Source organism: Pinus tabuliformis, chromosome 9 (assembly GCF_031772625.1).
Source record: "Pinus tabuliformis cultivar Carrire ecotype Pingquan chromosome 9, CPIR1, whole genome shotgun sequence".
NCBI classification, from domain to species: domain Eukaryota; kingdom Viridiplantae; phylum Streptophyta; class Pinopsida; order Pinales; family Pinaceae; genus Pinus; species Pinus tabuliformis.
In genome coordinates this window covers 1788115182-1788187270 of record NC_142307.1, presented here as the reverse complement: position 1 = coordinate 1788187270, position 72089 = coordinate 1788115182, and the positions used below count along the sequence as shown (strand labels likewise).

General features: G+C 37.3%; 1 protein-coding gene across 1 annotated transcript; it reads left to right on the top strand.

Annotated features, from left to right (window-relative positions):
- Positions 1–36638: 36638 nt before the first annotated feature.
- Positions 36639–39269, top strand: LOC149155914 (uncharacterized). Its single transcript, XM_089444567.1, has 2 exons — positions 36639–38507; positions 38964–39269. The coding sequence occupies exons 1-2, from the start codon at positions 36639–36641 to the stop codon at positions 39267–39269; spliced, it is 2175 nt and encodes a 724-aa protein (XP_089300693.1).
- Positions 39270–72089: the final 32820 nt, after the last annotated feature.

The window sequence follows — 72089 nt, the reverse complement described above, 5'->3', positions numbered from 1 at the left end:
AAATTACCGCACCCATGGAAAAAATACTAAAAAAGGATGCAACATTCAGTTGGGATGAGGAATTTCAGCGCATCTTGGATGTGTTAAAGGAAAAGATGGTGACTGCTTCCATCCTGGTATTCCTCGATTGGAAAAAGGATTTTCATGTACATGTGGATGCTTCTTGCATTGCATTTGGTGTAGTACTAACACAGGAAGGCGAAGGAGAATTGGACCATCCTATAGCCTTCATAAGTAGGAAATTATCAAAGGCCGATAAAAATTATTCAACAACAGAGCCTGAGGGGTTGGCCATGGTTTACGTGCTGCAAAAATTCAAGCATTATCTGTTAGGGGGACATTTCAAGATGTATACAGATCATTTTGCCTTAAAGTACCTGGTCAACAAGGCTGTGTTGGGGGTAAATATTTAAGGTGGTTGTTATTATTTTAGGAGTATGATTTTGAAGTGATTGTGAACCCAGAGAGGTTGAATGTTGGACCTGACCATTGGTCAAGGATTGAAACAGGCGAAGAACCCTATAATTTGGAGGAAGGGTTTCCAGATGCGCAAATATTTGTGGTACGTGTAGCCGATGACCATTTTGATGAAATTATTCACTTATTAACTACAGAGATGGCACCTGAAGGAGGCACAAATCAACAGAAGAAAGAATTAATAGTTCTTGCAGTCGGTTTTTCGGCCGTTGCAGGACATTTGTACAAAATGGAGGCAGATGAAATATTACGGAGATATATGCCAGATTTTGAGCGTGATAGTATTCTCGCTGAAGCTCATGGGGGCGTTGTGGGAGGCCATTATGTGGGGAAGCAACCGCACAAAATATTTTGCACGCAAGATTATGGTGGCCAACATTGCACAAGGATTCCAAAGCCTACTATAAGGCGTGCAATGCATGTCAACAAACTGGTAGACTGTCATGAAGGGATGAACTAACACTACATCCTCAAGTACCTTTATAGGCGTTTGAGAAGTGGGTGAACGATTTTATTGGACCAATTCAACCACCTGGAAAGAAAACGAGTGCATGCTACATTATCACTGCGACAGAGTGTTTAACCAAATGGATGGAAGCACAACTAGTAAGGGGTTGTACAGTGGCTATGGAGGCAAGATTCTTGTTTGAGCATGCCTTAACAGGGTTTGGATGCCCAAAAGTGTTGATGAGTGATAGGTGTACACACTTTTTGAATGAACAATTAGCGCCTTGACAGATGAATTCTAGGTCTCTCATCAGAAGAGTACACCATATCACCCACAGGAAAATGGGACAGTCGAAGATTTTAACAAAATCTTAGAGAATGCGTTGACAAAGGTATGTAATGTGCAACAGAATAATTGGGATGTTCATGTACCTGCAGTGTTATGGGCCTAGGACAACTTGTAAGAAGTTGACAGGACAAATGTCGTTCAGATTGGTCTATGGGGTCGAAGCGGTGATGCCTATGGAGTACATTGTGCCTAGACTGTGCATAGCAGCTTTGATGAATATGGTGGATTACGAAGTTTTGGAGGAACGAATTGCATAGCTAATGGAGCTACAAGAAGATCAATTTTTGGCAGGATTTCACCAACAAGTACAGAAGGTACACTCAAAATCATCGCATGATCAGCATATCAAGCTTCGCACATTCAAGGTAAATGATCTTGTGCTTTTATATGATAGTAAGTTCACTAAATTTCCAGGTAAATTCCAGATGCATTGGTTAGGACCATATATTGTCAAGGAAATTACATACGGTGGCACAGTTTAGCTCGCAAAGTTGAATGGGGAACCTTTCCCTAGAAAAGTAAACGGAAGTAGGTTGAAGCTATACATAGGGGATCCTGCCCCTGCATGATGACTATATGGGAGAAGGATATTCTTAGTGCTCCACGTGGTTGCAAGGGAGTGCAAGACTATAAAATATACTGGCTGATTTGAAGGACAAGGCAATGACCAGGCTACGTGAAAATTGATGAGGGTGCACAAGTTGAAGTCGTGCTCAAGACATTGCGCCATGGAGGAGGGTGCCGCATAGCCCAGTAAGGAAATGAACATTGGAGTTACTATTCATGATTTGATGGCTAAAGAGCGGTTACGAGGAGTGTTGAGGTGGAAATTAAAGCAAAAATCTATGAAGATCTGCCGCCAAAGCATAATTTATGATCAGAATTTGGGGAGACGGTTGGATTTGAATTCAAATCCCCCTATAAATTACGAATGTTGGTCAAAGAGAGAACACTTTGAATTCTAAGAGTTGCTTGTGCATTTTGTTGTCTGATGCATATGAATCGAGCGTTCTGGGAGTAATTTGTGACACGCCCCTCATTTGTGAACTATTGTGCAGCAACTCGAGAGAGATTCATTGAGAAGATGATTGCTTCCAACCTCGCCGAAGCTAATAGTTCCAAAGCAGCTTTGTCTAACACACAAGGTCCTGAAGTGACTGTTTCCCAAATTTGCGCAAATCCTAGGCTGAACAATGTGCTGCTGGGAAAATTTACACAAATCCTTCTGGGAGGATTGGCTGGCAGGATTGCGCAATCCTAGAGCCTAGCAAGCTATCAAAGAGGATTTCTCAATTCCTGGAGGGAAGGCTCATTGCCCTCCAAAAATGCGCAATTTTCAAGGGGAATCTTCTCAGCCTGCATCTGGACCAAGTCCGAGTGACAAGCCTATGAGGAGAATGGATTAGCTGTGATCGACGGGCTGCCTTTGTGCGAGGAAAACACTGAAGCTTGAATAAGGTTGTGTAAGGTTGGTAGGGAGGCTCCAATTCCCTATCCAAGGTTATCTCTAAGACTCGTTAAGACTCAATTACTTATATCTTTCCTAATACAATAACATGGCCCCCAGCACATGGGTGAGTCTTCAAAAATGACCAAAAACAAGTGGCTTAGGCCCCTTTGACTCTATCTCTCTGCCACTCTGCATCCATATTTTGTGGAGACTTCACATATTTTACAAAATGCTTTACAAAAAATGACTAGTTTATTCAATTCTACCCCTGGGGACCCCATCCCAACACATCTCCATATCAACCATAGGCAAATGGTCAAGTTGAGAGCACAAATAAGGTATTGGAGAATATCCTCACAAAGACTATAGTGAACCATCACCAAAACATGGTTGAAAAACTTCTTGAAGCACCTCAGGCATATAGAATGACATGGTAGAATACAATAGCATTTTCACCATATGATCTTTTCTATGGGAAATATCTTTTGTTTCAAGTGGGATTCGAAATTGAGATGCTGAGGACAACTCTTGAAGTAGGTTTGGATCTTTCACCAACCCAAAAACACCAACTGGAATAGCTATATGAGTTAGATGAAATTTATTTGATAGTTGTACATAATACTACTACAATTGAACAACATGGAACCAAAGAGCATGACAAATTCCTCAAGAAAAAGGTGTTTCAAAGAGGAAATTGGTCGTTACTCTATGATTCTTGGTTCAAGGATTTTAAGGGGAAACTCTGCTCTAGATGGATGGGACCGTATGAATCTGACAAAGTGTTTGATAATGGGACTATTAAAATTGCAACAGTCGATGAGTCAAACACTCCTTTGCTTGTAAATGGACATTGCCTTAGACTGTATCACGTCCAACCTCTAGGGAATCCTTTATGAAGAATTTCTCTGATAAATCTAGTTTTGGTATTGTTTATGCAATGAACTCTTCCTCTACACCCCTCATTCAATATCTATATATATAATAAAATGTTGTTACTACTCTATCAATACTTATTTTCTTGTAGGTGTTGTTACTCCACCCATGGTGATACTCCATAAAGGTAAGTCGCCAGGTATGTCCCGGACCAACTTTGTGGATTTGATTGGTATTTCACTTATGACATGACTAAACACGACAAAGGAAGGTCATCTCTTAGTTGGGAGGAGTTATCACATTTAATGTTAAAGATATATGTATTTAATAGAAATAATGTCATACAATCGTTGATATTAAACCTCGCACCAACTTGTATATTCCACGATCACTACCACCATGATCTGAATAAATCTATGATCCCCACCATACACTGCACACTCATCCACACACATCAAAACTTGAATCGTGTACAACAACATTAATTTTCGGTCTTTTCCAATGTGGTAGATTAATTACTATAATCATCATGGATTTATCATGGGTTTTTCCATAACCTTTGTCCAGATTTCCCTGTCACCACTTTCCTTGTTACCGCTATCCCTGTCACCACAACTTTACTAGCTAACACCCCCTCAACGGTTTTTTTGCTACTCCGAGTGCTACTAGAAATCAATTAGCAGAATGCATGGTCAAGATGTTAGGAATGAGACAGAAGATACAATGTACGTCTAATGTCAACCAGATGTATGGAAGGGTTTTCAAGATGTCAGATGCCACACCTACTTGCAGGTTTCGATGATGGTGTTACAGTCAAGTTTCAATTGAATTTGGAAGTGAATTATTCCAGAGTCTGTGGGTTAGACATTCGAGTAGCAAAAGAGATTATCTCAACTATTAGCGGATTGCCACAAGAAGGGTAGAAATCATTTTCCTGGAGAATGCCCTTGCTAGAATTTCAAGAATTATTTTTGCAAGCACAAGAAACCGTGGTTCATAGAGGGAGAGGATATGATGAAAAATATTTTCCGCACTTAGGGGCCGATTTTCATACTTTGTCATGTGATATATCACTTGCGAATGTCGCTTTCAACTTTTTTTAAATATCATTTTAAGCTTCTTGCATGTCTTCGGTTCTGTCAAGTGCATTCTCTAGATATTTCATTTTCCCTTTGGAACAATCTTTAGTTAATGACAAGGTTTGCATGCCAGTCACGCCAACAATTGGAATTCCTCAAAAACCATGGTCTTGTTAGGCTCCTGGTGGTGCATGCCCTGTCACATACCCCGGTGACTTGGCCACAATTCATTGAATTAGCAGAAGAAGATCTTGTGGCTATGATGCCAGCAAGGGTTGAGGAATAATTGTTGGTAGAGGAAAAAGCCACAATCGACATTGTCACAAAAGAACCCGGAAGAATTGTTGGTAGAGGAAGAAGTCACAGTCGATTTTGTTACATAAAAACCAACGTTAACTATCGAAAAAGTGGGGGAATTGGGGGAACAAGTGACGAAAGAAGCAAAGGAATAATTGTCAACAAATGAAGGATTCGCAGTTGAAATTGTTACACAAGAACCAATGTCAATTGCCGAACAATTAGGCGAGTTAGGGGAACAAGAGATGGAATAACTAGAGGAAGGAAGGAATTGGCACAAGAAATGCTTCCACATCCTCATCCTTTCTTGAGAGTGCATCTGAAACAATACCTTTCTTCCCTTTTTTCTAGATGATTTCAAAGTCATAACGCAACATCTTTGTGACCCATTTTTGTTGGTTTTTAGAAGATAATCTTTGTTCTAAAAAGTATTTAAGACTATCATGATTTTTTTTACCTTGAAGTGTCTTCCTATTAGGTAAGTTCGCCATTTCTTAAGTGCATGTAGTATTGCCAACATTTCTTTCTCATAAATATCTTTGTGTAAATACATTCCTTTAATTGGAGGAATTTAAAAATCAATGGGTCTTCCCTCTTGCATTAAGACAACACCAATTCCATTTCCCGAGGCATCACACTCCATAATAAATGTTTTTGTGAAGTCTAGCATAGCTAAGACTGGTGCTTGGCACATTTCCTCTTTAAGATGTTCAAAGTCCTTAGTTTCTTCTCGAGTCCAAGAAAATGCATCTTTCTTAAATAATGTTGTTAGAGGTGCAACTATTCTCCCATAATTCTTAACAAACTTGCGATACCCGAGAAATCCACGTAGATACTTTATGGATGTGGGGATTTTCCATTCCTTAATGGCTTTAATTTTGTTAGGTTCTACCTGAACACCCTCATGGGATACAATATGACCCAAATATTCCACCTCCTGTACTCCAAAGAAACATTTGTATGTTTTTGCATATAATATTTCTCGTCCAATAGTCTGAGCACCCTATCAACATGTTGAACATGATCCTTCAAAGACTTTTTGTAGATTACTATATCATGAAAAAATACTAACACAAACTTTGTAAGGAATGGTTTGAAAATGGAATTCATCAAACCTTGAAATGTAGAAGGTGCATTGGTAGGGCCAAAAGGCACGACCAGAAATTCATAATGATCTTCATGAGTTCTAAATGTTGTTTTCAGAATTTCTTCAGTCTTCATTCTTATTTGATGATATCCTAAATGAAGATCCAACTTGGTGAAGTAAATTGCTCCATGTAATTCATCCAATAATTCATTAATGAAACAATTGGGAAATTTATCTTTAATAGTGAGATTATTGAGCTCCCTATAATCCAGATATATGCACCATGATCCATCCTTCTTGTGCACCAATACTACTGGAGTAGAGAAAGAACTTTGACAAGGTTGAATTATACCACCCTCTAACATTTTTGCAACCATATGTTCAATTTCACTATTTTGGGCATAAGGATATCTATAAAGCTTGATGTTTGGAGGAATAATTCATGGAATAAAATGAATAGCATGATCATGATCACGAATGGGTGGGAGGCCTTTGGGGGTCTCAAATACCCTGGAATGATTTTCGAAGACTTTTTGGAGATCTGGAAAAAGAGATTATTTCGTTGTTTGAACCTCTAGTGAACATAATTATGAAATTATAGCCCCTTTTTTTTATTGAGAAGCTTGGTCATGCTATTAGAGATGATTATCTTTCCTGGTTTCCTTATGATACCTCTTAATTCAACATCCTTTCCTTCCCAAAAAAAATTCAAGAAAAGTTCTTGAAAAATAAAAGTTATTGTACCTAAAGATTGTAACCATTGGACTCCTAGTACAACATCAACACCCCCAATTGGAATGGAAAGAATTAAACTATTCATTACGTATTCTCCCATGGATAGCTTGATATTATGGCACTTTCTAGAGCAATTTATGGATCCTCCATTTGCAATCATCACTTCACACTCTGGTGTTAGATATAGGAAGAAATTCAATTCCTTGGCTATCTTACATTGAATAAAATTATCGGTACTACCTGAATCAATCAAAATTGTGACCTTTTTCTTCTTGATATGCCCTTCTATATTGAGAGTTTGAGGAGTCGTAATTCCCACTAATGCATTACAAGATATGTCAGATTCATTTCTTCTTTCTGAGGTTGGTTCCTGTCCTATATCCTACTCCTTTGATGTTTCTTGTTCCTTTTCTTCCTCCTCTTCACAATCTATGTAGAATAATTTCTTCTCAACACACTTACGACCTTCAGTGTATTTTCTATCACAATTGTAACAAATCCCTTTTTCTCTTTTTACCTCCAATTTTTGTGGTGTCAACCTTGTGTGTTGTGGAGGACTAGGACCAACAACACTTCCATATTTATAGTTGTGAGTGGTAGACTTCATTGTTGCCATAGTTTTGCTTTCAACTTTTCTTGCCATCGTGAATGCCTTCTCTAATGAATCAGGTTCCCAAAGACGAACCTCAAGTTGGATGTTCTCTTTTAAAGTCCCTATGAATAAATCAATGTTATGCTCCTCTGGAATATCAGCTACCCTAATATTCAATTTTTGGAAGTCTTCAATGTGCTCTACCATTGAGCCCTTTTTTTTGAGATTTATCAATTGGGTAAAGAAGGTGTTGCTCTTTGTATATTCATGATGTGCTATCATTTCATCCGTAAACATTGAGCAAGTGACAGGTGGTTTACAAGAACAAAGTAATCTATACCGTACAAACTGATTGAATTATAAATATAAATATGCAATGCCTACCTTTTGTGAGGGTTTCACTTCATGTAGATCAAAATATTGTTTCATATGTACTATCCAAGTTACCGAATCCTTTCCACCAAACTTCCTCATATCTATTTTTCGAATGTGGTGAATCGTAAACCCAAAATGGGAGTATCTAAAATTGTGATTGATATTTCTTTTGTCTTCATCATGATTTTCATGGATTTCCTGGTCACCAATGGGACGTATTTATTCTAGCAAATTTTCCAATCCTTCTTTCAATCCTTCTATATTGACATTTGTCATTGCTTCCATGTCTAATTTTAAACCATCATTCAAAACTAGCATGTCCCTTCTTATACCATCTATCTTAACATTCATCATGGTTTCCAATTCATTTTTTTTTACTTTTTGTGAGAGTGAAATTTGTTGCATTTGGTCTTGCAATTTTGATATATCACGTCGAATTTCTTCCTCTTCTTTACGTGTCATAGTGAAGATTGCGGGTTTCTTACTAGGTGTTTCCATTCTCTTTATTTCGGGAATCAATTAATGATAATTATTCTTCACTATGCCCTTTGAATCACTTCAAACTAATTTTTCAAACCAAACTTATGAAAATTTTTAAAAAGACTACACATATTTTCTTGTTTCATATGATCTCGATATTGAATCTGTTGTATCTCTATTTTTTCTGATCTCCAAGGTCTGGCATTTTGTCCCATGGTATCCCTATGAGTCTTCTTTCCAACTCCACAGGTCTGATCAATATTGGAGTCTTAAATAAATAGTTAGGCCAAGTCTCCCACGATGACTTGATTATAGACTGGTTCAGTAGATTGAACTTGTATGAAGTGACACGTGTCAATGTTTCCACCTTCGGACCTGAAAAAATACAAATAAAACTAGAGTCTGTAGTATTTTTTTACCTTCTTATGAAATTTAAATATGATACTCAGAGAGAAAGTTATGATGATTTTCCTAAGGTCACCTATTTGGGATGTAATTCAGGATCTTGCAAAATCCCTAACTTGCTTGGATCATATCTCCGAAAATATAGTGAGACAAGATCTTAAATTCAGACCTGAGGTTCAGCAAGATTTAAGCTCAAATGGGTTTTTTTTAAGCTTCTGAAATTTCGTAGAAAACAGATTATAGGGAATGTTCCACGATGACCTATTTGGAGTAGAAAAAACCTAAAATCCAAAGCTCTAATCCAAATGTTATACAACCAGCTCACAAAATAGAAGAAAATATAGAGCGACGACTCCAAAATTAGCCTCTTCGAGGGGGAAACCTCCTTTTCATTACATAAATGAACAATTATTGGATGATTCAAATGAGAAGACCTCCTTTTTATATATAGGGGTCTAAGAGGTCACAAAATAATCAGAGCTAACATAAAAATAATAATGTAAGGGCACAACAATAACAATATGGGGCACAATAATAACAATATGGGGACTACATGGGGCACAACAATACAATAAAGGGGTACACTGACAATAACAATGAGGGAATACACTAGTATTATAGGGACCTAACAGATTCTCTTCTCTTCCACAAGACTGAGGCTAAGTGCTTTCCAAGCAGAGCTCCTCATAAACCTTACTACCCAAATGGAAAAACAACCCCTCAAAATCCTTCACATTATACTAGCATATATCTTTTGCTAATGAATAATCGACCACTTACTCCTTAGGTATCACATTCTTAGGAACACATAAAGCAATGTTAATGTGAGTAATGACCATCTTGAACTATCTTGGGAGTACACACCCTCACACACCTTGCCCATCTGCCATGATGATGCCCATTAAATGTCAATCTAGATTGTGGAGTGGAAAATCCCAACCCCAATCCCCAAATATCTTTCATGTGGCACCTGCATCGGGGAATTTTTAAAATTATTTCAATTTAAACCTTAAATAAATTATTTGAATATCCATATTAATTAATATATTTCAATATCTATATGTTATATAGATGGATGGGGGAAAAGTAAAAGAGTATATATATGTGTGTGGGTGAGAGAGATGATGAATAAAATATGATTCCCACCTAGAATGCAATAATTTTATAAAAAATTAATATATATAAAAATAAAAAAGTAATTGAAAGTAAAAAAATTCAATTAGTTCCTAATAAGGAGAGATAGAGTTCGTTTAATTCTTAATATGAAGGTGATATGTTGTATTCCAATCCCCAAATGGAGTGTTAGAATTGTGAAAGGCTGGGGATGGGGTGCCACAAACCCAATCAACCATGTGGTCATGGGAAATGGAAGCATGGCCCCATAATGGCTTCATTTATGGCATCTATGAACAATGTTGGGAAAATCCCTACTCCACTGTCTAGTTCCTAGTACATGGCTCAATTCACCTATGATTGCAAACTATTGTCGGTCTCTGTAACCCATCATCGAATCCTTGCACCTAAAGTATAGAGCCAACCACCCTATGTGACAGGTCTATTGACATAAATACTTATGGAATTCTTAATTCATAGTCCGATAATAGTCACTCACATCAAATCATAGTGTAAATCTCTGGATGTTTACTCCTAGTCAAGTGGCATGTAACTTAGGGTGATATCATATAATTTAGGAATGAGGCAACATTTCTAGTCCTTTATCTAGAGCAATCGAAGAATATTTGTTTACTGTCAGAGCAGTCTATTATTTTGACATGCGAAAATGAAATTCATTCTATTCTTGGGATAGTCTTACCCAATCCCTCAAGTTAGAAAACCTCACTAGGCAATCCAACATGCAACAATGTTCTTCTATGTCATATAACCATATTCGTTCTGAAAATTTAAAAATAAGTCTTCTTACACATTTGGGGTATGTCTTAGGGAAGTGAAACATAATGGGTTCTCCTATCAGCTGCCTACCTCAAGCAAAGTTGGCTCTTTTCCTCTTCAATGTTTTTCCTCCCTTCTTTTAAGGTCTACCATATTTCTCTCCTCTTTAGCTTTTCAAGTCATCGATATCCTTTGTTTCATTTCTGTTGGGTTCTTTGGTGTTGATTCTACTTTCAAGGGTTCCCATTCTTATTATTTTATGGAATTTTGGGTTTGAAACTTCTCTAGGCATTCTTTTGAGTCTCTGTTAATAGGCTTGGTCACTAACAAGGCCATTCTTGCTCAACTTCCTTTTTTAGTTTCACTCATACATTCCACCCCTCAAGGAACTTATATCCTTCATTAGAATGGTTCCCCTCTGCATGTTGTAGTCATGCCTTGTCAGCAAGTTTGTGTTCTCCACTGGATTTCCTATTATCAAAATCATGGGGAACAGGGTGTACAAGATCCCATATTTGAGCCCAAGATTTGGTAGTATGGTTTCTCTAACTTACTCCACAAATAATCTAAGAAGAGATTTCCTAAGCTAAACAAAATATTTGTAGTTAGAGATATATTCTCTCATACGTGGAAGTTCTAATAGATGTAGGAATTTCTAGGGTAAGTTCCTTAGATTGAACACCAAAGGACACCGCCCAGAAATAGATAACAGATCAATACACTAATATTCTTAACATGGTTAAAACCCTCAAAGTGGGAAACAATCCATGGCTTGAGCAAAGTTGACCACTTCAGGCAATATTATTAATAAAAAGAAAGAAAATGTACATAAGCTTCTCTGATAAATGGTCACTGAACAAATGACCCTCCATGCTCTTTAAATAAAGATCATGGAAAAGTCAGTTTTTAATCCACAAATCAAGTATTGGTAATACCCAAGAGAGAATGAACTATTAGATCACTTCATGTCTAAAACATATCGTGACTGTCAGATTGTAAGTCAAAAAAGGTACATACTAAAGAAACACCCTTTACCTAACTATACACTAGACCAAGCTAAAGAAACACCCTTTACCTAACTATACACTAGACCAAGTTATACTTAATTATTTCCTATGTGTCAGAATATCCTAACATCTCCCCTTAAGAACTACTTGGGATAGGATTGGAGGATGTACAAATACGATAGAATGGGAGAAGGAAGGAGGCATTAAAGCTTATCCTCCCTTAGTGACAACTTCCTAAACTCCAACCATAAATCAAAGTTTAGTAAGCTTAACCTCTGTCAGAGCCTTTGTAAATATGTCTCCAACTTTATCATCAATTGAACAATATTTCCCTTCAATAACATCGTCATGAATGAGCTCTTTGGTGAAGTGCATGTGTAGTTCAATGTGTTTGTTGCACTGATGTTAGACTGGATCTTTGCATAGTTGAATGACACTTTGATTATCACACCAAAGTGTAGTCTGATGCTACTGCTGAAAACCAAACTCTGATAGGATCTAACAAAGTCACAGGGCTTCATCACTAGTTCAATGGCGCCACGATACTCTACTTCTGCTAAAGAAAGAGAAATGGAACTTTGTTTCTTGCAAACCCATGTAATAGGTCCAGAACCAAGAGTGAATACATAACTTGCAGTAGACGTCCAATCATCGGGGTCACCAACCCAATCAAAAACCAACCAATAAATGAGATTCTTCTACAATGTAATGTATCCCAAACTGAACTGTACGTCGAACATAACAAAGTATTCTTTTAGCTACTTTCAAATGACTTTCATGTGGTTTGTGCATAAACCGAGAAACAAGGCCAACAGCAAAGGAAAGGTCAGGATGGGTATGGGTCAGATACAAACGTTTTATAGCCAGCCAAAGAGGGAGTACAAGTGACTGAAACTTTGACTCTAGAATGAAAGTGAGAAGGGGCTGGCTTACAATCTTCCATCTAAAAGTATCGAAGAATATTAATAACATACTGGGACTGGGAAAGGGAAATACTTTCTTTGGATTGAAAGACTTGAAGACCAAGATAATAATGCAAGTGTCCTAAGTCTGTCATTTCAAACTACATTTTAAGTCAAGACTTCACATGGTTTATAAGGTTATGATCACTACCAGCAAGGATAATATCATCAACATAAAGAGCAACAATGATAAGGGACTTACCCACTTTCTTGATGTAGACAATATTATTAGAATGACACCTAGAAAAGCTAGTATCTAATAGAAAGCTATCCATTTTGGCATACCAAGCCCGAGGTGGTTACCTGAAACCATAAAGGGATTTCTTAGGCCGACGTATAAGGATAGAGTCTTTTTTCATAAATCCAGGAGGTTTTTCCATATATATTTCTGCATGCAAGTCCCCACACAAGAAGGCAGATTTAACATCCATCTCAAGGACTTCCCATTTGAAAGCATACCAAGCCCAAGGGGCTTACTTGTGTCCATAAAGGGATTTCTTAAGCTAGCATATAAGGCTAGAGTCTTTTTTCATAAAACCAAGAGGTTTTTCCACATAAGTTTCTTCATGCAAGTCCCCATGCAAGAAGGCGGATTTAAAATCCATCTCATGGACTTCCCATTTGAATGATGCAGCAATGGAAAGAACAAGGTGGATATAGTTCATTTTGAAAACAAGGGAGAAGGTTTCACTATAGTCAATGCCTTCAACTTGTCAAAAACCCTTAGAAATAAGATGAGCTTTATGTTTATAAGCTTTTCCACCTGGTCCAAATTTGGTTCTGTAAACCCATTTGCATCTAACAATTTTTCATCCCTTTGGAAGAGGAACAAGGTCCCATGTATCATTTGCCAATAATGAAAGATATTGTTCATTCATAACTACGTCTTAATCTTGATGGCTTGAAGCTTCTGCAAAGGTGTCAAGATCATAATTCACTGATATCAAATGGAGAATGTGTACGACATTGATCTGTAGGACCACCTACAAGAGCACCTGCTAGATTGTGAGCAGCATGGACCCATTTTGGAAGCTCAGGAGCTAAAGGAAGCTCCCAAGAAGGTGGGGGATGATTTTCATGCTCGTTTTCATCATATGAAGAAGGAATGTTTTCAGAAGTAGTAGAGATAGAGAGAGGTGGCACATCCACCGAACTAGGCTCGTAGGCCGATATATTTTCATCAAACTTTACATCTCTTCTAATGATTATATTTTTGGATTTAGGTTGAAGAAGTCTATATCCTTTGACATCTTCAGAATATACAACAAAGATTCATTTGTCACTCTTAGGTTCTAAGGCTTTATGTTTCTCATATGGAATATGGGCCCATGCTTCACTTCCAAAAACACAAAATTGACTTACATATGGTTTAATTGACCTCCATGCTTCTTATTGAGTGATATTTTTTAAAACCTTAGTAGGAGTGATTTACTATGTAATTTTCATAATTAATTGCTTCTTCCCAAAAATTAAGACCAAGTCCTTTAGATTGAAGCCTATAATTAGCCATTTCCTTTAAGGTGCGATTTTTCCTTTCAGCTACACTATTTTTCTGTGGAGTATATGTAACAATATGTTGCAATTGAATTCCATACTTAGTGCAAAAGTTGATGAATTTGTTGTTAACATATTCTCCGCCATTATCAATTCTTAGCTTAAGAATTTGATGTCAAGATTGTTTCTCAACAAAGGCCTTAAAGGCCAAGAACATGTTAAATACTTGACTCTTGAGTTTTAAGAAGTATACCCAAGTGCATCTAGAGAAATAATTAATGAAAGCTAAGAAACACTTGTAACCAGAGAATGAAACAACTGGAAGTGGACCACATAAATCACTATGCACAAGCTTTAAGGGGGATGAGGTGTGCCAGAGGCACATTTTTCAAAACTATCCCAATGATTTTTTTTTAGTACACGTCTGGAACAAACATCATCTCTACAAGATACCATGGGAAGACCGGTCAACATATTTTATTAAATATATTTTGAGGCGAGCGATAGCTTAAGTGACCAAATCACTCATGCTAAATTTTTCTCACTTCACATTATGAGAAACAAATACCAAGGGAATAGTTGATGACCCAAATTTGTTAAACTTATACAACCTTGTAGAATCATCAGCAATTCTAGTAGCTAAAATCTATCTATGATCTCCTAGGTCCTTGATTACAACATCATGAGTTGAAAATTCAATGGTTTTACCTTCACTTGAATGAGTTATCTTATATACAGATAGAAGTTTGCAGGATAAGGTATGAAAAAAATAATACATCATTAAATTGACCATTGTCTAGATGAATAACTGCAGTCCCTACAACACTAAGAGATCTATCATCACCAACATATATATTTTTGGTGTTACAATAATTTAAAGAAGAAAACATGGCTTTGTTTTTGGCCATGTGATAAGAAGCTCTAGAATCAATGAGCCACTCATGAGAATGAGTAGAAGAAGATACATGTAATGCATTTCCAGAACGAGATGCTTTACAACCACATGTAGAAATTTTCATTCCTGAAGATGAAGTTGAAGTTGAAGAGTGCTCCAAATGGATGTTATCGTTCTTCATTGTTGTTTCCAAGGCTTCCATCTTCTTCAAGAATTTGGATTCTAACTGGCCATCATGATTACAAAAGTTGCAATGTCTATCAGTCTTATTCCCTTTGCTTTTATTTTCCTGATCATTTTTTTGAGTTGATTTTTCATTTTGAGATTGAAATTGTTTAAGACCCTAGTTTGGTTTAGGACCATTCTTTTTAGGGTGTTGATTCTTAGGATTCTTTGAACTTGGTTGCTACTAGGCTGCTAAGGCTTTCTCAGAAAAGTTTCTAGTATTAATAATAGAAAGATGTAAGAGTTTTTCTTGTTCTCTTATTAAAGAATCACAAAAGACATCAAAAGAGGGGGACTTGTAGTCTTTTCCTTGAGAAATAAAGGCTTCTCTAGTAGAATGGAAGGTGGAAACCAACACAGAGTTGGATGGTCCTAACATAGTAAGAATTGAATAGATAAGGATACCATCTTCCTTCTTAACCTTAATGCCTTCCAACAGAAGTTGAAGGGTCTTGAACTTAGACAAAAAGTCTTCAATGGAAGAAAAATTATTTGGGCGCAAAGTAAGCAAGTCATTTCTGAATTGATGGGCTCTAATTTCATTTTTCATTCCAAAAACTGTACTAAGCTTTTTCATTGCTTCATCGGGGGTATCAATTTCTACGATATGGAATCTAAGGTCTGGAGAAGTAGACATCCATATTAACCCATGTTCTTGATCTTTCTTATTTTCCCATTTAGCTAACTTATCTTCATCTTGAGGTTTGGACACTTGGCTTGAGGCTATTCTATAAAGACCTTTACTTCTAAGTAAATCCACCAAGTAGGATAGTCATTTGAAGTAATTGGTGCTGTCAAGAATAACCATGTATGGAAATTCCATTTTAAAAGAAACTGAAGTTGTATATGATGAAACTAAGTGTTCCAATCGAAAGATCTCAAAAAATCAGGCCGATTAAAAAAAATGGCTCTGAAAACAGCTTCCAGATGAAGAAATTATGGATTTTTGAAAAAACGTTGTTGAAGATGCTAACAAAGAGCGTGAATGTTTGGAAGATGATGATAATGTTATATTTAAAAAAAAACTCCCCCTCCCCCTCCAAACTTAATTTAATTAGCTCACCTTTAAAAAAGGATTACTTTATGTCACCCAGTTTTATAAATAAGTGAGAGTCATTTTTAGAATGGTATTTTATGAACTATCCACTAAATTGTAACTTAAATAAAAAATAAAGTTATTTTAGAATTATAAGTGACTCACTTTTTATAACAGGTGAGAACACTATTACATAAAGTACCTTTAAAACATAAGTTACATGTGTTTTTTGAAAAAGTAAGTCAACAAAAACAAAGACTTGACCCCAAGACCTCTATTCTCATAAAGTAACTTTAGACCAAGTGAGCTAGTTAAAAGATCTATTAAGTGTTGGAAAGGAGGAAGGGTTTTTTTTTTTTGCTCACAGGAGCTTTGGGCTGTGTGCTTGCTTGAAAAAACCCTTTTTTCCTACAAAACAAAAAAAACAACCACACAAACCAAAGAAACAAACAAAAGTATCCAAGCCTTATGGTTTGAGGTTATATTTGTGGTTAGTCCCCGAGAAACTATATATTTTCCTCAATGTTTCTGAATTTTCTGAGATCACACTAAAGCACGGCGGAAAAGAGCATGTGCATGAGAAAAATCCTTTCTTTCCATTTCTGGTTTGTCCAAATCACACAAAGTCGCGGGGAAAAGAGAATAAAAATAAATAAAATTTATAGATCTGGTAATAAAAAAAAAATATATTGTTATAAACTGAAATAAACAGAGAGATAAATAACTATAACTGCAAATAAAGACTTTATACCTCCAAATCTTAAAAATGATGTAGCTAGGGCTACCAGAAACCTTTTTGCATGAAGCAAAAGGGGTTCCTCACTAGAACAAATTCTCCTAACACAATAGAGCGGTTCCTAGAGCCAAAAGCAGCCAAAAACAGTAGATCTAGGAAACAACAATCGGATGCAGTTGCACCGACTTCGGATTTGGATCACCAACAGATGTGGCCCTTGAATGGCTCTGATCCCACATAGGAATTTACAAGGTAAGTTCCTTAGATTTCACACCAAAGGACGTTGCTCAAAAACAGATCACAGATTAGTACACCAATATTCTTTACGTGGGTAAAACCTTCAAAGAAGGAAATAGTCCAGGACCTAAGCCAACGTGGCCACTTCAGGAAATATTATCAATAAAAGGAAATAAAATTTACATAAGCTCTCTCATAAACAATCACCAGACAAATGAACCTCCATGCTCTTTAAATAGAGATCATGGACAAATTGGGTGTTAAGCCACAGATCAAGTATTGCTAATACCAAGGAGAGAATGGACCGTCAGATCACTTCATGTCTAGAGCATATCATGGCCTTAGGATTATAAGTTACAAAAAGTACATACTAATGAAACACACTTTACCTAACTATACACTAGACCAAGTTATACTTAATTATTTCCTATGTGTCAGAATATCCTAACAACATATGTGTTGGATTAGATTCCTGATGTAGTGCACACTTGTCGTTGATACAACCAATATATGTACACAATGAACATGTACTGGCACATGAATTTTTTACTTATCAAAGTATTATTAAAGAGATAAGAAATCTGCAAGGATATTGTCCTCCCCTTAGACCACCTCTAGTGTCAAATGTATGTTATACATTATCCAATGGGAAACATTAAAAAACACATACGCATTCCTCCAATATCTAGCTACTTTCCAAGCAACAACTAATGGCTTATATGGGTAGAGGCCACCACTTATGACCATTCCTCTTCATTTCTCTATTCATGTTATTGTTTTAGGTTTTTATTCTTTAGTTATTTTCTCAGTTTCCCCAATGCCTTGAAGGCTTGGTTTATCATAGATGTATTTTCAATCTTTCCTCTCTTGTCAATAATTTATCTTCTCCCTCTCCAAAACAACTAAATTTTTGGACATGGTTGGACTTTCCGAGTGAAATACCCATACTTCTTTATTTATCATGTAATATCCTTTTTTGAAGGTAATACAAATATTTACTTCACAAGAAAAGCTATGTGGCTTTTGAGTAGGGGCTACAAATAATATTTTAATATGCATAATTAAGTAAAATATTTCAATATCACACACACATGAAATATTACACACACACAGACACGCACACACACACACACACACATATATATATATAGAGAGAGAGAGAGATGCACATTTAAAAATATCCTTATAACAAAAGGAGAATTTAATGTGCACGAAGTGGACCAAATATTTCAATGCCAATTGTTCATATATTTTATACATAAATTGAAAATGAAGTAGATGTGTCATTCTTTCCCTGGTCAACTTAAAATTGCTAGATGGTTTGTCCACCTAGACACACATATATAAAACTAGTATAGATCCATCTTAACCCGCAATCTATTAAGAGCCAAGAGGGATGAAACTCTTGAGGTAGAAAATTTTGTTAATTTTTGTACCCTAAAAGACTTTTGCACCTCAAGAAATTTGATCATTTTAAGTGCTTAATAATTTTAGGGTTATGATGGATCTATATTAATACTTCAAAAATAATTAATTTTATTAAATTATGTAATTTTTTCTATGTAGTTCACAAACAACAATATGGTGACCCATCCTAAATGTTTAATAATTATAGGATTATGTTGGATTTGCATTAATATTTAAAAAATAATTAATTTTATCAAATTATGTAATTTTTTCTATGTGGTGACCTTCAGAGTGTGGAGAGAATTCAACAAGTGACTTCTTAATAGGAAAAGTGCTTTAAGGATAGATACTTGACCAATTCAGCTAATCCTAATGAATAAGGATCAAAACTATATTATAATTAAAATATTCATTTGATTAAATTAAAAAAAAAAACTGATATTTATATAAAAATTTGAAAAACTTAATTAAATTATTTTTTAAACATTTTAGATGCATTCATAAACTTTTAAAATCAATAGCCAATAAATTCTTAAGTAAAAAAAAAAAATTGATAACTAAAATTGAAAAAAATTCTATTAAGATAAAATAATTATTCTTATGTAACATATTATTATATTCCTCTATATCTCAAAAATAAATTTCCTGATCGGATGAGTTATGACCATGAATTTCACGACCCTATCTTTGCGGTACTCTTATAAATTTCCTGATCGGATGAGTTATGACCATGAATTTCACGACCCTATCTTTGCGGTACTCTTTTAACCACTTATAGCGGGTTGACACCACTATACCTTTTCTTTTCCACAATACTCAAATATATGGAATATGCCTAACCAGACATTTAGTCAATATTATCCTCCACTGTTATTATCTTTTCTTTTCCACAATACTCAAATATATGGAATATGCCTAACCAGACACTTAGTCAATATTATCCTCCACTGTTATTATCGTAGTGGAAATAATCTTCTTAATTAAACATACAAACAATAAGTATGAACCGTAGAAAACATCAACACATAATCATATGTGGGAGGTGGAAATCCCTTGTATTAAATTCCGACTAATATCAATATATAAAATTATGTAATTCAATTGTACATAAATACAATATATATATACTACCGGCAATGCATCTGGCTGCACTTCTAATTTTACAAACCGTGCCTGCAAAAATACTAAAGTCATGCCTCTATGCACCTTCACCTGGATTGTCGAACCACTTGACACTACCGTGCCCACCCGTTCACTACCGTGGCTTGACTGTCCCCTCGACCCACCCTTTTCGGAACTGTACACGCAACCGCCCAACGCTCGGTTCTCTACCAGCACCCACTTTTTACCATACACAAACCTGACATTTACCCAACTGGCCTCCCGACCAACTACCACCTTTCGGTGTTCACCCAAGCCTATCGCACCATAGTCTGGACACGGTCCGCCCGCATGTCCATCGTAGCAGCCCGGAGTTGTAAACTACCTGCGCTAACACAATGTGACCACCTGTCGACACTCTGCCTGATCTACCCGTTGTAGTTCCCTACGCGACCTGCGTTATGCAGTGCGGCCTGCCCAACAGTTCGCCTCCATTCCACCAAACATAAACCCCAAAACTATGTCGTGACTAACTTCATCCTGTGCGCATTGTAACTCTTCATGCTACCGACTCCTTCTCCTCGGTTTCCTTCGCTTCTGTTTCGCTCTGCTTGTATGCGATGTTTGATATATCGATGATGTTCAAAGTGTTCCACGATGCCTTCATTTATATGGGCTCTCGTGGACCTCAACCTCCAATGGTTTCGTTCTTTTCCTTGACCAAAGGCCATACCACTCATCATAACACGTCGACTTGCATACAATATGCATGTCAGCCCTCTCCAATATCGCATGTCACTGCCCCTTACTTCCACATTACTGCCTCTCGGCTCGGCCTTGCCACCCGCTCACCCAACTCGTGTAATGTCCAGCACATCCCTTCTTAACGGTCGCTCAACCCACTAGTCATCCACAGGTCGCCTGCCTTAAGTGTAGGAGCACCCACTCTAACCGTGTCGCCTCGGCCCATGGGCACCTTGCCCGAATTCCCAACTCAGATTGCCCGACGCGCCCACCCCTCGCACGCTCCCATCACACATTTGCCGCACTTCTGATCGCTTTTAACTGAACGTACTAACCCGAGTCAACTTCAACTGAACTCGGGCGCTCGCGAACTCCAACTCCAGGCCCTCACAATGACAAACACACGTGTGCGTAATTGAAAGATAAGAAAAGTCCTAAGCAATATAATTTTAAAAGTTTTTTTTTTTGGGGGTCAAAGTTCGATAACTCTAAAATGTAATTGTTTAAGTAATCTTCAATTTGAGGTTTGAATTTTATAAAATGAAATATATAGTTTAGACTTATTAAATAATTTTTTGTATTATAAATAGTTTTTTAATTAATTATTAATTAAAAAATACTATTTATATTATTAAAGCATAGTTGTAGGCTAGAAATGTTAATGCTGTTTGCAAATATTGCAAGTTAAAATAAAAATTTAAGATAGTTAGCTAATGGAGTTAGATTCTATTCCATTTAATGTACTATTTTTAGATAGAATTGATATTCTCTCAAATGATCCCATAAGTGTTTCTTATACAAATATTGTTGTTTTGAAAACCACATATCTTATAATGTTATAGTAAACTCTCGTATTTTCTTTTCTTTAGAATCACTAATACAATTTAATGGCGATCGTGGATTAATTCTTCTCGCAAGTTAGAGTAGTAATAATTGTGATAGAGGATGGTGAAAGCCCAACTATAATGTTATAGTAAAGTGCAATTTCTTACTTGAATTTTCTTTGCTTTGAAATCAGTATAACATTTTGATGGTCATCTTGGATTAATTCTTCTCTTAGAGTAGCAATAATTGTGATAGAGGGCGATGAAGGGTCAACTATAGTTTTTCTGGTGAAGAGAATTGGAACATTGACATTGATTTTACCTATTGTATAGGAGCTGGACTATCATGTCTAATCCTAGATTTTCCATGACTAATGGATAATATTGGACCTAATCTATTTAATTTAACTATCAATAATTATTAAGTGGATTGGCATGTTTTTTTAAAAGGTTCTAAAATTTTAATTTAATAATGAATAATTATTAGGTGGATGGTAGCGATTCAACCTCCACAACATATTCTATAATATTTTTTTAATAGTCACGTCAAAAATTGAGATTTATTTTAAAATTAATTATTCATTTTAAGTTAACTAATTAGTCAACCAATGTATTGGTTAATTATATTGAAATGAAGTGAATTTATAAATTAAAATTTGCCTCTCTTGTTTAAATGAACGAGATTTTAAACCAAAACCAAAGAATTCCATTTTTTCAACGCAATATCAATTTTAATAGGGCCTTCTTTCATGATGCCAACAAATATAAGTCATTGTTATATTCAGGAATAGATCTATTTTTATATTCTCGTTGCTAAACTCTATGTAGATTGACTTTCTAACTATCACCATCAATGTAACAACTTTCCAATTGGAAAAAACATTGCACCGACTCGTATTAATACAAAGGGTGGAATAGAAAATTGAAAGCAGAGATGGACTCTGCCACTGATACAGACTTTAAAAGGTATGTAATTTACCATTATAATAAGCGTTTTACCAACTATTGATACCAAGTGATCACTTGGACAATTAGACAACTGAATTGAAAAATAAATTGGTGGAAGAGTTTTCGCATGGTAAGGATTAGCGGATGATTGACATTTTTGCCTTTCTGGGTAGAATGGAAGCAAGCGCGTTGAATTGATTCTGGTTATTGTATGATTTCAGCCATTATATGCAAAGTTTGGATCTTCAAAAAATAAGTGTTTTGACCACAGTTCTCTGAATCATGTCATGTACCTATTCAGTTGAAATGTATTTGCGTCTAGAAGCGGAACTGGCCAAGAATTCTGCCAGTTTAATGTTCAGACTCCATGAATGGAATACATTTCAAACCATTTAGAGTTTTCCTTAATCATATTCCATGCTATGAGAGATTTCATTATTTAAACAAGGAAGGCTGCGAAACAGCTAGTCCCTGCCTTAGAAAGAAGGCGAAGAGGATATTTTCTTGCCGGCAGTGGCTGAATCAGTGAAGTTCCCTAAAGACTACAGGGATTGAAAAGCATTGAGAAAAGGTTGAATATTGGAAGGTCTGATTGAGAGGTCGCATACAAGAGACCAATAGTTAGATAGAGGCATATAGAACAACAAGAACGACCAATAGCTGTGGGTCAAAACGAGCGCAGCATAGCCCAGTGCGGAACGAGCATAGTCAAAGTAGAGTCAATAAGCATGTATCAGAGCAGCATGGCCTGTAGTAGTAAATTGGTATGGGTTTAAACACATTAGGCGCATGGGTTCAGTTGTTGAAATCAGTGTTTGTAATCTCGCGGCATGCAAAGTTCCCTGATTTCGAAGAAACAACAACAGGATATAGGATCTTTTACAGGGATAAATAACTATAATTGCAAATAAAGACTTTATACTTCTAGATCTTAAAAATGATATAGCTAGGGTTACCAGAAACCTTTTTGCATAAAGCAAAAGGGGTTCCTCACTAGAACAAATTCTCCTAACTCAATAGAGCAATCCCCTAGACCCAAAAGCAGTCAAAAACAATAGATCTAGGAAACGACAATCGGATGCAGTTGCACCGACTTTGGATTTGGATCACCAACGGATGCGGCCCTTGAATGGCTCTGATCCCACGTAGGAATTTACAGGGTAAGTTCCTTATATTTCACATCAAAGGACGTTGCTCAAAAACAGATCACAGATTAGTATACCAATATTCTTTACGTGGCTAAAACCTTCAAAGAAGGAAATAGTCCAGGACCTAAGCCAACGTGGCCACTTCAGGAAATATTATTAATAAAAGGAAAGAAAATTTCATAAGCTCTCTCAGATCACTTCATGTCTAGAACATATCATGGCTTTAGGATTATAAGTTACAAAAAGTACATACTAATGAAACACACTTTACCTAACTATACACTAGACCGAGTTATACTTAATTATTTCCTATGTATCAGAATATCCTAACAACATATGTGGTGGATTAGATTCCTGATGTAGTGCACACTTGTCGTTGATACAACCAATATATGTACACAATAAACATGTACTAGCATATGAATTTTTTACTTATCAAAGTATTATTAAAGAGATATGAAATCTACAAGAATATTGTCCTCCCCTTAGACCACCTGTAGTGTCAAATGTATGTTATACATTATCCAGTGGCAAACATTAAAAAACACATAGGCATTCCTCCAATATCTAGCTACTTTCCAAGCAACAACTAATGGCTTATATGGGTAGAGGCCACCAATTATGACCATTCCTCTTTATTTCTCTATTCATGATATTGTTTTAGGTTTTTATTCTTTAGTTATTTTCTCAGTTTCCCTGATGCCTTGAAGGCTTGGTTTATCATAGATGTATTTTCAATCTTTCCTCTCTTGTCAATAATTTATCTTCTCCCTCTCCAAAACAACTAAATTTTTGGACATGGTTGGACTTTCCCGGTGAAATATCCATACTTCTTTATTTATCATGTAATATTTTTTTTTTAAGGTAATACAAATATTTACTTCACAAGAAAAGCTGTGGCTTTTGAGTAAGGGCTACAAATAATATTTTAATATGCATAATTAAGTAAAATATTTCAATATCACACACACATGAAATATTACACACACACATACACACACGCACATATATATATAGAGAGAGAGATGCACATTTAAAAATATCCTTATAACAAAAGGAGAATTTAATGTGCATGAAGTGGGCCAAATATTTCAATGCCAATTGTTCATATATTTTATACATAAATTAAAAATGAAGTAGATGTGTCATTCTTTGCCTAGTCAACTTAAAATTGCTAGATGGTTTGTCCACCTAGACACACACATATAAAACTAGTATAGATCCATCTTAACCCGCGATCTATTAAGAGCCAAGAGGGATGAAACTCTTGAGGTAGAAAATTTTCTTAATTTTTTTAGGGTTATGATGGATCTATATTAATACTTAAAAAATAATTAATTTTATTAAATTATGTAATTTTTTCTATGTGGTTCACAAACAACAATATGGTGACCCATCCTAAATGTTTAATAATTATAGGATTATGATGGATCTGCATTAATATTTAAAAAATAATTAATTTTATCAAATTATGTAATTTTTTCTATGTGGTGACCTTCAGAGTGTGGAGAGAATTCAACAAGTGACTTTTTAATAGGAAAGGTGCTTTAAGGATGGATAGTTGACCAATTCAGCTAATCCTAATGAATAAGGATCAAAAGTGTATTATAATTAAAATATTCATTTAATTAAATTTAAAAAAAAAATTGATATTTATATAAAAAATTGAAAAACTTAGTTAAATTATTTTTTTAAAACATTTTAGATGCATATGTAAGCTTTTAAAATCAATAGCCAATAAATTCTTAAGTGAAAAAAAAGAATTGATAACTAAAATTGAAAGAAATTCTAGTAAGATAAAATGATTATTCTTATGTAACATATTATTATATTCTTTTATATCTCAAAAATAAATTTCCTGATCGGATAAGTTATGACCATGAATTTCACGACCTTATCTTTGTGGTACTCTTTTAACCAAGTATAGCGGGTTAACATCACTATACCTTTTCTTTTCACCAATACTCAAATATATGGAATACACCTAACCAAACACTTAGTCAATATTATCCTCAACTGTCATTATCGTATCGTAGTGGAAATATTCTTCTTAATTAAACATACAAACAATATGTATGAACCGTAGAAAACATCAACACAGGTGGAAATCCCTTGTATTAGATTCTGACTAATATCAATATATAAAATTATGTAATTCAATTGTACATAAATACAATATACATATACTACCGGCAATGCCTCTTGCTGCACTTCTAATTTTACAAACCGTGCCTGCAAAAATACTAAAGTCATGCCTCTATGCACCTTCACCTGGATTGTCGAACCACTTGACACTACCGTGCCCACCAGTTCACTACCGTGGCTTGACTGCCCCATCGACCCACCCTTTTCGGAACTGTACACGCAACCGCCCAACGCTCGGTTCTCTACCAGCACCCACTTTTCACCATACACAAACCTGACATTTACCCAACTGGCCTCCCGACCAACTACCACCTTTCGGTGTTCACCCAAGCCTATCGCACCATAGTCTGGACACGGTCCGCCCGCATGTCCATCGTAGCAGCCCGGAGTTGTAAACTACCTGCGCTAACACAATGTGACCACCTGTCGACACTCTGCCTGATCTACCCGTTGTAGTTCCCTACCCGACCTGCGTGATGCAGTGCGTCCTGCCCAACAGTTCGCCTCCATTCCACCAAACATAAACCCCAAAACTATGTCGTGACTAACTTTATCCTGTGCGCATTGTAACTCTTCATGCTACCGACTCCGTCTCCTCGGTTTCCTTCGCTTCTGTTTCGTTCTGCTTGCATGCGATGTTTGATAGATCGATGATGTTCAAAGTGTTCCACGATGCCTTCATTTATATGGGCTCTCGTGGACCTCAACCTCCAATGGTTTCGTTCTTTTCCTTGACCAAAGGTCATACCACTCATCATAACACGTCGACTTGCATACAATATGCATGTCAGCCCTCTCCAATATCGCATGTCACTGCCCCTTACTTCCACATTACTGCCTCTCGGGTCGGCCTTGCCACCCGCTCAGCCAACTCCTGTAATGTCCAGCACATCCCTTCTTACCGGTCGCTCAACCCACTAGTCATCCACGGGTCGCCTGCCTTAAGTGTAGGAGCACCCACTCCAACCGTGTGGCCTCGCCCATGGGCACCTTGCCCGAATTCCCAACTCAGATTACCCGACGCGCCCACCCCTCGCACGCTCCCATCACACATTTGCCGCACTTCTCATCGCTTTTAACTGAACGTACTAACCCGAGTCAACTTCAACTGAACTCGGGCGCTCGCCAACTCCAACTACAGGCCCTGACAATGACAAACACATGTGTGCGTAATTGAAAGATAAGAAAAGTCCTGAGCAATATAATTTTAAAAGTTTTTTTTTTTTGTCAAGTTCGATAACTCTAAAATGTAATTGTTTAAGTAATCTTCAATTTGAGGTTTGAATTTTATAAAATGAAATATATAGTTTAAACTTATTAAATAATTTTTTGTATTATAAATAGTTTTTAATTAATTATTAATTAAAAAAATAGTATTTATATTATTAAACTATAGTTGTAGGCTAGAAATGTTAATGTTGTTTGCAAATATTGCAAGTTAAAATCAAAATTTAAGATAGTTAGCTAATGGAGTTAGATTCTATTCCATTTAATGTACTTTTTTCTTAGATGTACTATTTAATATTGTTGTTTTGAAAACCACATATCTTATGTTATAGTAAACTTTCGTATTTTCTTTTCTTTAGAATCACTATAACAATTAAATGGCGATCGTGGATTAATTCTTCTCGCAAGTTAGAGTAGTAATAATTGTGATAGAGGATGGTGAAAGCCCAACTATAATGTTATAGTAAAGTGCAATTTCTTACTTGAATTTTCTTTGCTTTGAAATCAGTATAACATTTTGATGGTCATCTTGGATTAATCTTTCTCTTAGAGTAGCAATAATTGTGATAGAGGACCATGAAGGGTTAACTATAGTTTTTCTTGTGAAGAGAATTGGAGCATTGACATTGATTTTACCTATTGTGTAGGAGTTGGACTATCAGAGTATTGAATTAGTGATGTCTAGTTCTAGATTTTCCATGACTAATGGATAATATTGGACCTAACTTATTTAATTTAAATTTTTTTTCAGAGAGAAAAAGCAAAATAGATTATATTAAGAATATATAATGATCAGGAGTACATTGAAGGCTTGTAACCTCGGCCAGTATAGCAAGACATATTGAGCGAATCATATATAAAGATCATGTAGACCTAGAAGCATAAAACCGCGGCCAGATGGCGGAGACATAAAGATCAAAGCCAAAAGCATGAGCATGTAGAGATAGGAAAAAACCCCAAAAGGATCTGTAAGGGCTGTTCAGCATGAGCCAGAAGAGTAGAAAAGTATCAAATATACAAATGTGCTGATATCAAATATACAAAATGCGCTGTTGACAGTAAGAAATAAAAGACTGTTAATGAAATGGCATGAGGAGCCATTTTAGAGCGGTGTGGGCATAGACCCCAAAATTGTAGGAAGAATGGAGACAAGCGGCAGGCGGCAGTCCTGGAAAATACGACTGTTCCTCCACTTCCAGATGTTCCAGCAAGTGATAATGAAGAGAGCATGCCAGTTGGGGCATTGGGAGCCCCACCATGTGAAAGCTTCCTGTACAGAGGAAAACAACTTGTGAGGAAAACCATAGATCAAGGAGAGTTCGTACCAGATAGCAGAGGAGGCGGTGCAATGAAAGAACATATGATAGTTCGATTCCAACTCTGTGTGGCAAAGATGACATCTGCCTGGTCCAAGCCATCCTTTCTTTTGTAGAACATCCCAGGAGAGATTCTTGTTGGAGAAGAGAAGCCATGAAGAAAGAATGGATTTGAGAGGGCAGGGGGCTTTCCAGAGTTTGACAGGAAAGACAGAGGGGAGAGGAGGTGAATCAGCTGATAGGACAGAATAGAGGTTCCGGACAGAGATGGGGTGGATTGAGTTATCTGTAGACCAGATCAGCTCATCCTTAGTGCCTAATAGGAGAATCCCGCGGTGAGAGAATCTGGTTATGAAAGAGAGCCATAAAGGACGGAGAGGGGGGGGGAAGGCTAACTGAAGGTCGGATTTCCAGATAGGTTCAAGAGAGGACCAAGAATCAATAAGTTTGTTCCAGGTAAAAAGGTCCCTAGAGTGAAAAAAGGAGAGTAAAGACGGAGGGATCATGGATTCTAGGTTGTATAGGGTAGGATCAATACCAATGTGGACACACGAACCAGAGAAAAAAGTCCATTTTAAATTCTTCAGGAAGAAGGATTGGGTCTTTTTGAAGCTGAGCCGAATAGGGGAGCCATTCCTGATTCCAAGAGAAGACCTTCTGAGCCAGAATGCCAAATTTCTGCCTTTGAGGTACTTTTGGTTGATCAAGGTACTCCACGGACTGTTCCCGAATAAACCCTTGTGTAGAGATTTGCAAATGAGCACTTTTCCAAAATGATTCAAGTTTAGAAGACCCCATCCACCTTTTTCTTTCGGTCTTGTAATTAAGTCCATCTTGACAAGGTGGAATTTAGACTGGAAGGATCGTCCACCCCACAAAAAATTAGCTGAAATGGACTTCATTTTCTTGATTACAGAAGCTAGGAGAAAGAATAGATGGCCCCAATACACCGCAAGTTGGGAGAGAACCGCCTGAACCAAGATGAATCTGCCAGCAAGGGACAGAAATCGCATTTCCCATCTTGCAATAATTATTAAGTGGATTGGCATATTTTTTTTTTAAAGTTCTAAAATTTTAATTTAATAATGAATAATTATTAGATAGATAGTAGCGATTCAACTTCCACAACATATTCTATAATATTTTTTTAATAGTCATGTCAAAAATTAAGATTTATTTTAAAATTAATTATTCATTTTAAGTTAACTAATTAGTAAACTATTGTATTGGTTCATTATATTGAAATGAAGTCTTTCCTGCGTTGTTTAAATGAACGAGATTTTAAACCAAAACCAAAGAATTCCATTTTTTCAACGCAATATCAATTTTAATAGGGCCTTCTTTCATGATGCCAACAAATATAAGTCATTGTTATAGTCAGGAATAGATCTATTTTTATATTCTCGTTGCTAAACTCTATGTAGATTGACTTTCTAACTATCACCATACAACTTTCCAATTGGAAAAAACATTGCACCGACTCGTATTAATACAAAGGGTGAAATAGAAAATTGAAAGCAGAGATGGACTCTGCCACTGATACAGACTTTAGAAGGTATGTAATTTACCATTATAATAAGCGTTTTACCAACTATTGATACTAAGTGATCACTTGGACAATTAGGCAACTGATTGAAAAATAAATTGGTGGAAGAGTTTTGGCATGGTAAGGATTAGCAGATGATTGACATTTTTGCCTTTCTGGGCAGAATGGAAGCAAGCGCGTTGAATTGATTCTGGTTATTGTATGATTTCAGCCATTACATGCAAAGTTTGGATCTTCCAAACAGAAGTGTTTTGACCACAGTTCTCTGAATCATGTCATGTAGCTATTCAGTTGAAATGTATTTGCGTCTAGAAGCGGAACTGGCCAAGAATTCTGCCAGTTTAATGTTCAGACTCAATGAATGGAATACATTTCAAACCATTTAGAGTTCTCGTTAATCATATTCCATGCTAGGAGAGATTTCATTATTTAAAAAAATGGTATTCTAGTTGATAAGGTTTTCTTTATTACTGGAGTTGTTTTTAAACAGATTTTTTGGAAGCTTTTTTCGGTGGGTTTTTCCGGTCAAAATTCTGCAGCAATTTATTGAAATCTCAAGTTTGATAGCTAATTTTTGCACAATCAAAGCTTCCCAAAAATTTTTCAGGGTGCTGAATCCAAATATGTTTTAAATAATACAAATCAAGATTTAATCTCAATTTTTTTTTCCAGATTCCATCACCGGAATCTCCAAAAAATCGCCCTAAAAACAACTCCTCAATCAATTGTGTTAGCCACTCTCTCAATCAATTGTGTTAGCCACTCTCTCTATGGATGGTTGGTCTATCGGTGGTTGGTTTATTTAAAATTAAATAAAAATTTAGGTCGGTGTACTGGCGATTCGGTCAGTACAAAGCATTATCCTTGTTAATTAAAATTAAATGAAAATTTATGTGGGTGTACTGGCTAATCAGTCAGTACAATGCATTCTCCCTGACCTAACCTCGCCTTCATTGCTGACCTGGGATGCTAGGGTATAGGGCACAAAAACCGGGACCCCGAATAAATTATTTTTTCTTAATTAATAAAAAATGCGTTTTAATATTAAACTTTGCACATTGAAATATTGCGATCATATACGGACCGTTTAATACATCTCCACCGATCATAGATGTCCACAGAAACATAATAACAAATATATACTATATAATTAAAATATATATGTATAATTATTTATAAAATAAAGACACCGAAAAGACTTGGGACTCTTATTAATAGCCCATCATCATTGAATCTGAATAGATGTACGTCAATAAAGTACGTTACCATAGTTTACCTGTACTACCACTTTGATTCTTAATAGAGTGTTCTTTTTTTCTTTTGGTGGGGTACGGGGCGGCCAGTTGGACTGACTTTCTATAGACGATTTCTTTTTCGTTGAGTGTTAAAGTTGTATAATATGTTTTGTTGTTTTCATTATTTGTTTGATTAAAATAAATATATATAAAAATTATGGAAAAGTTATGATGTATATGGGGTGTGATTATTTCGAAATATTAGGGCTTTTTTATTTAGTCAATGTTATAAAATTATAAATTTAAAATAAATCATTTTAAGTTAAAAGAAGTATAGATTTATTTTAATCAGGGAATTATCAAGAATTTAAAGGGAATTATTTTCATTATACTTTTTTTTTTTTAAATTTAAAAATTGAAAAACTTTTACATGTCAAAAGATATAATTTGTTTTAGTGCTTGATAAATCTATTTTCAATATAGATCTATAATGGTTTTTTTATGGCTTTCTTTATATGGACCATGTGTAATTTTTATTATATAAATTGTATTTTTTAATAATTTATTATTATTAATATTTTATATTAAATTATTTTATTTTTAATGACTTTTGAAAATTTAAATTTTATATTAAAATATTTACAAAAGAAATAAGTGTTTATAGTTTTTTTTTAATTAATTTTTTTGTAAAGTTATATAAAATTATATTATTTGACATAGACATCTAAATATTTTATTTATCATTGTACTAGTGGAAGTGAAATATTTTTGCCATATCCATTTCATAATAGATTGTAATATAATGAAAAAAATAATCACTATGAGAATAAAATTATTAATATTTTATAATTTACTTTTATCAAATATATATAATCATTTATATTTTTAAGTATAGTGTTCGGTGGCTCACCCTTATTTTAGCAGGAATTTGGCCATTCGACCCATTATTTCGATCCACATTATGAGCAATCTTGTCACTTCATTTCGTAGAAACAGTAATGAAGCGTATCATTCACCACGAGCGATGGCGGCCTTTAGTTCTTCAAGTTGATGGCGGGGCCGCTCCCCCAAAAGAGAGTTGTTGATGGCGGCCCCCCACCTTGTGTTTCTCTTCCCCTATTATAATCTAAATAGCCAGCGCCCTCGCAATTGAATAGCGACATACTTCTATTAGTGAATTTACCATATTTATATACCATATTTATAGGCATTCAGACTCTCTATCATCTTAACACGAATTTGCAGTGTTTTATTAAAGAGCACATGTGAACTCGCACAAACGAAATTAAGCATCACCCTCATATTAAGTTGGAGTATATGCATGAAACCAATAAAAAAAAATTATTCTTTAATAGTTATCTGGGAGAGCGTCACACTAAAGATGTGAATCCACATTCACTGCATTTATCATTGGTAGTTTTGTGCTATCCGAATGGGAGAGTATTTAGTGCTTTGCTTTAGGTGCAATGTATCTTGAGTGTTTCCTAAGTTACTTGGTTCATTCCCTGTACACTTTCAATAAATAAAAATAACTTATGCTGAGTGTTTCCTAGGCTAGTTGGTTCATTCCCGTTGGTTCATTCCCATAGGCAGGATTGCTTAAGTAAACAAGGCTCCATTTATATCATGATTATCATTCCCATAGGGAGGATCGCTTAAGTAAACAAGGCTCTATTTATATCATGGTTATTTATATCAGGTATTTTACCAACGACCTTTACTATGGCTAAAGGTCCAAAAAAAAGTATTTGTTGATTTTTTTTAAGAAAAGAAAAAATAAGTTTTACACATACCTGTCTGTAACCATATCAAAAGAGAGCTCCCTAGTTGAGAGCTCCACTAATTAGAGCCAAGAGCGAAACCTTGTAGGTACGATGGCATTTTCTATTAAAAGATATCAAGAATATATGTTAGCTGAGAATAAAATCTTTGTAATCTACTTGCATAGAACAATAAGCCTCCCTGTTGAGAGCTCCATTGTTAGAGCCAAGAGCGAAACCGAAACCCTGTAGGTACGATGGCAGTCGTTCCTAAAAGATTTCAAGAATATATGTTAGCTGAGAAGAAAATCTTTGTAATCTACTTGCACAGAACAATAAGCCTCTCATGTTCCAGTATAGAAGGTAATAGATGCCATGTTGGGAGCAGGGCCATCCCGTAGAAAAGAATAGAGCATATTCAAAGCAACGCTAACTATGGATGAGATGAAATCTGTACTTGCGGTCTCAATAACAACAATGATATGTCGTATGGATGGATTGTTCCTTTTATTGGTGAAATACCCATTGGTCTCAATAACAACAATGATATGTCGTATGGATGGATTGTTCCTTCTGTTGGTGAAATACCTATCTGCGTTCAGGGTCTCTTTTTCTAAATTCAGAAATACCTATCTGCGTTCAGGGTCTCTTTTTCTAAATTCTTCATATTCAGATTATGAGAACAAACATTACTCACCAAGAAATGGTGGTCGACATGGCATGTTTAGGACAGTAGGACAGTTGTTGCATGTCCATGGCAAGTTTAGTTGCATGTCCACAGCTGTTGCATGTGGACAAAATCGGCGGCAACAGTTGCATGTGGGAAAGTATGTTGGAATATTAATTCCAACTACTGTGCAGGGACAGCAACGGCAGGGCAGTCATCAGCCTGAATCCGCCATCAAAACAACGCAGGAAAACCACTGACACATATCGGACCGCTTTTGGTCACCAAGCGGTTTCCGGACAATCGACTCCGATGCAATGAAATGCTTCCACGTGTCCATTACATGTTTTCCCGTGCAGCTCCATCGGAACGTAAAGCTTGGTCAAGTAAGGGCTTCCCATATCCTTCACAACCGCCCGATTGAGTTCATCATTATCCACCGTCGATTGCAACCAAGCTGCCAGCAAATGAATTTGACGTGTCGTAAAAGCTTTGAGTTTGACCGCAGTTTGTCAGCGAGGTAATTTAATGATTTCACAGGGGTTCGTAAATTGTTGGTGAGGATTTTAATTTTATTACTTTTCTATCAGCGAGAGGTATGGCCATAGAAAAACCGTATTCACATGTTATATTTTTTTTATGCATTGTATATGCATTGCAATAAAAAAAAAGGAGGAGACCCGCACAGTAGTGTGAAGGCAGAATATAGAACAGGGGCAGCGTGAAAGAGGAAGTATGCACAACAGTGCATAAGGAGTTGAGGGCGTTGTTCATTGCATACATATGGGCAATGAAACGCACAGCAAGTGCGGATCAAAAAAAGGAAACCAAAGCAGAGTGTGAATGTTTTTAATGGTTGAATGAAAATGGGGACAACACGCAGTAATGTCCAGTTTTGGGTATTGTATTGGTAATGGCACAAGAAATTGTACTGTCATGTAATGGTTTTTGTTGTTCATTGAATATGCAATGAAACACACAGCAGTGTGTAGAAAAAAAGGAACAGGGTCGTGGGAAATATTCTGTGTTGAAGTTATGTAAGGAAAACAGTGAAGGAGATTTTTTTGTAATGAAATCATTACATTTACAGTAGTAAATGTAAGTAAATTTTTTTATTACAACAGTATATGTAAAACTCTGTTTTTACAGCAGTAAATGTAAATGAGATTTTTACACACAGCAGTGTAAAATCTCAGGTGGAGGCAGAGTAATTTTGTTTTGGTGAAAGTTCTTGGTGAATCCCTTTATTAAAGAAGAAGGTGCTTTTCAGCACAGCTTCTTGGTGAATCCCTCTGTTAAAGAGGAAGGTGCTTTTCAGCACAGCTTCTTGGTGAATCCCTCTGTTAAAGAGGAAGGTGCTTTTCAGCACAGTGTTATGGTGAATCCCTCTGTCAAGAGGAAGATGCTTTTCAACATAGACTGGTGAATCCCTCTGTCAAGAGGAAGATGCTCTTCAGCATAATCTCTGGTGAATCCCTCTGTGTGAGGAAGACTCTTTTGTTGTTTGTGGAACTGCATCTGAAGCAGTGTTGGTGAATCCCTCTATGTGAGGAAGACCTTTGTGTAACAGCAGTTTTGTAATCCCTCTGTTAAGAGGAAGACCTCTTTTTTTTGTAACAGGCAGTCATATTGATGAATGCAAAGTTTTTTTTGGGTGTGAAAAATTTCTGTTCTCAGAAAACAAGTTAGCTTCCCTGTGCAAAAGATCCTGTGGCAGAAAAACAGAGCACTGTCTCTGTGTGCAGTTTGTTTGTTTGTTTTTGGGATTTTACCAGAAAAATCCCCAACAGTGGTATCAGAGCATTGTTCTGCTCTGTTGAATTTTGTTCGGAATCATCAAAAATTCCCAACAAAGTAGTGGACTTTGAATTACCTAAATATAAATGTATTATGTGGGAAAGTAGTGGACTTTGAGTTAGCCAAATATAAATGTATTATGATCCACCACAAACATTAAATGTGTTGGAGTAATGCTAACTCCAAACTAACATTAGTTTGAGTTAGGATGAAATTCAATCGATTTCAAAAGTTATATCTTAAGTCTCAAGTGATTTATACATCCTCACCGGCAATAAGACCTCAAAACGCAAACTTTGGATTAAAAAAATTTAATGGAAATTTGTTGGTTAAAATAGTGAGTACATTGATCAATCAATACAATTAATAAAGAGTCAACGCCCAGCGATGGCTATAGTCCCTACACCGCCTAAGGCAGGGACTAATAACTAATAAGCTATTTTTCTCCACACGAGGTCTCTTAATGCGTGCTGAATAAAGCATGTAGCCCTAGTTTAACTAGTAAGAGGAATTTCCAAGAAAGTTATGGAATTTCAGTGATATTTAGAGAAAATCCCGCATGGATTTTTGTAAATCCAAATTATAGTTGTTAAACTTCAAAATTTTAGTTGTCCTAGACGTTTTTGATGGTGCTGAACCCATTTCCACCATCAAAAACATGATTCAAACACTATCTCTCCAATATTTTTTGAAATTTTTTTACAGGGATTCCAGCAATTTTTGGCCGTCCCAGCAATTCCTCCGCCTCCTTAGACGACTCCAAACATGTACACATGCACTTCCATATAAAATGGTAGTTGATTGCTTGGATTTTGGTAATGCAGTAAACTGAATCGATAAGAAAGTGAAAGACAAAGAGTCAACCAGTAAAGTATATTGATACGAAACTGAAAGATAGAGTCAATCGTCGAGAAAGAGTCAAATGTTTCGCTTATAACACATAGACTGTTGTTGTTGACATGGGCCTTCACAACGAGGGCTTCGTAACAAAGAGAACATAAGTAAGGGTCCAATGACAAGTCAATTAATGTAAAAATAAATATAAATCATCAACACAGAAATGGCTCAAAATAAAGTTGCTAACTTTGTTATCATCAATCTAGACATGTGCTGGAAGTCATCATTGCTCAGAGGTGGACACCAAAGTAGTTGCGAGACGTTAGAGACATGGGAGATTCCGACATAATTGGTGGAGAGGGGATGGGCAACCAGAAAGGACAAAAAAATCAACAACATCTCACTAATTGGGCAACCAAGAAAAATCGTACTATTTCATTGGAAACATCCAAGAATAGAAAAGAGGGAAACATCTGAAAAACTAGGAAAAAGGAAACGTCTAAAATATATTGACTTTATCTAATTATGCAGTTTGATTTTATCTTTTGTAATAAAGAGAATGATGGCATTGTTTATAAAATGCTCATCTCTTCTTCATAATAAAGTGAGTGGTATTGTTTACAGACCTGTGTTATTCCAGTGTTTGTGTCTACAGTCTGTTATGTGATTCTCTGTTTTTTTAATTTTCAGATCTGCAAGTAGATCAATTGGTATCAGAGCGTAAGATCTTGGAAGCCATCCACTTGGCGATTCTCTTTTCTTTTTTTTTAAGGGTCATACATTTCACTCCATTCAGTGGATGAAAATCATGCCGCCCCGTCAAGAGCGTCAAGAGCCCTCCCATGCAGACTTGCCAGTGAATGATTTAGCTAGGGCTCTTCAAGAGCTAATTACGCTGCAACAACAACAACGCCCTCCAGGGCAAATGCAGCTTGATACACGCTTTCAACTGCCCAAATTCTCAGGGCAAATGAATGGTGAGACTGTTGATTCTTGGATCCGCAGCCTCTCCAACTATTTTAGAACCTGTCCAACAATGGACGAGGAGATGAAACTTCAGATCGCCAGTCTACAATTGGAAGGCCTAGCACAAACATGGTGGGATACTCATCTTGAGAATATGTCCTTGGTTGTGGAACTTGGAGAACAAGCCGAGACCAAATCGACGCCTATCACATCTTGGAATCTCTTTTGCGAGGCCTTACATGAACGCTTCTATCCTCCAGGGTATATACAAAATCTCATTGCCAAATGGTTGCAGCTTCGACAACTACCCAATCAATCAGTGCAAGCCTACATTGATGTCTTCTGCAAGTTGCGCATTCAACTCCATATATCCGATCCAGAAGAGGTACTAATTATCAAATTTAATTCTGGTTTGCTAATGCTTCTTCGTCGTGAAGTTGAGTTGTTTGATAGTGCTTCATTAGACAAGGCCTTTATTCGGGCCCTGGCGGTGGAACGCAAAGTGGGTACTCGAATCCGATATCCTCAAGCCAGAAATGGTCCATCTTCCTTTGATTCTTCTAATGTCACCTCTGCCTCATCCCCCACACCTCACCGCACCCCCTGGTGCACATTTCACAAGACCAACTCACATGCTTCTGCAGATTGTCGAGTATTGAAAAATCTTCGCCCCCAGAAAACTCTTTTTACAGAGGTCGAGCAACCAAAGGCCACTACCCCACTTCCAGCTGTTTCTCTCGAAAATCCGACAGAAGTGGACCCCTCTCTCATCCTCATGACTGCTAATGCAACAAACACCTCTGTTACGCCTTTGTTTACCCATAATTGTCAAATCAAACATGAGTTGGCCACGCTTATTCTTGACAATGGGAGTCAAAAGAATCTTGTGTCACAAGACTTAGTTGAACGCCTTTTCCTTCCCACCACTCCTCACCCCCACCCGTATCAGCTCGGTTGGGTCAGAAAGGATGGTCCTCGTCTTACCATCTCACAATGTTGTGCTGTCACCTTCGCTATTGGACCTTTTCGTGATACTGTGGTATGTGATGTTTCTCCTCTAGATTGTGCTGATTTATTGCTAGGAATTCCATACCAAGAGGCTCGACATGCTGTTTATCATGCTACAGATCACCAATACCACTTGCAGCACGATGGGCGCACCTATGTGCTCACATCCTCAGCTAGCACATCAACCCAACCTTCCATTAGCAAAGCTCCCATTATGAGAGTCAATTTAAACCAAGATGTTTCTTTGTGCTTGGTTCGCCCTGTCAAGCTAGAGAACCTCACCAATCCAGTCTCTCCTTCAATGGCTCCTCTACTCCATGAATTTGCAGATGTCTTCACCCAACCCACAGGGCTACCTCCAGCACGCTCTGTTGAACACCACATTGATCTTATTCCTGGCGCTTCCTTACCCAATGCCCCATCTTATCGCCTTGCTCCTCGAGAGGCAACTGAGATAGAACGCCAAATTGAAGAATTGTTGACATCCGGTCATATTGAGACGTCATCCTCGCCATGTGCATCTCCAGCTTTTATTATTCCCAAAAAAGATGCTTCTGAATGGCGCCTCGTGACAGACTATCGAGCCCTTAATAAAGCCACTGTTAAAAACCGCTACCCCCTTCCCCGCATTGAGGATTTGTTGGACCATTTACACGGGGCTTGTTTCTTCACAAAGATGGATTTAACTACAGGCTACCATCAAGTTCGCATGCATGCAGCCGACACATGGAAAACTGCTTTTAAAACAAAGTTTGGGCTATTTGAATGGTTGGTCATGCCATTTGGACTGACCAACGCACCGGCCACCTTTATGAGATTCATTAATGATGTTTTCAAGGCACATTTGGGTAAGTTTGTGGTCATCTACCTTGATGACATTTTAGTATTCAGTAAATATTGAGAAGACCATCTTCAGCGTGTTCACACCATACTTGAGTTATTGCGAGCACATCACCTTCAGGTCAAAGAAAAGAAATCCTATTTTGGACAAACATCAGTTCAATATTTGGGATTTATTATTGACAACAAAGGGGTTCGCCCAGATCCCTCTCGTGTACAAGCCTTGGCGCAATGGCCAGCCCCTTCCAATGCACATGACCTCAAGAGCTTCATGGGAGGTATTAATTTCTACAGAAAGTTTGTCTCTCATTTTTCACAGTTGGCTCGCCCTTTGCACCAGTTGTCTCATCAAGCAAAGTTTATTTGGGATGCCGAATCTGAGCAACATTTTGCTCAACTCAAGAGTGCCTTATGCTCTGCTCCTGTTCTTCGCTTGCCAGATATGAATCAACCATTTGAGATGGAAACTGATGCCTCTCAATTCGCCATTGGAGCTGTTCTTAAACAGGGAGGCCACCCTGTGGCATACCATTCTGAGGCACTTGCGGATGCTAAGCTCATGTACAGCACCTATGACAAGGAATTCTACAGTTTAGTGCAAGATTTGAAGCAATGGCGCCATTAAATTCTTGGCAAAGAGACCATCCTCCATACAGATCATCATCCGCTAATCTTCATCAACTCACAACGAAAGATTCAAGAGCAACGCCATTTAAAGTGGGCTTCTTACATTCAACAATTCCATCTGGTGATTAAATACAAGAAGGGGACAAGTAATAAGATGGCTGATTTGTTAAGTCGACCGCCTGCTCAGGTCCTACACATTCTAGAGGTGCGTTGTGCTGCATATGATGCTTGGAAAGATATGTATGCAACAGATCCGGTCTTTGGTGAGATATGGGAAGCTTTGCAACACCCTACAGTCATCAACCAAACTCCCTTTCTTGATTATACCATTCGTGATGGTTGGTTGTATAAATTGAACCAACTATGTGTGCCACAATCTGATGATCATCTCATTCTCATCCGTGAAGCACATGCCTCTTCATGCGGAGGGCATTTTGGCACAGCCAAGACCATTCTCAATCTTCAACGCCACTTCTATTGGCCTGCCTTACCAAAGCAAGTGGAAAAATTCATTCGTGCATGTTCTCTTTGTTCACAAAGCAAGCCCTCAAATCGTAAGCATGGTTTGTATCAGCCATTACCAATTCCCTCTCGTCCTTGGGAATCTATTTCCATGGAATTTTTAAGTGGCCTTCCTACTACTTTTCGTAAACATGATGCTATCTGGGTAGTGGTATGTCATTTCTCCAAGATGGCTATATTTCTTCCTTGTCATAAGACTACTTTTGCTGCTCAAACCGCGGATCTCTTCTTCCATCATGTGTGGCCACACTTTGGTTTGCCAAGTAGCATTATTTCAGATCGTGATTCTCGCTTTCTCAGTACCTTTTGGCGTACTCTTTGGTCTTTGTTGGGTTGCCAACTTCGTTTCTCCACTTCCTTCCACCCACAAACAGATGGACAAACCGAAGTTGTCAATCGTACTTTGGTTCACTCACTTCGCAGCTACTTTTCCAAAAACAAACAATGGGATACATATTTGCACATCATTCAACATAGTTACAATCGAGCAACACACTCCTCAACTGGTTTCTCACCTTTTGAGGTTTGCTTTGGGTTTCAACCAAGTGCACCCTCTGAGATGCCATTGACAATCACCCCTTCTGGGTCTGCACATCAACAACAGGAACAAAAATCAGCTCATCATTTTATACACTCCATTTCTCAACGCCAAGCTCAAGTAAATGCTGCTTTGCAAGCAGCCCAAGATCGTGCCAAACAGAGACATGACAAGCAACGAATACACTTGTCTTTTCAACATGGAGATCGTGTGTGGCTCTTGTTGGACAAGCAACGCTTCAAGGGCCAGCATCATAAATTGCACCCTCTGAGATATGGCCCGTATACTGTTCTGGAACGCATTGGAGAAAATGCATATCGCTTGGACTTGCCTTCCCAGCTTGGCATCCACGATGTTCTTAATGTTAATAATCTCAAATTATTTGAACCACCTCTCCTTGAGGAATCTGTTACAATTCATCATCCGGTTGATAATATTCCAGATTTTCAGCCTCCTCTGCTCAAAGATACAATTCTGGACTTCAAGAAACGGGATACACGACATCAGCCATACTTCTCATATTTGGTTGGTCGGAAGGGACACACACCAGCACAGGCAAAATGGATCAATGCAGAAACATTGCAACGCAATTTCCCTCAGTTGGTGGAGGAAGCCGGGACGCTTCCTGATCTAAACAGGGAGGAATTGGGCAACCAGAAAGGACACAAAAATCAGCAACATCTCACTAATTGGGCAACCAAGAAAAAGCGTACTATTTCATTGGAAACATCCAAGAATAGAAAAGAGGGAAACATCTGAAAAACTAGGAAAAAGGAAACATCTAAAATATATTGACTTTATCTAATTATGCAGTTTGATTTTATCTTTTGTAATAAAGAGAATGATGGCATTGTTTATAAAATGCTCATCTCTTCTTCATAATAAAGTGAGTGGTATTGTTTACAGACCTGTGTTATTCCAGTGTTTGTGTCTACAGTCTGTTCTGTGATTCTCTGTTTTTTTAATTTTCAGATCTGCAAGTAGATCAGGGGACGCCAAGAAAGCTGTTGACAAAGGACCACCGATGTATATGTGGTTGATAAGGGAGATTCCAACGTAAAGTTTTTTTTTTATATGTCTGTCGTTTTTGTTTTTTACAAGTGTGTCGTCTTGTTAAGTGTATATATGGAAGAATACTGACGTTCGTTCGTTCGTTCTAAGAAGAGCTTGTAGAGATACTCGATTCCTAGACCGAAGAATAGCCTACTCCGGTTGTCTCTCGTCATAATTATCTTTTCGTAGATGTCATTTCCCGGATATCAATTTATTGACAATCGGCGCCCAAAAGATGTGAATTTACTTCATTCCCAGTAATAAAACGCTTCTTATTAGACAAACCGATTAAAGTGTTCGGTACGAAGTTCCTATCTGACTTTTCACCTTTCCTATGATCCTGTCGACAATCCATAAAAGGAGGTCGGGACAAATACCCCAAATTGCTCAAGCTGTCATTTACGTGCATATCATTCAAAGGTGCGAATCTTTTCTACATACCATTAGAGGAGTGAGAGGAAATCCACGACCACGGAACGCACATTGGGTGAGTGTTTTATTTGCTGAATAATTTTTTTGAAGAAATTGTATGTTATGATTTATACAACTTTGTCCATTTGAAGTGTTTTATTTGTAAAATGTTTATTTTAGGTGTTGATGATATTGAAGCTTCAAGTTGTTCAATGGTATTACAAAGTACTATACGAAATATCATATATAATTATTACATGAATTAGGTGAAAGAATTGAAAAGAAAGAAAGCGAACAAGAGTATTATGGAGAAATAATAGCATCAGCATCATTACATGGGATTAATAAAGATTTGTTTTTCGAAAAAGATTGTATGATTAGATGGGGTTTAATAAAGAAGTTAAAAAAAGGAGGCTCCTTCATTCAGTCATGTGATAGGTGAAAGTACTTGTAACATCCAACACTAAATAAATGAACGATGGGCACGAGAACAAGGGAATTATTAAGGCTATGGTGCCTCACATGTCTATCATGTGAACTTGGAAACTAGTTATGGGGCTTATTTCGATTAGTATTAGGGGACTCGAGATTAGATGTAATAAAGGTGGTATTTTGAGCAGCTAGGACTTGATAAGTCAACAACAAAGGTAAAACAAAGCAAGAGGGTGTGTTAAGGATTTTAGGTCTCATAACTCATGAGCATTTGGAAACCACTAGGTGAATCTCTAAAAAGATAAAAGAAGAACTTTGTAAGGAAATTATTGGAAATCCATAATACAATGTGATGGGATCAATGAAGTCTGAAAAATGAGGCTCCTCCACTAAAGTAATACATGATGGGCATGAGACTGTGATAATCATTAAGCCTATGATATCTTGCATGTTTTTCATGTGTGATTCAAAACTAACTAGATATGGGCATTATTCCCACTAATGTTATAGGATTGAAAGTAATATGTAATCAATGTGGTGCATATTATTTTGAGGAAATCACATTCTAGAGGTCAATAACAAAGGTCAAACATATGTTCAAGCAAAAGGGATAGTTAAGATTTTTGGGCCTAATAAACCATGGGTGTTTGTGAAAAACCAAGTAAATCTTTGAAGAAGCAAAAGAGGAATATTCTGATCTCATACTAGAGAGAGAATTTAAATAAAAATGACCATTTTTCCTAGGCTCTAAAGATTAGCGCTGGAAAATATTTTTCTCTCAAGTAATATGGTGGTTTTTGTCAATGTGAATTTTACGGGAGGTAACTCTATGCTAGGAGAGAGGAACTCTTATGTTGCAACACAACTGGTGTCTATTGTACATTAAGGGCTAGATGAATATATCACTATACTTGAAATACAAATTAATATGGTGGTTTTTGTCAATGTGAATTTTACGGGAGGTAACTCTATGCTAGGAGAGAGGGACTCTTATGTTGCAACATAATTGGTGTCTATTGTACATTAAAGGCTAGATGAATATATCACTATAGTTGAAATACAAATTTGATTAGCACTCAAGTTTGGGAGAAAGTGGTTATGTTGGCAACATGTTGAAGGTACTACTCTAACCTCCCAACATTACGGTATTCAATAGTTAGTCAATTAGTTTATGTGACCATATTCACTGATAAGGCCCATAAAAAATCTATTTGATAGTTAATTAATGTGAAAAGGTTCTCTAAGAAATATCACCCACTAGGTAGTTAGTGCTCATTATTTTTGGGACTAGAAATACTTATAGTTTCACCAATTTAAGGAACCAACAAAATATTTTTTTATTTTTTTTGAATTTTTATAAGAAGAGCTCTATTAAAAAAGAGGTTTCCCTAACCTTTTTTTTTTGTAAGTATAGGTAGTGCCTTTCATTTCTATTTATAAAAACCAACGAGACCAGATAAAAACCAAGGGAAACCAGGTCTATTGGCCACCTTAGTTTGCTATAAGCATTCCAAAAACAAAATTTAACGAGTCTTTCCATTCTGGCTATATGCACAATACAACTGAAACTACCAATTAAGCTACTGTCATGCATAAAACTATGAAATAAAAGGTTCATAAAAAAACGCTTAAGAGACTCAAGAGGATCATTCCTTCCTGATGCCTGTATTCTGGTCCATGTCCATGGGAGCATCCATTTGTTCATCCTTACTTGGGTCTGTGCGATCCATCCGGGACAGCAGCTGATGCATCTCCTCCAGTTTGTTGTTTTGCTTGATCATGATAACCTGGAAGTTTTTCATTTCTTTCTGCATATTTGGTATGCCGTTTGCAATCTCCACCATTTCCTTCGCCACCTGTTCCAGAGCCTTTGCCAGGAGGCGCTTTAATACCTAGTAGATATGTAGAGACTGCCTATATAGAGTCAGCCTTCCCCACGTATTCCCTAGATCTCTAATCATTTCAGACCATTCTTCCGTCTCGGATTCAGATTGTTCCTCCAACACATTGGTTTCCATGTCTTGAATGATTCAGTGAATGTCTTCACTCGTACCTTCCCAATACGCTCTTGCCGCTTCTTGTACTGCTGTCAAGGTGGACCTTCTCCCTCTGCTCTGGTTACTTGGGGAACCTGTTGGCCGACTATCCTGATTCCCTTGCCTTGGTCGCCTATGGCATCCATGTCCTCTGCCACGACCCGGGCATGCCATCTTGTTTTCTACCTTCTCCTGTTGACAGTTATCAATCACAGGGGTCAGATTTTTAAGTTTCTCATCAATGTCTTCCACCACAATTTTCTCTATGGTTGTTCCTCTGCTTCTGCTATAGTTGCCACCCTTTTTTTGGGTTTGACGTTGTTCGTCATTTCTAGGATACAAGAGGCGTATAAGACCCTCTGTCATGTAGATCAATTGTTGGGCTAAGGACATGATTTTCAAATCCCCTCTTTCAGACTTCCCCTCTGCTTTTACAATGGATTGTTTGACATAGTCTCCCAAGTTTCTTCCCGGACTGTGCTCCCGACTACAATTCCCCCATTCATCAAGAATCCCCCCCCGATTCTGACCCAATTGCCCCTCACAATGTATTGCTAAGTGAAGGGCGATCTCACTCCAGCCCTTTTCTTCCTCAGGGGCTTCACAAGTATTAAATTTTTCCATTTTACCTACTAAGACAGAGAAAAGGAATGCAGGGATCTCAGGTTTAACATACCCGGAATCGCTAACCTCCTTGATGGCTCCTCCTGGCTGCGCTGTGCTCTGCTCCTCCTTCGTCCCGCTTAGATTACCCCTTCTTCTATACTCCGCCACCTTCATATAATTCCTCTTCACCAACCTTCTCACTCTTCCACTACCACCGCCACTACTACTAATCTTCTGCATTCCACCTTCCCCACTCTGATTTCTTGAGACTTGCGCTGTCCTGCTACTCATTGTTTTGGCTGGAAGGGCGGCTTCGTACCTGTGGTTACGTCTGTCTGTCCTTCCGTGATCATAATCACTCCTGCCACCCTCACCTACCTTATTCCACATCCCGATCGGGAGCCATCTGTCTCTATTGCCTTTGAGTCGTGTCTTCATGATTATCCTGGTTTAGAATCATTCTTAGTTGTTCTAATTCTAAGTCCTCTGAATGCATAGTCCATATATTATCCATTTTCCTTCCCTGTTCCTGGCAACCCCAGTTCGCAAGATAATCTGCTGCTCTGTTAGCCTCTCTTCTAACATGCTTAATGATCATATATTCAAATCTTCTTAGGATACTTTCCAGTTCTTGGATTAGACTGGTCGTTCTCCAACTCTGCGTAACTTTGTCCCATGGGGTCCCATTGTTAAGTTTTTTGAGTATTTGTATGACCATTAGGGAATCCCCTTCCACTTCCAGGTTATTATATCCATTTCTGATTGCTATCTTTAATCCTTGACGTACTGCCATCAATTCAGCTTCATTGTTACTCATAATGCCACCATTATCTGAGTAAATCCATTTTGTCCTGCCTTGATCGTCCCTAAAAAGACCTCCAATCCCTACTGGGCCTGGGTTTCCTTTAGAGGCTCCATCGAAGTTTAACTTTATGAATCCAGCCATGGGGCGGGAGAAGTGCATGGTGCCATTATATCCTATCCTGGGTTCTTTCCACATCTGTGGGGCCACCATCCCTTGATGCAGGTTTAGCTTCCTTAAAATTTGATCTTCTTCCGGCGTCGTTTCCCAGTCTTCTCCATTCCAAGTATCCGCAAGTATAGTCTCACGAATATGGCTCAAGGTTTTTCCCCAGATTTGGTTTTTTGTCATCTCTTTGTTTTGGAAAATTCTTCTATTTATTTCTTTCCAGATCATATACATATTCATCCCTATTGCTATGCTCCAAGCTCGTCTTACCATTGGGCTCGTAAAATGTCCTCCTCCCCAAATTTTAATAGTGTTTTTAATTCTCTGTTGATCTCTATGGGTTTTTCCAAAGAGCATCCTAACCTCTTCACACTGTTGTTGAGTTCCTTTACATGAGTTTAGAAGGTGTTCTTGCGTTTCCTATTCTTGTTTGCAAAGCATACATCTGGGGGGACTCTGTATGCCTCTCTTTTGGAGTTGGTCCCAGGTCACGATACGACCTTTGCTTACCAACCAAAGGAAGTGTACCACTTTCGGCCACCAATTGCTATTCCATATTTGTTTCCAATTGACTATTGTATCCTCTGGTTCTCTAGGAATTAAAAGATGATAAACTTATTTAATTGAAATTTTTTCTTTTATTGGGTGTCCCCATCTCGGAATGTCCGGTCAAGATCTTGTAGGTATTCTCCTTCTCTGTATTTCCTTTTGGTATGACTCCCTTTGTTCTCCATCGACTTGATCCATCCATTCTTCCGGATTCTTCCAGATTCTCCAGACTTCATCTTGGCTCCCCATTTTCCAGAAGTCCCTTACCAAATTCATTCCCCTCTCATCTGCTTTTTGGCATATATCTGATAGGGCTTGCAATCCATTCAGTCTTTCTCTTTGCTGCCAGGCCTCCTCCCAAAACCTGGCTGAGCTACCATCCCTGATTTCCCAGAAAGCATGCCTAGTTATTATTTCTTTGTTTAGATTGGCTAAATTCCATATTGTCGACCCTTTCGGTGTATCCCTTATTCTTAATATTTCCTCTGGTTTTGTAGGCATATTATATTTTTTTGTCCATATTCTTTTCCATAGATCGTTTCCTCCTTTCATCTAGCACCACCACAGCTTAGCACCCATTGCTTGATTCAGGATATAGGGATCTCTAAGTCCTAATCCTCCCTCCGTCTTGCTTTTCACTAAATCATTCCATGATACTAAAGACCATTTCCTTTGATCCTTCGGACCTCCCCATATGAATTTTTTGAAGATTTCTGCCATCTTTGTACATGCTCCTTTAGGGGCAGCCATTGCCGATAGTTGATATATTGGAATTGATTGAAGGACTGCCTTAACTAAAACAACTCTGCTCGCCAAGTTCAAAGTTCTGAAAGACCAATTAGCTAATTTTCTAACAATTTTCTCAATGGTCTGTTGCCAATTTGACACCCTTAGGGGATTCAGGACTAACTGCGTTCCTAGATATCTTGTTGGGAGTTCTCCTAATCGAAATCCTAGAGTTCTTGTTAAAAAAAATTTGATATTTCCAGCAATGTTGAAAAAATAAGTGCAAGACTTGTCATTGTTGATTTGGGTACTTGAAGCTGTCATAAAAAGGTCTAAAATTGCTTTGATTCTGTGGGCTTCTCTGAGAGACACATTACAAAACAACATAATGTCGTCTACAAATTGTTGATGAGTAATAGGAAGGTTGTTACCCCATATTTGTATTCCCTTGAGCTTTCTTTCTCTTACTTCTTTTTTGATGTACCTACCTAGGCCTTCTACAACTATGATGAACAAGAAAGGTGACAAAGGATCCCCCTGTCGGAGTCCTCTAGACGCTTTAAAAGGCTGGGAGGGGGTTCCATTCACAAGTATGGAGAAATTGGTTGAGGAGATCATGGTAGAAATCCATTCGACCCATCTATTGCAGAAGCCAAAAGCCCTTAAAACTTCTTTCAAATACTTCCAATTCAGACGGTCATAAGCTTTTGAGAGGTCAAGTTTAATCATCATACCTGCTTCCTTTTTAACTTTCAAAGAGTGCACTACTTCTTGGGAGACCACCAGTCCATCCAGGATTTGCCGACCTTCAACGAAGCCTGTTTGTTCTGGGGAAATAATGCTAGATAAGATAGGCTTGAGTCTTTTAGCCATTAAGGTAGCTATTATCTTATATATGACATTACAGAGGGCAATGGGTCTAAAGCCCTGGGGGACTTCAGACTTAGTTTCTTTCGGAATCAGAGATAAGAGGGTTGAGTTTAGGCTTGTACTTACCTTCTGGTTCCTTCTTGATTCTTCCACAACATCCAATATGTCTTGGCCCAAGAAGTCCCATCCTGCTTGATAGAATTCCACCGTGAATCCATCAGGGCCTGGGGCTTTATTCTTTTTCATCCCTTTTACTACCTCCTCTACTTCCTCCAGAGTAGCTGCCCTCATCAGGGAAAGGTTTTGTTCTCTAGTGATCCTACTCGGAATCTCTCTACATATTCTTTCAATAGCTTCTCCACGGTCTACATTAGGTTCTGTGAGGAGATCCTTGAAATGCTTCACCAAGACTTGTTCTATTTCCTCATGCTGTGTAACTCTTGTCCTTACTTCATCTTTAATAGAAAAGATTCTATTTCTTTGCCTTCTTTGAATCATTGCTTGGTGGAAAAACTTTGTATTCCGTTCCCCTTCTCTTAACCAATTTACCCTGGATTTTTGCCTCCACAAGATCTCTTCTTGTTTTCGTCTCTCTTCCAATTGTCCTATTAGGATCCCTTCCTCTCTGGCCAGGTCCTCACTTCTACCTGTATTAATTATTTCTTGTTGGATTTACTTCATCTTCTGCTCTAGAAGCTGATGATCTTTGAGTATATGTCAAAATTCCTCCTTATTCCATTTCTTAATGTTTCCTTTCAGTTCTTTTAGTTTCATCTGAAATGTCTGCATTCTGTTTCTTCCTTTTTGACTACCTTGTTTCCACTAATCTTCTACTTTCTTCATGAAATTTTTATCCCTAAGCTAAAAGGCTTCGAACCTAAAGGGATTTCTCTTAGGGCTTACTTTAATGTCCAGTTATACTTTAATCGGCCAATGGTCCGATCCCATCCCAAGAAGAATCACAACTTCAATGAAAATGTCCCAATTTATGTTATGTTCCGACATTAGAAATCTATCTAGTCTGGAAGTGATCTGGTGTTTACCTCCCCTTCTGTTATTCAATGTATAGATCTCGTTTGTTGTTTGTATGTCCACAAGCCTTTGTTCTGCTATCGAATCTCCGAAGGCTTCCATGTCTGCCTCTGTTCTTCTGAGTCCACCCTTTTTTTCGTTTATTGATTTTAGCATATTGAAATCTCCTCCCACTATCCAAGGCGAAGCTGGATACAAGGATCGCATTGCTGCCATGTTCTGAAGGAAAACTCTATGGTCACTCTGTATATGGGGTCCATATACATTAGATAAGAGGATCCATTCTTGAGAACCTAGAATTCTAAATCTTCCTAAGAGTATGCATGGTATGCTAGTCTAGTCTTCAAATTGGACTTCCTCTGGGTTCCAGAGGATTGCTACTCCTCTTTCACTGCTTGCCGCATCTTGACCAATGATCTCATAATGCGGCTTAAAATTTCTCATCACTTCTTTTAGTTTGATTTCTCGTAATTTGGTTTCTTGGATTAGCATTATATTTGGTTGATCTATTTTGAGTCTCTCTTTCAGATATCTTTGTTTTCCCTTACTATTTAGCCCTCTAATATTCCAGGTTGTAATAATCATTTCAATAGTTTGATGGGTTGTTGGAAAACCTTCGACAATGGTACAACTTTTCCTGAATTCACCAACATATCTCCTACCATATGAATGGTCTCACTCATAGGTCTCCTTCCTCTTTTCCTTCCACCCTTCCCTGTGATTCCTATTTTTGTATTCTGATCTCCTTGTCTTCCAAGTTGTTCTGGTTGCTTCGCTATCCATATCCCTCGTTTTTCTTTGTATATTTGGAACATATATTTATAGAGTTGTTTTTGATCATCTGGTATGAATCGTTCATCCAGATGCTTCCATTCCTGTAGAAGTTTTCCCATGAACTATTCCTTCTCTCCTTGTTCCTGCTGAGAATCTATTTCCATTTGGATCTGTTCTTGAGCCCGGTCTCCCTTCTCTCCCTCTTTTTCCAATTCCATCTTATTTGGTTCCTTATTTTCTTTTTTATTTTCTTTCTGGATCTCTCCTATTTCATCTTCCTCTTCTTCCCCTTCTGCTTCCATTTCTAATTCTCGTAGGACCTCGAACTGATTCTGACTTTTCTGATTGCCTTCTGGATAAGAGGGGTTTAGTTTGGTTTTTCCTTTTTGGGGTCTTCTTCTTCTCTGTACTTCTGTAAACCCTCCCCTGTTTCCTTCATACGTCTTTCTCTCCTGCTCCGTGCTTCTCTTTTCATCCCCCTGATTTATTGGTGTGTTGACTTCATTCATCAGGCAGTTTTTAAACAAATGGCCATACTCGTGGCACCGTTTGCACCTGAAAGGAATGTGTTCATAATCGACTGGCTGTTGCCAGACTTCATCATGATATTCTATTTCAATATTATCCGGCAGTGGTTCTGTGATATTCATGTAGACGCAGATCCTGGCATATGATGTATATCTGCCTCTCTTGGTGGTTTCTGCTACCTTCACAAAGGTCCCGATTGAGTTCCCAATTCCTTCTAAAATCTCTGGATCCCAGAATTCTATCAGGAGCCCAAATAGTCTGACCCAAACTGGTGCTGCTAACATTTTTTCTTTTTCCGGATTATAACATTCTTCCCATTGCCTCATGAATAGCCCTGCCTTGTTGAAGAAGTATGGGTCTTCTTCAAATATCCTCTCCTTATCCTCCAGATTAGAAAATATTACTGTGAGAAAACCTTTTGCCCACAGCTTAAGATCTATATGCCCTTTGGGTTTCCACTTCTACTGTATCCATTTCATCAAACCTTTCTCAGATGGCCATGTTCCTACAAACTTGCAAATAAGTGCATGGTCTTTCATATATCCTCTGTACTCCTCTAGTTTATTATTTGGAACTACGAACCTAGGTTTTTTTGTTGCCCTCGGTAGACATTTGTTCCCCGTCCTAGCTTGCCATACCGCTCCCATCACCGGTGCGTCCTTGCTTCGATTCCCAGATCCGCCATTTGCACCGATTCGACTTGACTCCCCTGCTGTGATCTCCTTGTAGGAGGGGATCTCTCCCCCCCACTCACTTCATTCATTTTCCTCTCAAACTAGCCTGATCTCAACGCCTTCTGCCCTTATTTAAACTACTGTTGTATTGGTGTGTGATTCCATAGGTGGGTATGGGATCCCCTGCACCCTGACCAGGAGTAGGTCCGCTTGGGGTCACCTGATCCCAAACCCTAACCCTAGTTTCCCATCACATTTCTCCAACCGCAAAACATTCTTATTCTAAATCCAAAATTTCTCCCATAGAACCCAGAGGTTTCCCTAACTTAGAGAAAGGTGAAATTTACTTTTTTTCCTTCAATACTTATCAGTGGCAAGGTGTATATTTACCTATTTTTTCATTTTTGTCTCTTGTATCTATTTTTTTTCATTTATATTCTTTGAGTACCTTATCTGAAATTCATGTCTAAGGGTTAAGTACCAATACAGCTAGCATTAGACCTCCTTAAGCCAACATGCATATAGAACTATTATAATTTTTTAAAGCTTCAAGTATGTCAAGATGTGTTTAAATAGCATAGAGATCTATCATTTCATAGGTAAATTTGTAACTAAGGAAAAATACATATAGAAAATAGTTTTTTTGTCACGTAGTTAGACACACTATTAGAACCCTTTCAAATAATACCCTATTAGACAACACTTTTGCATAGAATTTTCCTGTACATACCCTAGGGTATACTTTAAGTCCCCTAGGTGCACTTGGAAACAACCTTACATAATTCTATGATTATCATGTTTCTATATTACAAATAGAATAACATTTAGTGAGATCACTCTTACGTACCAAAGAAAAATAGTACAACTAAGGCTATAATATCTCCACCTTGGTCAGTGTCATGAAATATTTAGCCAAAATTCATTGTTGGAAACCCTTAGGTATAGGAAAGACATATAACATTTCATGTTACTTTGTCCTTATGTCCCTAACTTGACAATATGTATTTCATTAGAAGAATTCCTATATTATTGAGTACAAAAGGAACTTGGGAACTTTATGAGTGTAGTAATACTCCCACAAATGTTTGAAAAAAATGTTTCTTGCTAGCACCGTTGTGAGACAACAATATCAAAGGACTCCTTGTATTGTGTTCATTGCATATGTACACCTTTTTAGTAACATTTTTTTATGTGGACTTACAACAAAATAGTTGCTGATAGCTCTCAAAGGACTATTCCGAAGTCTGTGATGATACTAAGCTAATATAAGGCTAACACTTCAATCAAATCTTAAGTGGTCTCACTGGGTCAATACTTGCATGATAGAAACCAAGTAGGGAAAAATCAAGTACATTCAAACTAAGTATCAAAAGCTTGTCAACTCAATTTCTTAACTCGAGGAAAATGTTGAGAAATAGGATATGAGTGCATCATCAAATATTACCCACTAGAATGTGTAATAATGTACCAAAAATAATGTTGGATTCAAAGACTAATTAGGTTTGTTATTAGCATTTATAAAGGAGCAGGAACTAGAAGATGGCATGGATCCATTCGTTGCGAAATCTTCAAAAAAAGGAGAGATACATATCTTCATGCACTCTTTAAGATAGGAAGATGTTTAATGGTTTTGATATATTTGGTTGGATTTTACCCAAATGGAACACTTTTTTTATCTCCATGAAATTATTTATGGCACACATTTCCAAAGTAGATAGGAAGATGTTTAATGGTTTTGATATATTTGGTTGGATTTTACCCAAATGGAACACTTTTTTTATCTCCATGAAATTATTAATAACCTAATGAAACTCAAAGTGTTTATCCTATATTTAGATTCAAAACATTACCAAAATTAACAGTGGTATAAAAAAGATTATAAATTCTAAATTACTTGAGGATTGTTTAAGAAGATTATTTATGCTCGTTTTACACATGTCACTCTTTATGTAAAATATATAACAATATTATTCTAAATAAATATACTTATTGAAATTATAAAAACCTTTGAACAATTGAAAATCCATATATATGGTTGGTCTAATTCTTTCTTTCACGAATGTTATAGTAGTGGTATCCACGAAGAAGTTTTGAGCATAATTCAGGATGCAAATATTAGTTAATTGATTGGAGGCCCATAAAAGAGAAAAAAAACATGAAGTGGTGAAAAATGCATAGACCATCAATATCCTCTGAAAACTATGCCTTACCCCACCATTCATTCATACAAATACACATTTTGTTCCCAAATGAAATGAAAAAATGTCAATACCTCAACCTGTCTTATAAAAATCACAAGAAGTATTTCAAAGGGAACAATTTTAAAGAGCATAAATTATTTCAAATAGATGTATCCACCCAAATTCACTCAAAGTATATATCTGTCATAAACACTATTAACTGAAAATGTGAAAAAAGAAACCCTTCATCCTAGAGAAAAATTAATTTACTTTACAATATCCATTTGAGGAAGCCCAAATGTCTCATTCTCTTAATTGTCTATATTTTATTCTATTTAGCATACGGCTATACTCACATGATAAATATTTAACTATTTTATTGTTGGGTTATTCCAAAAGTAAGTTAATAGGAATTAATCTCACTATAAAATGGACTTGGGAAAAAATTATTCATATACTAAGATAAATAGAGGCGTACCATTTAAGTACGTATATTTGGTCCATTTTAAATTTGTACTCTACAGTTATGTGCATATAATAATGAAACACTTATGACTACTTTCCTCGTTGTAATATTCATGTATTCGAATTAAGATTATTGCTCATTAATTTGCCTACTTATTTGAATATTTTAGAAAATTAAAGAAGTCGTTCGTACATGAATGTAACTTATTAGAAACATGGGAAACCAAAAGGGTTTCTCACCATCGTCATCTTCCCATTTTTATCACTATGGGCAGGAACATAAATTAATTTTTTCGTTTCTCAAGGATTTGTTTTGTTGAAATGGATAGGCCATAAGCCAGCGTTTGTAAATCATGGTATGAGAACCCAAGTCCAAAGACACTTAGTTAGATATATGTGGTAAATTCCCTTAGTGACTATAGTTGAAATGGGAAAAAATTGTTTTATGAATACAAAGAATCAAAGCATCAACAATGATCGGTGGGAAATCATGAGAAGGATGCTGAAAAATATTTGAGGATTAAGTTGAATTTGAGTAGAAAATTTATATATTATGATATTTAGGAATTACAATATGCAATATATTATATTCAAGAAGTAGATTGAATAAGTAGAGATCAATGAAAAAACCTACTTTGATATTGAAAATGAATAGAAAGAAATTGACTATACATATCAACTTAAATCACATACATGAATTAATATTTTGAAAAGAAATTGATTATACATATCCACTTAAATCACATACATGAATTAATGTTTTGAATAGAAATTGACTATATATATAAACTTAAATCACATACGTGAATATTAATTCAAGAAATATTAGCTATAAATGTTTCATTATTGTATGCATATATCCATAGAGTACAAATTTAAAATGGACCAAATATGCATACTTACATGGTGGCATGTCATGCTCTCATTACCAATTGGGTTTCTCATTAAGACACCAAAATGGATGATGGAGGAGTTCAATTACCCTTAGAACTCTGCATCTTAAAAGTTAAATATTTTTCTTGTTTTTTCGTAATTTATATGGACCATGGCTATGTTTATGATAAACATTTATCTCTATAGACGGTAAGTAAAAAAGTAATATTCATGAATGATTTTGTTAGTTTATAAATTAAAAAACTTATAAAAGTAAATAATACTCAATATTTTAAAATGAAAACTCACTATGGCCAGTTCATGTGAGGATATAGATAAGTGCATCCTCCGAAAAGAACTTGTCTTTGCAATTCTATTTTATCAAATTTACATATAGTCATTGAGTTCAACCAATTATGGGTTCTTATATGCAATTTAGCATATGGTCTTTAATTGACCCATTAATTCTCATCTCACTACAAAAAGTGATAGTAAGATAGGAAATTTGCATCCTTGACTAGGAGATGGACGCATGGGTTAAAAATCATGTTGAGAGTCAAAAATACTAGATGTGACTACTTTGAGTATAGTGGCATGTAAAGATAAAATAATGTCACCGTTTCCAAGAAAACTAAAATGGCTAGGTACTCCTATGATTGGTCGGAATCACAAAGTGTTAAACTAGTTATATGCATGATTTGGTGATATAATAATTCTAACCACATCTAAAATACATGTGAGATAATATTATGATATGATCAAAGTAGATTCATTGGTGGGAGATATACCCATAGTAAATACACCCATAGTAGAGTGTACTATATTGGCCTCATTGAAGCAAATTGTGGGTATAGTGGTAAAAGAAAGGAGAGAAACAATGTTTTATGCTAGTGCACTAAACAATGATAAACAAAATAACGATGCAGTTTATGTTGCGGTCCGCACTTGTAATACTCCTACTAATGGCTACCACCACTAGTTTTTAAAACTTGTAAATTTGAACCACTTGTAAGGTGCCTATGAGTAGGGATTATTGATAAGGATCAAATCACCATTGTGGGGATGTATAGATGAATAAGGAACTGTGTGAGGTGAAATCCAAAAAATTACACTAGACTAGGATGAATAGGAATGTTAATGGTGAAAATGCTTGATGGTTCAACTAGAAACTAACTCTAGAAAAGCATGTTGCAAGTTGATAGAAAATCATACCCTATAATTGGATATAAAATAATAGTTTATATGATCTACTGAGTGGTTACCTCTATAATGTGATTTTTTCCCATTAAACATATATTTATAATGGGTGCGCTAACCATTTTATTGATAATTGACATAGCCATATCTCTAGGAAAATTATCTCACATGGTAAAGTAAGTTTTGAAGCACCCTTAGCGTCTATGTGAGTGCTTCAATGTGTATGGTAGCCATTTCGATGACATTTGATATAGCCACCTTCATTTGTATCCTTTTAGTATTCTTGTAGATTGTTTAGAATCCATTTTAATAACATTCAACATTTTATTAGTGTGTTCAACTAGGAGTTGATTGAGTAAGGCATAGGTGGACATCTATGTAGTTGTTGACAAAGGGTCATCGACAAAGAGATGGTTGACAAGGGATATTACACATAAACAAAATTGGTTTGTGTATTATATACATGAGAGTGGTTGGTTTATAGGAGTATCATAAAAAAGGAAGTTATTTTCAATACATTAATTGATGAGGAAACATCTACATGATGAGTAAGTGTCTAAACTGTTACCTGTGCGACTATTCCAATAAATGCATGAACAAGGATATGATTTATGGGAGACAACTATTATCATTAATATAAATCGATGTAGATCCATATTAAGCATGGATCTAGCATGCACCGAGAGGAATCAAATTTGTTCAGATGAAAATCTCTTTTAGAGTGCAAAAAAAAAATTACATTCTTCTCGTCCCTTGATATATTTGAATGAATATCCAGTGGTTCTCTCTCTCTTTCTCTCTCTTTCTCTCTATACACACACACATACAATGTGTAACTTTTCATTGTTTACATTATATTTTTGAATTACATACATGTGCATCGAGACAATTTATCCATGGACTACAACGTCTACATTAAAATGATTTTTGTTATATTTAATATATTAGTTAATCCTACATATTAAAATATTTTATTAGCAACTCACATTGAACTTTTGTATTATTATGAATATTTTTAAAAGTCACATATTAATTCTATTTTAGTAATTGAATTAATTACACATTTTCCTCTTATTATTAGTCCCTCATGATTGACCATTATTTGTTTGACATTGACCAATGAAAATTATAATGTTTAACCTTGAAAAAAAATTATTTATTTTTCATTATTATTGCAAAATTTATTTTTCAAACACTGTATTGGACTATAATTTGAAGGGATTATCGTAACATTTGTGACATGTGAATAATTGCGTCATATTTTTCTACCATAGTTCTTAGATTTTTCTACAATATTTATGTCATGAGTTTTATATATTTGTGGAGTGGTTTTCCATTTCTAAGCTTCATATGAAAACCAAAAAAAATGAAAATCATTGAAATTAGCTCATACTCACATAAAGAAAATATTTTTTAAACACATACATGGCGGAGGCAAAATATGAATGATCAACATTGAGTTGCATATATTATTGACATGATATACATTTATAGTGCATTGGAGTGACCATTGGATTCCATATTCCAAGGTCTCTTGGACTCCGGTGGATGTTCACATTCCACACCAACCCATATAGGATTAGGTATCCAACATTACCCCCTAATCCGAAGTGGTATGTATGAATCCAAGAAGAGAGCTGTAATACAAAATGTGCAAAAATGCATGGCAGCACTAGGCTAAATGTGCTCTATGAAATGTTGGTATAAGGGGGTGGTTTAAGGATGACCACCAACATAGGAACACTTAGTGTGGTTCTCGGAACTCTTCCAAATCTTGTTGGGTTGTGTTATATTCTTTCCACGACTAACCTATGTAGTGAACCGGGGGGTTAGAGGGGGCACAGAGCCCCCCCTTTGTTGCGCCGATTGCGCAGTGGGGGGTTCACAGGAGGGTCGACAGTCCCCCTGTCTGGGGGCTTTGAGGGGAGCAGATAGCCCCCCTCTACAGGGTCTGGGGCAGCGCCCCGGGAAATTTTTTATTGGACCTTATATTAGGTTGGGCAAACCTACCTATGGTTTTCGGTCCATGGTTTTGGACGCGATGGTTTTCGGTCCATGGTATTGGATGCTTCGGCATGTATAAATATGCATTGTAACATTGAAAGCAATATAATGAAAAATCAAGCTGGTGGTCTCGGTTTTGGGATCCAGGGGAAAATCTCTCTGTATATGTGTTTTATGTGTTATGCTCTCGCATTGTTTATTTTCTGTGTTTTAGAATTCATATGTAGGTAATTTCTGTATGGGGTTAAAACTTACATTTGGTATCAGAGTTGTTTTGGCTTCAAGGGGATGCCTTTGTTGCTGAGGGGTTTTGGTCAAGCCTGTGGTAGACCCTGTTCAGTGGGAGATCTGCGAGATTGATTCTGGTGGTGAAAGAAGATGGTGAGTAGTGGAAAGATAGAGATCGAGAGATTTAATGGTCAGAGTTTTGAGTTGTGGAAACTCAAGATGGAGGATTTGTTGGTGGATAAAGATTAGTGGATCACGGTAGATTCGGGTACTAAACCAACAGGAGTGTCCAATGAAGAATGGAAGAAGTTGGATGAGAAGGCAAAGAGCACAATACGATTGTGTGTCTCAGATTCAGTATTGCTGAATGTATCAGGGGAATCTACAATGAAGGCTTTGTGGGACAAGTTAGGGACTTTGTACCAATCTAAGTCTCTGGTGAATAACCTGTTCTTGCAGAAAAAGTTGTATAACCTGAGGATGAAAGATGGAGACTCAGTGACAGAGCATCTGAACACATTTAATACTGTGGTAAGTCAGTTAGCATCTATTGATATTAAAATTTCAGATGAAGATAAGTGCATTAGTTTTTTGTGTTCTCTACCAGATTCGTGGGATAGTTTGGTTATTGCAATAGGTAGCAATGCAACTGCCTTGTAGTTTGATGAAATAGTCTCAGCCTTACTAACGGAGGATATGAGATGGAAAAATATGAAGAGCCAGAATGGTGATGCCTTGTCTATACAAGGACAATCCCAGAAGAGAAACAAAAATAAGTCGTCGAGTGGGAGATCTAAATCTAGAGGGAGATCTAAATCTCCAGGAAAACCTGTAAAGGTGGTGTGCTCGAAATGCGGAAAGGAAGGGCACTTCAAAAGGGACTGTAAATCTGAAGCTCCTGATAAAACAATGTAAACTTTGAAACGGGAACTATAAACTCAAAACGCGAACTCTGGCCAAAAAACCCCAAAAAAACATCAAAAACAGTGCTAAAAACGAAAAGTGTGTATACTGGAACGATGTTTTTTTTTTTAGGTGTCAATTTTGAACGTGTTTTAAAAATGGCAGTGACTACGAAATTTACTACGAAATTTTCGTGCAAAATATAGCTTCAAAACGAAAGTGACGATACTGGAATAATGATTTTTTTTTTTAGGGTCAATCTTCAAACTTTTTAAAAAATGCTAATAAAACCAATTTTTTATGTCTCAAACAAAGTTAATTTTTAAGGAAAAAACACATTAATGTTTCTGGTAGAATATCATTTTTCTTTCCTAAGTATAAATTTAACATGTTTTCAACCACAACATGCTAGATACAAAAGAAATTGAAATTTTTTCAACTATAAAATTAAAAAACCATGACATTATGAACAAATTATATCACTAAATGAATTCAAAAGTCTCTATTTGTATACTGAATAAAACAAACATTATATCTCTAATTTGATATTGCATTGTATATATTTAAACAATAAAATTTATCATACTTAAGACATAATCCAACAACATAAAAATGCTTCATAACTTCTCATCTATCATCATTAATCATAACATATAACCCATGAGGTGTAGATTAGTTGGTTTATGTGAGATTTAATCCTCATCGAGTCTCAGTTTCAAATCTCATGAGGATGGGTTGAGGGTGGAGCCAATTGTGGGGGTTACATTGTCCCAAAGGGCGCCAGGCTCAATCATTATCGCACAATCCTAGTAACGACATCCCATTGTTAGGCATAGCATCCCTCAATCCAACATATGGGTTGGCCTCTATTAGGAAAATCATTCTTTCATCCAACATATGGGTTGGCCCTAGCTTAGGCACTACCCATTATGTTAACAAAAAAAAAAAAAAAACATATATAAAAAACTTGATTTAGGTGGACCTCTTATAATGGTCAAAAAGTCAAAAACCATAGAAAAGTAAATACAAATATTTTCAACCAATAGCCTATGAAATTTGTTAACGTTGTCAATATGAATACTCGATGAAATACAACTCGTCTAAACTACAAGATTTCTTTTTGCCAATTGTGAAGTTGCTCCTTTATTTAAAGGAATTTCAATTGTGAAGTTGCTCCTTATTTAAAGGAATTTTTTTGTCAATAAAAAACTTTATTGATAAGAAAGAAAAAAATTAACACCTCACTCAAGCACAATTTCAAATCTCATGAGGATGGGTTGAGGGCGGAGCCAATTGTGGGGGTTACATTGTCCCAAAATGCGCGAGGCTCAATCATTTTTGCACAATCCTGGTAACAACATCCCATTCTTAGGCATATCATCCCTCAATCCAACATATGGGTTGGTCTCTATTAGGAAAATCATTCTTCCATCCAACATATGGGTTGACCCTAGTCAAGGCACTACCCATTATGTTAAAAAATAAAAAACATATAAAAAAACTTGATTTAGATGGACCTCTTATAATGGTCAAAAAGTCAAAAACCATAGAAAAGTCAATACAAATATTTTCAATCAATACCCTATGAAATTTGTTAGCGTTGTCAATATGAATACCTTATGAAATATGACACGTCTAAACTACAATACCCTATCAAATATGACATGTCTAAACTGCAACATTTCTTTTTCCCGGATTGTGAAGTTGCTCCTTTATTTAAAGGAATTTTTTTGTCGATAAAAAACTTTATTGATAAGAAAGAAATAAATTAATACCTTAAAACAAGCACCTTAACCACAAGATTGTTCATCCTTTACCTATATTATAAGATTCCAAGTGTCTACATGTATTTTTCTGTTCTGCTAAATAAATCTATTTATGTTGAGTCTAACTCTTGCTTAACTTAAACATTTCTCCGGCTCTTTTACTTTAAAAGAATCTTTTATTTATTAAAAAAAGAGTTCTTTTATCTATTAAAAATTATTAATAAAAAAAAAATTAAATTAACATACAACCTCAAAGTTGTTCATTCTTATTTTAAGTATTTGCATATAATTTTTCTATTGCACAAATTCCATCCCAAAACATACCTATTAACATAATTATAAAATTAAACAATCTCAATCTTTACAAATTTATACTCAATGTCAATATGAGAGAGTAAAAGCAAACGTTTTTTCAAATACGATATATACACATTTATTTATTTTTATCTTTTTACGAAGCAAGACATCTGGATAGTTATAAAATTAAGCCATCCGGGCCTTGCCAAATAGATACAATGTCAATTTAAGAGTAAAGGTAGCGGTTTATTCCAAAAATCCTGTTTATGAAGCAAATGGTGTAGGAATTATTTGGTTGAAAGACTTCATAATCATATGATATAGTATAACTGGACTTAGCTGTTGACGAGGTTATCAATGTCATTGCCAATGTTTCACTTAAGCACATATTTGACTACCCCAGGGATATGGACGTTTGACAGGTAATCGACCCAATCGATGCATTTTACATCGAAGTTGAACGCTTTCAAGTCTTCGGCGGAAATCTTTTGCAATAGGCGTTCAGTATTTGTTATGTCAAAGCTGATATAGCCACAGAATCAACCACCTTATTATAATGGTGACAACAGATAGAGAAAAACAGTATAATGCGTGACGAAATGAGAAATTGAAAAAAAAAATAAAAAAATAGCGACAATACCTTCCCTGAAAGAAGATGTAAGGCGCGTACAATTCTGCTAAATACATGATGAAGTTGTAATTTCGGAGCATACGGTCGTAACGAGGTGTAAAACGTGCTGTGAAGATGGAGATGACTTTGTTTAGTACACCGATCACCTATTCATAACCAACAACCAACATCACTGTGCTAATTAATCGGTAAAAGTTAAAACTATACTGAAAGCGCAATATTGAAATTAAGATGATGTTTATAAAGAAGAGTGGAGTATTAGCTTGCCTGAAGAGGTACTTTGTAGCGTTGTAACATGTACAGGCAAAAGCTGCTCATGCTCTCCAGAACGAAGACCTCTTTTACGTGAATTAGTTTTCCATCGTTGCTCACACAAGGATTCCTTGAAAAATAATTATATGCCTCATCCTTTAGAAGGGCAGCGCCACCCCCGGGCCGCCCCGTCGATTCCCGGAATCGACCCTCCGCCGGTTGGGCGGGGCGGAGGGTCGATTCCGGGAATCGACGGGGCGGCCCGGGGGTGGCGCTGCCCTTCTAAAGGATGAGGCATATAATTATTTTTCAAGGAATCCTTGTGTGAGCAACGATGGAAAACTAATTCACGTAAAAGAGGTCTTCGTTCTGGAGAGCATGAGCAGCTTTCGCCTGTACATGTTACGCAGCACCACCCCGGGGCCACCCCGCCCCGCTCGACCAGCGGCGGGTCGATTCCGGGAGTCGACCCGCCGCCGATCGGGCGGGGCGGGGCGGCCTGGGGGTGGCGTTGCCGCGCAGCTCTCCGGGTGTGATGTATTCTACGAGACATTTGTGTATGCTATTATTTATGTCGCTGCTCAAATGTCTCGTAGAATACATCACACCCGCAATACGATGAGTTCTCGACAGATGAAGGAATTACCAAGTTTCCTATTCACTTCACCTGCAGATGACAAGGGCACCTCGGAGACCTGCGTTGTATGCTTTGAGGACTATAGAGAAGGAGATAAATTGTGCCTTCTGCCATGTCATCATAGTAAGTGTTTGTCATTTTTATTTTGATCGTAGATTTTCGAAATCCTATGAATATGAGCAACGTGACTTCCTTCCTATTCATCAAAAAATCCTGTAATCTAGTTAAGTTTCAAAATAAGCTGAATGGTACTGAAATGGGCAGGGAAGATCTAATTTGTAATTTGATCAGTTCATTGATATAGTGGTGGTGTTTTTAAAGACAAATTCCTAACAGTCGTTGCTAAACATGCTCATTTGTCTGGTTCTTATTTTGATTGCAGGATTCCATGCAGTCTGCATAGAGTCTTGGCTTACAAAGTGGAAGACCTTCTGTCCTGTGTGTAAACGTGATGTGAAGACTAGCCTACAAGAGCCCCAAAAGCCCCAGGCATCAGAGCAGACACCGCTTCTATCTTCCTCTCCTTTAATGTCTTCCAATATCTCATCATCTGGAGCTGCTTCCACCCATTCATCTCCATCAGAATCTTGGGTTGTGCATATACCTTCCACATCTCCACCTTCTCAGTCTTTCTCCTCTTCTAATAGTGGGTCTTCGCTCCTTCAGCCAGTACTTGGACATTCCATCTGACAGTGACCTCTGAGCTACTCTTGCTTTGTCAAAGAAGAATTCCCCGTAAACAAAACAGCAAATATAATGGCAAGAGCAAAGAGCGGGATCCTTGTTAAGGCCATGGCTCCACCAGAGATTGAAATACTGTACGTTGCATGCGCAAATTTTATGAAACGTTCACTGTTCTGGAGAGCTGCGCGGCAGCGCCACCCCCGGGCCGCCTCGCCCCGCCCGACCGGTGGCGGGTCGATTCCGGGAATCGACCCCCCACCGGTCGGGCGGGGCGGGGCGGCCCCGGGGTGGTGCTGCGTAACATGTATAGGCGAAAGCTGCTCATGCTCTCCAGAACGAAGACCTCTTTTACGTTAATTAGTTTTCCATCGTTGCTCACACAAGGATTCCTTGAAAAATAATTATATGCCTCATCCTTTAGAAGGGCAGCGCCACCCCTGGGCCGCCCCGTCGATTCCCAGAATCAACCCTCCGCCCCGCCCGACCGGCGGAGGGTCGATTCCGGGAATCGACGGGGCGGCCCGGGGGTGGCGCTGCCCTTCTAAAAGATGAGGCATATAATTATTTTTCAAGGAATCCTTGTGTGAGCAACGATGGAAAACTAATTCACGTAAAAGAGGTCTTCTTTCTGGAGAGCATGAGCAGCTTTCGCCTGTACATGTTACAACGCTACAAAGTACCTCTTCAGGCAAGCTAATACTCCACTCTTCTTTATAAACATCATCTTAATTTCAATATTGCGCTTTCAGTATAGTTTTAACTTTTACCGATTAATTAGCACAGTGATGTTGGTTGTTGGTTATGAATAGGTGATCGGTGTACTAAACAAAGTCATCTCCATCTTCACAGCACGTTTTACACCTCGTTACGACCGTATGCTCCGAAATTACAACTTCATCATGTATTTAGCAGAATTGTACGCGCCTTACATCTTCTTTCAGGGAAGGTATTGTCGCTATTTTTTTATTTTTTTTTTCAATTTCTCATTTCGTCACGCATTATACTGTTTTTCTCTATCTGTTGTCACCATTATAATAAGGTGGTTGATTCTGTGGCTATATCGGCTTTGACATAACAAATACTGAACGCCTATTGCAAAAGATTTCCGCCGAAGACTTGAAAGCGTTCAACTTCGATTTAAAATGCATCGATTGGGTCGATTACCTGTCAAACGTCCATATCCCTGGGGTAGTCAAATATGTGCTTAAGTGAAACATTGGCAATGACATTGATAACCTCGTCAACAACTAAGTCCAGTTATACTATATCATATGATTATGAAGTCTTTCAACCAAATAATTCCTACACCATTTGCTTCATAAACAAGATTTTTGGAATAAACCGCTACCTTTACTCTTAAATTGACATTGTATCTATTTGGCAACGCCCGGATGGCTTAATTTTATAACTATCCAGATGTCTTGCTTCGTAAAAAGATAAAAATAAATAAATGTGTATATATCATATTTGAAAAAATGTTTGCTTTTACTCTCTCATATTGACATTGAGTATAAATTTGTAAAGATTGAGATTGTTTAATTTTATAATTATGTTAATAGGTATGTTTTGGGATGGAATTTGTGCAATAGAAAAATTATATGCAAATACTTAAAATAAGAATGAACAACTTTGAGGTTGTATGTTAATTTAATTTTTTTTTTATTAATAATTTTTAATAGATAAAAGAACTCTTTTTTTAATAAATAAAAGATTCTTTTAAAGTAAAAGAGCCGGAGAAATGTTTAAGTTAAGCAAGAGTTAGACTCAACATAAATAGATTTATTTAGCAGAATAGAAAAATACATGTAGACACTTGGAATCTTATAATATAGGTAAAGGATGAACAATCTTGTGGTTAAGGTGCTTGTTTTAAGGTGTTAATTTATTTCTTTCTTATCAATAAAGTTTTTTATCGACAAAAAAATTCCTTTAAATAAAGGAGCAACTTCACAATCCGGGAAAAAGAAATGTTGCAGTTTAGACGTGTCATATTTGATAGGGTATTGTAGTTTAGACGTGTCATATTTCATAAGGTATTCATATTGACAACGCTAACAAATTTCATAGGGTATTGATTGAAAATATTTGTATTGACTTTTCTATGGTTTTTGACTTTTTGACCATTATAAGAGGTCCATCTAAATCAAATTTTTTTATATGTTTTTTATTTTTTAACATAATGGGTAGTGCCTTGACTAGGGTCAACCCATATGTTGGATGGAAGAATGATTTTCCTAATAGAGACCAACCCATATGTTGGTCTGAGGGAGGGGGCGGGGGAAGGGGGCCGGTGGGCGGGGGGGGGGCTAGGGCGCGGGTAGGGGGATGGGGGAGGGATGGGGGGCGTAGGGGGGGTGGGGGGTGGGGGGGGATTGGAGGGGGGGGTGTGGTGGAGGGGTAGGGGTAGTGCGGGGTGGGTGGTGGGGGGGGAGTGGTAGGGAGCGGGGGGGATGGTGGGGGTAGGGGGGAGGTATGGGGGGCGTAGGGGTAGGGTGCGGGTAGAGTGGGGGGGATGGGGATGGGGGGGGTATGGGGGGGGTGGAGCGTAGGGGTAGGGGGGGGATGGGGGAGGGCGCGGGGGTAGGGGGGGCGTAGGCGTAGGGCGCGGGGGTAGGGGTCGGGGGGGTAGGGATAGGGGGTTGTGGGGGGCGATGGGGGGGGGGTGGGGGGGGGGGATGGGGGAGGGCGCGGGGGGTAGGGTGGGCTGGTGGGTGGGTGGGTGGGTGGGGGGGGGATGGGGGGGAGGGGGGGGGGGGGGGCAGGGGGGGGGGGGGGGGCGCGGGCAGGGTAGGGGAGGGGGGGGTAGGGGTGGGCGGAGGGGGCCGGGGGAGGAGGAGTGGGTGGGCGGGGGCGCGCGGTGTGGGGAGGGACTTTAGTGAATCACGTGTGGCAAAAAAGGCAAAGGAACCCCAACCACCATTACATGGAATGTTTGGAAAGACATATATTGGGAGATTTGCAGACATCAAAGACCCATTAGAAGAGGAAATTGCGCAAAAGGAAGCAGAAAATATTGTGGAAGATGACAATGATGAAACTCTAGAGGACGAAGAGTTTGGATTACGTGACATTGTTGATTAAATTTAAGTTATACCTGGAAATCAAGCTTTGCAATGTTTTGACTCTGACATTTCATGAAAAGAATAATCAATGAATTAAAGTTGTTATGTGTTCAATGTTTGTAATTTGTGATTTTCGCATTGATTTTTAAGTTAATTATTATTTTTTGAAAAAAAAGTTGTTATTATTATTTTTTTGACATGAAATTCATAAAAAAAACTATTATTTGACCATTTTTAGTTAATATTTTTGTATAAAAATTGTGATTTTGACATGTTAATTATAGCAAAAAATTATCAAAACGTTTAGTTTTTTTGTTATATTTATGTTAAAAATGGTTATTTTTATGTCCATTGTTAAAAAATGTTGTTTTTTAGAAACAATTATTTCATGTGGATTGAAAAATTAATTAAGGATGTATAAATATGTAGATTATCTAAAATTCAAACTATCGACTTTCTAATTTAAAAACGCAAAACAATAAAAACCCCCCTAAAAAAAAAAATTAAGATAGAGAACAAGAAAATATGAATAAAATGACGACTTCAAAAACTATCAAATTTAGAAAATAATTTTTTACACTTCACACACTAGAAAATTAAAAGTCAAAAAATAGGTCTTTTAAGAAAAGGGTGTGATGCAGAATACTCACTTTTTAAAATCAGCATGAAAATCACTACCATTATAAAACTTGATTTCATCCTTGAACATGAAAAAAAATTAAAGTTCCAAAAACCATGTTCTAAAAAAAACATGTGTATTCTGCATCACCACTTTTGAAAATCGGGTCATTTTTTTGCTACCTCTACGAAACGGGTAACAGTATCAGTTCCCGTTTCAAAGTTTACATTGTTATAAAGGAAAGGGATCTGATGATGCCCCTTTTGTAGAGGCGAAAACCACCTCAGATGAAGGTGGGGATGTGTACTTGGCTTCTTCAAGTACACATGTAGATCATGAGGCATGCTTGATTGACTCAGGTGCATCCTTTCACTTCAGTCTCCATAGAGAGTGGTTCTACCAGTATGAGAAATACGATGGTGGTGATGTCTTCTTGGGGGATGACAGGAAGGCTAGAATCGTTGGTCACGGAAAAGTAAAATTGAAGTTGCAAGGTGGACATGTTAGAACACTTCCAGGTGTTCTACATATTCCCGCATTGGCTAGAAATCTGATTTCTGTAAGCAAGTTAGATGATGCAGGTGTAAAAACAGTGTTCAAGAAGGATACCTGCAAAATGGTTTAGGGAGCACTGGTATTGATGCTGGGAGTTCGAATTGGAACTCTATACAAGCTGCAAGGTAGCACTGTTGTTGATGGGTGCAACAGTTTGTTGGAAATAATACTAAGAGGGGGGTGAATCAGTATTACCAGGTCAATTATTTTTCATTTCACAATCAGATTTGCATACGCTACTTCAGTTAGTGAAAACTGCGTATATACACAACTACATTTAAGGCTCAAAAATGATAAAAATGCTCCAAATTTCCTGAAATTTGGCATGAGTGATCCTTTTTATGTGCTTTGTTGGGCCAATGATGCTTTAGCTAAGATCTTAAGCTTATCTTGCTCTTTTATGCTTCTCAAAACTTCTTTTAGCTTAGCCTTTAACCTTTTCACCCTTGTTTTGCAAATTTTGTTCTGGGTTAGGTAATGATAGGTCATATGGCACAAGATTTTCTTCTCTTTGTTGGCTTTCTCAAGCAATTTCTCCAACTGAATTTTTTCCCTCTCTAACCATGATTCCCGGTCAGCCTCAATTTCTTGCTCAAGGGATGTCATTTTGATTTTCCTTCTTTTTGCCACTTGCCTATTTTCTCTGATTGTTTGCAGCTCCATAATAGGTTGTTTGTCCTCTAGTTGTTTGTTCTCCTACTAAGGAAAGCTAATGATCCATTTGGCCCTCTCAAGGTCAAGTGACAAGGCTTGGATTTCAGCCTCCTTTTCTTTGATGATCATATCCTTGAGTCTTGAGCTTTGAGAGCCCAAATCAATGTCATCTTCCTCAACTAAGACAAAATCCCTGTCTTGCCCTTCAGTAGGGCCCTCCTCATGCATCTACTGCTTTCTTTTGTCTTTGCCCTGTACCTGTTCAGCTGAAGAAGAAGGCAAAGCCCCTTTCACCCCTGGTGAAGATAACATTTGCCTATGATCCAGTGAAGAAAATAAGACCCCTTCCACCCCTGGTGGAGATAGTACTCGTTTGGCAGTAGCAAAAAGCCTCCTGGTGCCTTTCTCATAGGTGACAAACACTGGCACACCTATAGTTTCAGTCTCATGAACATCTGGCTGTCTTGAAGGCCCTCCTTCCTCTTGAAGCACCGATGGAATCACTTGAGGGCCTTTGAAAATCTCATTTGTAATGAAGGTATCCCATGGTATGTTCAGCAAGCTTAGCTGATGCAAGACAACAATTTTAATCAGTGATAAGTGGTAAATGTTGTTGAATTGCTGACGAAAATGTTTCCTTGGCACATATAGAGCCATCTTCTCAATATTCCTGCAGATAAAGTATGGGAGGTTCATCATCCTCACTCTTGTGAAGTGCATCAACAATCTGACATGGTATGTATATAGACGAGAAAACCTCCCTTCACAAGTAAAATACTTGATGATGAGTTTCATGAGAGGAGAATAAGTGTCTTGCAAGTATTTGAAAGGAAAAACACTGCTGATTTTCCTATGATAACCAACCTTAATGTAAGGCTCATAATGCTCTCTTCCTACATGCTGCCCCTTATTCCACTGTTCACCTACATTAGGGATGCTTGTTGCTGCTGCGATAGTTTCAGGTGTCAAGGTGAAAGAGACACCAGCAAGGTTCACCTGGCCATTGTGAAGATGAAGAACAAACATCCTAGCCAACTCATGATGATATTTCACCCTTTCTACCATTTCACAAAACTGATAACAAGATTGATGTTTAAAGCAAGTTACTGCAAGAGGGCAAGCAAGTAATTCTATGAGAGTGGTGGGCTCCTCCCGGATGATTTTTCCTCCTTTATGTGGTTTTCTTGGTACATGAGCTTCTCGGGAAGAATCACTAAAAGTTTCATCTTCCCTCCCATAGTCTGAATTTGTCTCCATGCTTATGAATTTGGAGTGAAAACTGATGAGTATGAAGAGATTTTTAAAGTATGAGGGTGAATAATGTATGTAGGAAGTGACTGTTGTTTTCTTTTGGGAAATGAGGGAATGATTGATATTATGAATGTAGGTGGAGGTTTTGATAATGAAATGAATGTAGTGAAGGGATAGGAAGTGGGAGTTAGGGTTTGGGAATAGAATATAGGGTTAGGGTTTGGTAAATGGGAGTGGGGTTTGAGAAGTGAGTGCTAATGATTTTGGGAAAGGGAAAGGGAAAGGGATTTAGGGAAATTTAGTTTAAGGGAATGGGGTGTAGGAAGATAATCTAAGGGAATAAAAATAGCAGAAGACAATACCCTATGCAAATTTACAAGACAATTTGGAGGATAGCTAGGGTTTAGTTTTTAGACATACAAATCACCACAACTGATGAAAAATTCCTTGCTAGACAAGATGAGAAGCTCCACTTACTTGTTGAGAGGTCAATTGAGGAATTTGAAGCAGAAGAAGGTGATGAAAATCGTTTTGAAGATGAACGGATAGGTGCGCAACGCACTTTGTATGCACAACGCACTTTGTATGCGCAGCGCCCAAAAAAATTGTAGTGTAAAACCTGCACCAGGTGCGCAACGCTAGGTAGGTGCACAATGCCAAAGCCTAGGTGCACAACATCTGTGAAATTTCAGGTTTTTGCTCAGTTTTGCCTCTTTCTCCCAAAAACGCGATTTTTTTCCTTTAGCTCACTCACTTGCAAAAAATGAAGACTTCAAACACATAGATGAGCTTTATATCCCCTTGCCTTTAATTTTTTCATTTACCAAACCCACTTTTCTAATGTCTTAGTCACTTTTCTTTAAAAACTCTGTTTTTTCATTTGAAGTTTGACTCTTCTTGATCAATTGATGGACTGATGCATAGGTGCTTTTGTTTTTTGCAGTGGCTAGAGTTGGCAAGGTGACCAAGGGTAGCTGCTGAACTTATTACATATAGAAACATTGAAATTACATGAAATTTGTACATGAAATGGAAAAAACCCTGTTTTCACCTCAAAACAGAGTTTTGAGGTAAAAACCATTTATTGAGCATATCATCAGTGAATTTATGATTCTATGAACTTATAAAACCTCCTCATGTGCCCACTGACCTTTTATTGAGTTTTGGATGACCATGATGGCAAACCCTAGACCTAGTGAGACTAAAACCCTAAAACTGACTTTTGTAAATGAAATGAAATAAAATGACAATAAATGACCTAAAACATGTGAAAACAGGCCAACAGGTGAGTGTCATGAGGGAAATTGACATGAACCACTACCATCAGTTGATCCATGACCTAATGGAATGCAGCTGATCGGATGGGACACCTAATATGCATGCAAAAAAAAGAAATTTGATCACTGATGGAGGGATGAAGATACTGACACTAACAGATGGAAAGGGCAAGAAGCATGCTTAGTGGTGCCGGGTTAGTATAGGAATTTTGGGCAGAGGCGGTGGATACTGCATGTTACCTGGTCAACAAGTCACCTTCATCAGCGTTGGAGGATAAGACTCCACAAGAGGTATGGACTGGTAAGAAACCCTCTCTTTGACATCTGAGGGTATTTGGAAGTGATGCATATGTACATGTTCCAAAGGAGAAATGAACCAGGTTGGATAGTAAATCTGAAAAGTGCATCTTTATTGGGTAGAAGGATGGTTTAAAGGGTTATAAGCTTTGGAACCTAGTCACACAGAAGGTTGTGTACAACCGAGATGTGGTGTTCAAAGTGGTAAAAGATGTTATTAAACATGAAGTCCAACCAAAGGAACCTAAGAAGATAGAGTTTGAGCTTACGGAGGAAGAATCAAACTCTACAGCAGAGGAGGAATCAGAAGATGAAGAGCCACAAACTCCAGCTGTGAGAAGATCAGTTCGAGAAATAAGGCAACCAGAAAGGTATAGTCCATCTGCTTTCTGTTCAAATTTTGCTTTATCTATTACTGACAATGATTCCAGAACTGTGAAGGAAGCAGTAGATTCAGAGGATGGCAAGCTCTGGAAAGAGGCCATGGTTGATGAAATGGCATCTTTGCACAAAAATGAGGCTTGGGATCTGGTGGAGTTGTCAGATGGAAGGAAACCCATTCGCAACAAATGGGTGTTCAAGAAGAAGAAAAATGCAGAAGGAAAGGTGGAGAAATACAAAGCTTGGTTGGTAGCAAAAGGTTATTCCTAGGTGCCAGGAATTGATTTTGGTGATATGTTGTCTCCTGTTGCCAAGGTAACTTCTATAAGGTTACTTTTATCTGTTGCTGCTGCTTTTGATTTTGTGGTAGAATAGATGGATGTGAAGACAACATTTCTTCACGGGGATCTGGAAGAGGAGATCTACATGAAGCAACCTAGAGGCTTTGCGATGAAGGGTAAGAAAGAACTGGTATGCAAGTTAAAGAAGTCTTTGTATGGGTTAAAACAGTCACCAAGGATGTGGTATCAAGAATTTGATACATTTATATGGGGACTTGGCTTCACCAGAAGAAAAGCAGATCACTATGTGTATTTTAAATTAAATGGTGACCGTGTTATTTATCTAGTCTTGTATGTGGATGATATGTTGTTGGTTCGAAATGACAAAGAAATTATCCAAGATTTGAAGACCCAATTGTCCTCCAAATTTGACATGAAATATCTTGGTGCTGCGAACTATATTTTGGGCATGGAAATTAAAAGAGATTGGGCAAAGAGGAAGCTCTAGTTAAACCAGAGGAAGTATGTTGAGACAATACTATAGAGGTTTAATATGAAAGACAGTAAACCGGTGAAGGTTCCTATTCCTGTAGGTGTGAAGTT

Coding starts and splice junctions, on each gene's coding strand:
- LOC149155914 (XM_089444567.1), top strand. CDS start 36,639: ATGCCGCCCCGTCAAGAGCGTCAAGAGCCCTCCCATGCAGACTTGCCA. Junction 38,508..38,963: donor TAACTACAGGCTACCATCAA/GTTCGCATGCAT, acceptor CATTTTTCACAG/TTGGCTCGCCCTTTGCACCA.